The sequence below is a fragment of the Dendrobates tinctorius genome, unplaced genomic scaffold (genome assembly GCF_039654945.1).
Source record: "Dendrobates tinctorius isolate UK_male_01 unplaced genomic scaffold, ASM3965494v1 ptg000012l, whole genome shotgun sequence".
Classification (NCBI taxonomy): Eukaryota; Metazoa; Chordata; class Amphibia; order Anura; family Dendrobatidae; genus Dendrobates; species Dendrobates tinctorius.
The window spans coordinates 1,034,248-1,105,000 of record NW_027361680.1 but is presented as its reverse complement, the minus strand read 5'-3'; the positions used below and the strand labels follow the sequence as shown (position 1 = coordinate 1,105,000).

The 70,753-nt window shown below is 43.7% G+C and overlaps 1 protein-coding gene across 2 annotated transcripts; it reads left to right on the top strand.

Moving 5' to 3' along the window:
• Positions 1–21,345: 21,345 nt before the first annotated feature.
• PLPP6 (phospholipid phosphatase 6) lies at positions 21,346–43,643 on the top strand. 2 transcript variants are annotated; one of them, XM_073557940.1, is made up of 4 exons: positions 21,347–21,491; positions 35,303–35,415; positions 37,361–37,827; positions 40,636–43,643. In XM_073557940.1, the coding sequence occupies exons 2-4, from the start codon at positions 35,399–35,401 to the stop codon at positions 40,995–40,997; spliced, it is 846 nt and encodes a 281-aa protein (XP_073414041.1). In that variant the 5' UTR covers positions 21,347–21,491; positions 35,303–35,398; the 3' UTR covers positions 40,998–43,643. The 2 variants fall into 2 exon arrangements, with proteins under 2 accessions (XP_073414042.1, XP_073414041.1); XM_073557941.1 differs by lacking the exon at positions 35,303–35,415 and having other exon boundaries at positions 21,346–21,491.
• The last annotated feature ends 27,110 nt before the right edge of the window (positions 43,644–70,753 follow it).

The following is a 70,753-nucleotide window of genomic DNA, read 5'->3' as shown; positions in this document are numbered from 1 at the left end:
ACGGACGTAGTGCCTCCGTCTAGGGCTACTCCTGTGACCGTATACCGCGTGTGCGTTTTTTACTGAGTACTGTGACTACAACAGGCTCAGTTATTTGTGTTTGTACTTTAGGTATCTCCGTGAGTTTAACTGAGATTGCTCTGCGCACCTGGGTGGAGTTTGTCCCTGTGTGCAATTCTGCCATATTGCTCCTGCCACCACTTAGCAGCTGTTATTTCACCTACTGCACAGTGGACCCCGAGCGGCGAACGCACTTTATTTATATTTTTATTTAGTGCATTCTGCCGTTCCTAACACTTGTGGGGGGTTTCTACTGTTTAGGCACATCAGGGGCTCTGCAAATGCAACATGACACCCGCAGAACATTCCATCAAAGTCTGCATTCCAAAATGGTGCTCCTTCCCTTCCGAGCTCTCCCATGTGCCCAAACAGTGGTTCACCCCCACATATGGGGTATCAGTGTACTCAGGACAAATTGCACAACAACTTTTGTGATCCAATTTCTCCTGTTAACCTTGTGAAAATAAAAAATAGCGGGCTAAAAAATAATTTTTGAGGTAAAAAATTATTTTTTATTTTCACTGCTCTGCGTTATAAACTTCTGTGAAGCACTTGGGGGTTCAAAATGCTCACCACACATCTATATAAGTTCCTTAAGGGGTCTAGTTTCCAAAATGGTGTCACTTGTGGGGGTTTTTCACTGTTTAGGCATATCAGGGGCTCTCCAAATGCGACATGGCGTGCGATCTCAATTCCAGCCAATTCTGCATTGAAAAAGTCAAACGATGCTCCTTCCCTTCTGAGCTCTGCCGTGCGCTCAAACAGTGGTTTACCCCCACATATGGGGTATGTGCGTAATCAGGACAAATTGCACAACTTTGGTGATCTAATTTCTCCTGTTACCCTTGTAAAATAAAAATTTTGGGGCGAAAAGATCATTTTTGTGGAAAAAAAATGATTTTTTATTTTCACAGCTCTACGTTATAAACTTCTGTGAAGCACTTGGAGGTTCAAAGTGCTCACCACACATCTAGATAAGTTCCTTAAGGAGTCTAGTTTTCAAAATGGTGTCACTTGTTGGGGGTTTCCACTGTTTAGGCACATCAGGGGCTCTCCAAACACAACATGGTGTCCGATCTCAATTCCAGACAATTCTGCATTGAAAAAGTCAAACAGCGCTCCTTCGTTTCCCAGCCCTGCCATGCGCCTAAACAGTGGTTTACCCCCACATATGGGGTATTGGTGTATTCAGGAGAAATTGCACAACAAATTTTGTGGTTCATTTTCTCTTTTTACACTTGTGAAAATAAAAAAATTGGTTGTGAAGTAAAATGTTTGTAAAAAAAAGTTAAATATTAATTTTTTCCTTTCACATTGCTTCAGTTCCTGTGAAGCACGTAACAAACACAAATTTGGGTTCCAAAATTGTGCAGATGTAAAGCAGACATGTGGGAAATGTTATTTATTAAGTATTTTTGTGACATACACTACCGTTCAAAAGTTTAGAGTCACTTAGAAATTTCCTTATTTTTGAAAGAAAAGCACAGTTTTTTTGTTAATGTGGTAAATGACTATTCTAGCTGCAAACGTCTGGTTTGTAATGCAATATCTTCATAGGTGTATAGAGGCCCATTTTCAACAACCATCACTCCAGTGTTCTTATGGTACTTTGTGTTTGCTAACTGTGTAAGAAGGCTAATGGAAGGTTAGAATACCCTTGAAAACCCTTGTGCAAGTATGTTAGCACAGCTGAAAACAGTTTGGCTGATTAGAGAAGCTATAAACCTGACCTACCTTTGAGCTAGTTGAGAATCTGGAGCATTACATTTGTTGGTTCCATTAAACTCTCAAAATGGCCAGAAAAAAAGAACTTTCATGTGAAACTCAACAGTTTATTCTTGTTCTTAGAAATGAAGGCTATTCTATGTGAGATATTGCCAATAAACTGAACATTTCCTACAACAGTGTTTACTACTCCCTTCAGAGGAGAGCACAAATAGGCTCTAACCAGAGTAGAAAGAGAAGTGGGAGGCCCCGCTGCACAACTGAGCAACAAGACAAGTACATTAGAATCTGTAGTATGAGAAATCGACGCCTCACAGGTCCTCAACTGGCAGCTTCATTAAATAGTACACGCAAAACACCAGTGTCAACGTCTCCAGTGAAGAGGCGACTCCGGGATGTTGGCCTTCAGGGCAGAGTGGCAAATAAAAAGCCATATCTGAGACTGGCTAATAAAAGGAAAAGATTAATATGGGCAAAAGAACACAGACCTTGGACAGAGGAAGATTGTAAAAAAGTGTTATGGATAGATGAATCCAAGTTTGAGGTGTTTGGATCACACAGAACATTTGTGAGATGCAGAAGAACTGAAAAGATGATGGAAGAGTGCCTGATGCCATCTGTCAAGCATGGTGGAGGTAATGTGATGGTCTGGGGTTGCTTTGGTGCTGGTAAAGTGGGAGATTTGTACAAGGTAAAAGGAATTTTGAATAAGGAAGGCTATCACTCCATTTTGCAACGCCATGCCATACCTTGTGGACAGTGCTTGATTGGAGCCAATTTCATAATACAACAAGACAATGACCCAAAGCACACCTACAAATTATGCAAGAACTATTTAGGGAAGAAGCAGGCAGCTGGTATTCTATCTGTAATGGAGTGGCCAGCGCAGTCACCAGATCTCAAACCCATTGAGCTGTTGTGAGAGCAGCTTGACCATATGGTACCCAAAAAGTGTCCATCAAGCCAAACCAACTTGTGGGAGGGGCTACGGGAAGCATGGGGTGAAATTTCTCCAGATTACCTCAGCAAATTAACTGCTAGAATGCCAAAGGTCTGCAATGCTGTAATTGCTACAAAGGGAGCATTCTTTGACAAAAGCAAAGTTTGATGGAGAAAATTATTATTTCAAATAAAAATCTTTTTTTTGAACATTGTCAATGTCTGGACTAGATTTTAAATTCATTTGGCAACTCATTTGATTAATAATAGTATGCGTTTTCATGAAAAACACAAAATTGTCTGACTGACCCCAAACTTTTGAACAGTAGTGTATCTCTCTGATTTAAGGGCTTAAAAATTAAGTTTTAAAATTGCAAAATTTTAAAAATTTTCGCTATATTTCTGTTTTTGTCATAAGTAAACGTGTCATATTGAATAAGTTTTGCCACTAACATGAAGTAAAATATGTCATGAAAAAACGTTCTCAGAATCAGTGGGATCCGTTAAAGCATTCCAGTGTTTTAACCTCATAAAGTGACAGTGATCAGAATTGTAAAAATTGGCCTGGTCATTAAACTGCAAATTGGCTCCGTCACTAAGGAGTAGTGTTGAGCATTCCGATACTGCAAATATCGGGTATCGGCCGATATTCGCTGTATCGGAATTCCGATACCAAGTACCGATATTTTTTCAATATCGGATACCGGAATCGGAAGTCCCCATAATGCAATGAGCCACTGTTGTGGCTGTGATTGGCTGCTGAAATGATGTCATCATGATGTGCGGTCTGTGCCGACGGCGGGGGTCTGTAAGGGCTTCTCGGGGGTCTGTACAGGCCTGTCGGGGGCCTGTGCCGGCTGTCGGTGGTCTGTGCCGGCTGCCGGGGGCCTGTGCCGGCTGCCGGTGGTCTGTACGGGCCTCTCGGGGGCCTGTGCCGGCTGTCGGTGGTCTGTGCCGGCTGCCGGGGGCCTGTGCCGGCTGCCGGTGGTCTGTGCGGGCCTGCCAGGGGTCTTGTGTGTGTGCAGGTATCATCCGATGGGACTACAAGTCCCATCGGGCGATGCCTGCTATAGTGACAGTGATTGACACATTAGCCAATAATGGGACAATAGTAGTCCCATCATCCGGCTAATGTGTTGAATGTAAAAAAAAAAAAAAAAGAAAAAGAAAACATACTACATACATACTACATTCATACAACATATATACATACTACATACTACATACATGCTACATATATACTACATTCATACAACATACATACATACATACTACATACATGCTACATATATACTACATTCATACAACATACATACATACTACATACCTGCTACATATATACTACATTCATACAGCATACATACATACTACATACATGCTACATACATACTACATTCATACAACATACATACATAGTACATACATACTACATACATACATACATACACCATGCTACAGACATACAACATACATACATACTACATACTGCATACATACTACATACATACTGCATACAATACATTCATACAATACATACCTATAGACATACAATACATATAACATAGAGTATATACTCACCAATACTTGTCACTTTGATCCCCGAAGCCAGTGTTATCTGTGGAAAAATATGAAAATAACAAACAAATAATATACTCCCTGATCCGCAGAAATCCACGCGTGTCCCATGCCGATCTCCCATGGAGAACAGCAGCATCAGCTGATGCGACCACTCTCTATGGGGCTCTAGGAATCCAGTGACGGGAGGTAGGTATCCTTCCGCACTGTATTCCTCCGCCACTGTAAAAAAAAGTCCCTGATCTCACTTTATGGCAAAAGCTGTGTGGGAACTTTCTCACACAGCAATGCCAAAAGTGAGGCTAGGGACTATTTTTTTACAGTGGCGGAGGAATACAGTGCGGAAGGATACCTACCTCCCGTCATTGGATTATTGAAGCCCCTAGAGAGCGGTCGCATCAGCTGATGCTGCTGTTCTCCACGGGAGATCGGCGTGGGACACGCGTGGATTTCTGCAGATCAGGGAGTATATGGCTTGTTTGTTATTTTCATATTTTTACATAGATGACACTGGCTTCGGGGATCAAAGTGACAAGTGATGGTGAGTATGTTCTCTATGTTATATGTACTGTATGTCTATGTATGTATTGTATGAATGTATGAATGTATTGTATGCAGTATGTATGTAGTATGTATGCAGTATGTAGTATGTATGTATGTATGTTGTATGTCTGTAGCATGTTGTATGTATGTAGTATGTATGTACTATGTATGTATGTTGTATGAATGTAGTATATATGAAGCATGTACAGTTGTGGCCAAAATTATTGACATCCCTGCAATTTTGTCCGATAATACTCAGTTTCTTCCTGAAAATGATTGCAAACACAAACTCTTTGGTATTATTATCTTCATTTCATTTGTCTTAAATGAAAAAACACAAAAGAGAATGAAGCAAAAAGCAAAACATTGATCATTTCACACAAAACTCCAAAAATGGGCCAGACAAAAGTATTGCACCCTCAGCCTAATACTTGGTTGCACAAACTTTAGCCAAAATAACTGCGACCAACCGCTTCCGGTAAACATCAATGAGTTTCTTACAATGCTCTGCTGGAATTTTAGACCATTCTTCTTTGGCAAACTGCTCCAGGTCCCTGACATTTGAAGGGTGCCTTCCCCAAACTGCCATTTTTAGATCGCTCCACAGGTGTTCTATGGGATTCAGGTCTGGACTCATTGCTGGCCACCTTAGAAGTCTCCAGTACTTTCTCTCAAATCATTTTCTAGTGCTTTTTGAAGTGTGTTTTGGATCATTGTCCTGCTGGAAGACCCATGACCTCTGAGGGAGACCCAGCTTTCTCACACTGGGCCTTACATTATGCTGCAAAATTTGTTGGTAGTCTTCAGACTTCATAACGCCATGCACACGGTCAAGCAGTCCAGTGCCAGAGGCAGCAAAGCAACCCCAAAACATCAGGGAACCTCCGCCATGTTTGACTGTAGGGACCGTGTTCTTTTCTTTGAATGCCTCGTTTTTTCTCCTGTAAACTCTATGTTGATGCCTTTGCCCAAAAGCTCTACTTTTGTCTCATCTGACCAGAGAACATTCTTCCAAAACGTTTTAGGCTTTTTCAGGTAAGTTTTGGCAAACTCCAGCCTGGCTTTTTTATGTCTCGGGGTAAGATGTGGGGTCTTCCTGGGTCTCCTACCATGCAGTCCCTTTTCATTCAGACGCCGACGGATAGTATGGGTTGACACTGTTGTACCCTCGGACTGCAGGGCAGCTTGAACTTGTTTGGATGTTAGTCGAGGTTCTTTATCCAACATCCGCACAATCTTGCGTTGAAATCTCTTGTCAATTTTTATTTTCCGTCCACATCTAGGGAGGTTAGCCACTGTGCCATGGGCTTTAAACTTCTTGATGACACTGCGCACGGTAGACACAGGAACATTCAGGTCTTTGGAGATGGACTTGTAGCCTTGAGATTGCTCGTGCTTCCTCACAATTTGGTTTCTCAAGTCCTCAGACAGTTCTTTGGTCTTCTTTCTTATCTCCATGCTCAATGTGGTACACACAAGGACACAGGACAGAGGTTGAGTCAACTTTAATCCATGTCAACTGGCTGCAAGTGTGATTTAGTTATTGCCAACACCTGTTAGGTGCCACAGGTAAGTTACAGGTGCTGTTAATTACACAAATTAGAGAAGCAGCACATGATTTTTCGAACAGTGCCAATACTTTTGTCCACCCTCTTTTTTATGTTTGGTGTGGAATTATATCCAATTTGGCTTTAGGACAATTCTTTTTGTGTTTTTTCATTTAAGACAAATTAAATGAAGATAATAATACCAAAGAATTTGTGGTTGCAATCATTTTCAGGAAGAAACTGAGTATTATCTGACAGAATTGCAGGGGTGTCAATACTTTTGGCCACAACTGTATGTAGTATGTAGTATGTATGTATGTTGTATGAATGTAGTATATATGTAGCATGTATGTAGTATGCATGAATGCTGTATGAATGTAGTATATATGTAGTATGTATGTAGTATGTTTTTTTTTTTTTTTACATTCAACACATTAGCCGGATGATGGGACTACTACTGTCCCATCATTGGCTAATGTGTCAATCACTGTCATTGTAGCAGGCATCGCCCGATGGGACTTGTAGTCCCATCGGACGATGCCTGCACACACACAAGACCCCCGGCAGGCCCGCACAGACTACCGGCAGCCGGCACAGACCACCGACAGCTGGCACAGGCCCCCGAGAGACCCATACAGACCACCGGCAGCCGGCACAGGCCCCCGGCAGCCGACACAGACCACCGACAGCTGGCACAGGCCCCCGAGAGGCCCGTACAGACCACCGGCAGCCGGCACAGGCCCCCGACAGTCGGCACAGACCCCCGAGAGGCCCGTACAGACCACCGGCAGCCGGCACAGGCCCCCGACAGTCGGCACAGACCCCCGAGAGGCCCGCACACACAGACATGCACAGTGTCCGCCCACGGACCGCCCACACTCTTCCCCCCTCCCGAACAGGATGTACAAGGCAAGATAGGTTTTTTTTAATTCTGATATTTCTGTCCCATTGACTTGAATGGGACTTCCGGTATCGGAATCGGCTATACCCGATACTTTTTGTGTATCGGTTCGATCCAATCCGATTCGATATTTCTGAATATCGGATGGTATCGCTCAACACTAGGAGTTAAATGGACTACGTCGGACAGGGAGTATACAGTATGTTGGTTTATTATTTTATTTTTGTTGCAGGAGACGAGGGAGTCTGGGATTAGGCGATGAGTAAGTATGGTTAATTTAGATTCAATAAAGGAGTCTGTGTGATTATTTTAAACTAAATGGAGGCCTGATGCTATCACATCGGGAGGGCGGTAATGTCACGATGGGGGAAGGCTTTGCAGCGTTAAGAATCTCTCCCCCGATGTTCTCACCCACCTGTCCACTCTCTCTTTCCCCATGTGCTGACTTCTCCAGTCTGTGCTCTCTTCTTTGACCTGTCTACCCCATGTGCTATCCCCCTTGTCTGCTGTCTCTCTCCTTCCAGTGCTGTGTTCTCCCATCATGTGCTGTCCCGTTTGAGCTGTTTCCCCCTGTGCTCTGTCTTTCTCACCCCTGTGTCTGACCGTGTACAGAACATACCACAGCTCCTGGGCAAGGGAGGAAGCAAAATACAATACTGACATTACAGCAGGAGATTGCTGAGGATACATTTTGTGAGGTAAAATATTTTACCTCTCAAAATGAATCCTCTGTGATCCCCTGCTGTAATGTCAGTATTGTCTTTTGCTTCCCCCTCCCCGCCCAGGAGATGTGGTATGCTCCGTACACGGTCAGACACAGACAATTTTTAAAATGAACTTTCGTTTGTGGGAAAACCCCTTTAATGTGACTGGCTTCCTCTGCCTGTAGACACGTCGCGCATCTGCCGCCGGGATCAGCCGAATGATTCACTGCACCTGAGCAGAGCAATGGTGTTCTGCTGGTGGTACCGCGCAAAAGGGTGAGTGGTTTGTACGGCATATATAGTGTGAGTTGTGCATACGAGTATAGTGTGTGAGTGGTGCGTACGGTGTATTGTTGTGAGTTCATTTTCCGTTCCACCAGTTGTGAGTTCTCCTTACAGGCTCCCTCTGGTGGTAACTGGAGGTAGTGAGGTTGATTTAATCAGTAGTGATCTGCCACCTGATAATGAGGATGACGATTGGACCTCAGGAATCTCAGACTGGATTTAAGACAGCCGACGCCCTAGTCTGGTGCTAGTGTTTCCTTCTGGCTTGTCAGGTCTTTGTTTTTCAGCTCTGTTCCAGTCATCCAAAGCTAAGTTTTTCTGCTAATGTTCACACTTGATTTTGTTGGTCTATTCAGTTTTTTATGTGGTCAGCCAGCCCCGGCTGGGGCTGCGCTAAATTTCCACTCTTATTTATCTGTATTTGCCAATTTGCTTTTTGTCCCTTATTAGATTGGCCTCTTTTTGCTCTGTCTCAGAATATTTCAGAGTGCTGATATAGTGGGAGAAGTCTAGTGACTTCAGGGTTAATTTTGCTATCAGAAGTGTTGGACTTTATTTTTGTAGGGTTTTTTGCAGATTGCAGACAGTGTCTTTCCTTTCCTATCCTTTCTAGTTAGTTTGGGCCCCATCGTTTGCTCAGCCTATTTTCCTGCCTGTGTTTGTGCTTTCATTTTGTTTCACCGTCAATACATGTTGGGGGCTGTCTTTCCTTTGGGGTCTGCTCTGGGGCAGTTAGTTTTCCCCTTTTCTTGCTTCAGGCTTATTTAGTCCTCTGGCTGTGACGAAGCGTCTAGGACCATCGTAGCTACGCTCCACGGCTGCTGCTAGGTGTGTGGTTAGGATCAGGGATCTGCAATCTGCATAGTTACCAACCTCTCTGGTTTTCTGTGACTTAGCTTTGTTTTGTTTTTTTTTTCTCCTCGGTGACCCATTCATAACAGAATCACCAGCCATACTGCAGATTCTAGGGTATTCAAAAGCAGGAAAAAATTGTTAAAGAAAGAAAAGAAAAAAGTGTCAGAATTTTTTTATTTTTATTTATTTTTTCCTCTTTTTTTTTTCTGGGACCGTAGGAGGATTTTTTTTTTTAATGAAGATTAAGCAATTGTCTGATCGTGTGGAGCAACTTGCTGCTGAAGTGCAGGGAATTTCCACCTACCTCATTCAGTCACATGCTGCTGAACCTAAGATCCCTTCTCCTGATGTGTTTTCTGGGGATCGGTCTAAATTTCTGAATTTTAAGAATAATTGTAAATTATTTCTTGCCTTGAAGCCTAACTCATCGGGGAGCTCTGTGCAGTAGGTTAAAATTGTCATCTCCTTGCTGCACGGCGATCCCCAGGATTGGGCTTTTTCTCTGACGCCTGAAAATCCTGTTCTGACTAATGTGGATGCATTTTTTCAGGCCTTGGGGTTGTTGTATGATGAACCTAATGCTGTTGATCAAGCTGAGAGAACCCTGTTGGCATTAAACCAGGGTCAGGATTCTGCAGAGTTATACTGTCAAAAATTCCGAAAGTGGGCGGTCCTTACTACATGGAATGATAGTGCATTGGCAGCTCTCTTTCGGAAGGGTTTATCAGAGACCATAAAAGATGTTATCATGGGATTTCCTGTTCCCTCTGGTCTGGATGATTCTATGTCATTAGCCATTCAAGTTGATCGGCGTTTACGTGAACGTAAGACTACACAGGAGGCGCTGCCACCTTTTGAACAAACATCTGAACCTATGCAATGTGATGGGGTTTTGTCTAGGGCGCAACGTCAGGAGTTTAGAAGGCGTAATAAGCTGTGTTTTTTCTGTGGAGACGCCTCTCATACTATTTCTGTCTGCCCTAAACAAGAGAAATGTTTTGCACACACATTTGCTGTGGGCAGTGTACAACCTAAGTTCCTTTTGGCAATTACTCTGATCTGCTCCTCATCCACGTTTTCTACTAAGGCTTTCGTGGATTCAGGAGCAGTGTTGAATCTGATCGATTTGGACTTTCCTAAATGTTGTGGTTTTTCCATGATGCCTCTGCAGACACCTATTCCTTTGAGGGGTATTGATGCTACTCCTTTGGCGGAGAATAAACCTCAGTTTTGGACCCTGGTGATAATGCGAGTTGCCCCAGACCACTAAGAAAATTGTAAATTTTTGGTGCTGCATAATTTGCATGATACTATTGTTCAGGGTTTTCCCTGGTTGCAAACTCATAATCCAGTTTTGGATTGGAAGTCTGGGTCTGTGGTGCGTTGGGGTTGTCAGTGTGTTCTTAGGGACGCTCCTGTTTTCTCCACCTGTCCTCAGTCTCATGATATTCCTGATTATCTAGCCGATTTTTCGAATGTATTTAGTGAGAGTAAGTCTTTGCCTCCTCATTGGAGTTATGACTGTGCAATTGAGTTGATGCCTGGGTGTAAATTTCCCAAGGGTCGGCTTTTCAACTTATCAGTACCCGAGCATGATGCTATGTGGTCCTATATTAAGGAGTCATTGGAGAAGGGTCATATTAGACCATCCTCATCACCTTTAGGTGCTGGGGTTTTTTTTGTGGCCAAGAAAAATGGCTCATTAAGACCGTGTATTGATTATCGTTCCCTTAACAAGATGACTGTTAAATATCTGTACCCGTTACCTCTGATGTCTGATTTATTCTCCAGAGTTAAGAGTGCCTGCTGGTTTACTAAGCTTGACCTCAGGGGGGCGTATAATCTTATTCGCATCAAGCACAGGGATGAATGGAAGACGGCGTTTAATACTCCAGAGGGACATTTTGAGTACCTGGTGATGCCTTTTGGGCTCACTAATGCCCCTTCTGTCTTCCAGTCCTTTATGAATGATATTTTCCGTGACTTTGTGGATAAGTTTTTGATCATCTATCTGGATGATATTTTGATCTTTTTGATCTTTTCGAGTGATTGGGATTCTCATGTGGAACACATCCAGACTGTGTTCCGGATTTTGAGGGAGAATTCCCTGTTTGTTAATGGATCGAAATGCCTCTTTGGTGTACAGAGGATTTCATTTTTGGGATTTATCTTGTCTCCATCGACTATTGAAATGGACCCAGCTAAGGTACAGGCCATTTTTAATTGGGTTCCGCCTACTTCTTTGAAGGCCCTCCAGAAGTTTTTGGATTTTGCCAATTTCTATCGTAAATTTATTGGTAATTTTTCTGGTATGGTCAAACCACTGGCTGATCTGACCAAGAAGGGCGCTGATGGCTGTGATGGCTCCTGAGGCTGTCTCAGCATTTCAGGAGCTTAAGCGGAGATTTACTTCAGCTCCAGTGTTACGGCAACCTGATGTCTCACTTCCATTTCAGGTGGAGGTTGATGCTTCTGAGATTGGTGCAGGATCTGTTTTGTCCCAAAAAGACCCTGTGACTTCTAAGATGAATCCCTGTGCCTTCTTTTCTCGAAAGTTCTCCCCATCTGAATGCAACTATGACGTGGGGAATCGGGAATTGTTGGCCATGAAATGGGCATTTGAGGAGTGGAGACATTGGTTGGAAGGAGCTAGACATCAAGTTGTGGTCCTCATCGATCACAAAAATTTGATTTATCTGGAGTTGGCCAAACGCTTGAATCCTAGGCAGGCTACATGGGGCTTGTTTTTCACGCATTTTAATTTTGTGGTCTCTTTTCGTCCGGGCACTAAGAATGTTAAGGCAGACGCCCTTTCTAGGAGTTTCTTTGCCGATTCTCTTAATGTGACCGAGCCTACTACCATCCTAGGTGAGGGGGTAGTTCTTTCTGCCATTTCGCCCGATTTGAGACGCGCCCTGGAGGAATTTCAGGAGGATAAACCTGAGCGTTGCCCTATGGGAAAATTGTATGTTCCTGACCAGTGGAGAAAGAGAGTGATGTCTGAAATTCATTGCTCCGCATTGGCTGGCCATCCAGGTATTTTTGGTACCAGAGATTTGGTGAGTTGGTCTTTTTGGTGGCCTGCCTTATCTCGTGATGTTAGGAATTTTGTACAGTCCTGTGGGACTTGTTATCGGTCTAAACCCTGTTCTCGTTCTAGTGGGTTGCTGATGCCCCTGCCGGTGCCCAAGAGGCCATGGACCCATATCTCAATGGATTTTATTTCTGATCTTCCTGTCTCTCAGAGAATGACTGTTATCTGGGTGATTTGTGATAGATTTTCAAAGATGGTCCATCTTGTACCACTCCCAAAATTGCCATCTTCCGCTGAGTTGGTGCCATTGTTTTTACAACAGGTGGTTCAGTTACATAGGATTCCTGAGAAAATTGTGTCCGACAGAGGAGTCCAGTTTGTTTCCAGATTCTGGAAAGCCTTTTGTTCCAATCTGGGAATTCAGTTATCCTTCGCGTTTCATCCCCAGACCAATGGACAGACTGAGAGAACAAACCAGACCTTGGAGTCTTATTTAAGATGTTTTATATCTGCTGATCAGGATGATTGGGTCTCATTTTTGCCCTTGGCTGAATTCGCACTGAACAATAGAGCTAGTTCTGCCACTTTGATGTCACCCTTTTTCTGTAATTTTGGGTTTCATCCTCGATTCTCTTTAGGGCAAGTGGAATATTCGTCTTGCCCATGTGTGGACACTGTGGTTGAGAGAATGCAGCAGATATGGGACCAAGTAGTGGATAAGTTGTCACTCTCTCAGGAAAAGGCCCAGCAATTTTCCAACCGGCATAAGACCATTGGTCCCCGGTTTAAAGTGGGTGATATGGTTTGGTTGTCGTTTAAGAATATTCCTATGAAGGTTGCATCTCCAAAATTTAAGCCAAGATTTATTGGACCTTACAAGATTTTGGAGATTCTTAATCCTGTTTCTTTTCGATTGGCTCTTCCAGTTATGTTCAAGATCCATAACGTATTTCACAAGTCTCTGTTGAAGAGGTTTGTTGAGCCAGTGGTTCCTATGGCAGCACCTCCTGACCCTGTGTTGGTTGAAGGCAATATGGAATATGAGGTAGAGAAAATTTTGGATTCTTGTTTGGTTAGATGGAGACTTCAGTATTTGGTCAAATGGAAGGGTTATAGCCAGGAGGATAATTATTGGGCCTCTGCCTCTGATATTCATGCCAATAGATTGGTTCGTGCTTTTCACCAGGCCCATCCTGATCGGCCTGGTGGCGTGGATGAGGGTGCGGTGACCCCTCCTCAAGGGGGGGTACTGTTGTGAGTTCATTTTCCGGTCTACCAATTGTGAGTTCTCCTTCCAGGCTCCCTCTGGTGGTAACTGGAGGTAGTGAGGTTGATTTAATCAGTAGTGATCTGCCACCTGATAAGGATGACGATTGGACCTCAGGAAACTCAGACTGGATTTAAGACAGCCGACGCCCTAGTCTGGTGCTGGTGATTCCTTCTGGCTTGTCAGGTCTTTGTTTTTCAGCTCTGTTCCAGTCATCTAAAGCTAAGTTTTTCTGCTAATGTTCACACTTGTTTTAGTTGGTCTATTCAGTTTTTTGTGTTGTCAGCCAGCCCTGGCTGGGGCTGCGCTAAATTTCCACTCTTATTTATCTGTATTTGCCTATTTGCTTTTTGTCCCTTATTAGATTGGCCTCTTTTTGCTCTGTCTCAGAATATTTCAGAGTGCTGATATAGTGGGAGAAGTCTAGTGACTTCAGGGTTAATTTTGCTATCAGAAGTGTTGGACTTTATTTTTGTAGGGTTTTTTTGCAGATTGCAGACAGTATCTTTCCTTTCCTATCCTTTCTAGTTAGTTTGGGCCCCATCATTTGCTCAGCCTATTTTCCTGCCTGTGTTTGTGCTTTCATCTTGTTTCACCGTCAATACATGTTGGGGGCTGTCTTTCCTTTGGGGTCTGCTCTGGGGCAGTTAGTTTTCCCCTTTTCTTGCTTCAGGCTTATTTAGTCCTCCGGCTGTGACGAAGCGTCTAGGACCATCGTAGCTACGCTCCACGGCTGCTGCTAGGTGTGTGGTTAGGATCAGGGATTTGCAATCTGCATAGTTACCAACCTCTCTGGTTTTCTGTGACTTAGCTTTGTTTTGTTTTTTTTTTCTCCTCGGTGACCCATTCATAACAGAATCACCAGCCATACTGCAGATTCTAGGGTATTCAAAAGCAGGAAAAAATTGTTAAAGAAAGAAAAGAAAAAAGTGTCAGAATTTTTTTATTTTTATTTATTTTTTCCTCTTTTATTTTTCTGGGACCGTAGGAGGATTTTTTTTTTAATGAAGATTAAGCAATTGTCTGATCGTGTGGAGCAACTTGCTGCTGAAGTGCAGGGAATTTCCACCTACCTCATTCAGTCACATGCTGCTGAACCTAAGATCCCTTCTCCTGATGTGTTTTCTGGGGATCGGTCTAAATTTCTGAATTTTAAGAATAATTGTAAATTATTTCTTGCCTTGAAGCCTAACTCATCGGGGAGCTCTGTGCAGTAGGTTAAAATTGTCATCTCCTTGCTGCGCGGCGATCCCCAGGATTGGGCTTTTTCTCTGACACCTGAAAATCCTGTTCTGACTAATGTGGATGCATTTTTTCAGGCCTTGGGGTTGTTGTATGATGAACCTAATGCTGTTGATCAAGCTGAGAGAACCCTGTTGGCATTAAACCAGGGTCAGGATTCTGCAGAGTTATACTGTCAAAAATTCCGAAAGTGGGCGGTCCTTACTACATGGAATGATAGTGCATTGGCAGCTCTCTTTCGGAAGGGTTTATCAGAGACCATAAAAGATGTTATCATGGGATTTCCTGTTCCCTCTGGTCTGGATGATTCTATGTCATTAGCCATTCAAGTTGATCGGCGTTTACGTGAACGTAAGACTACACAGGAGGCGCTGCCACCTTTTGAACAAACATCTGAACCTATGCAATGTGATGGGGTTTTGTCTAGGGCGCAACGTCAGGAGTTTAGAAGGCGTAATAAGCTGTGTTTTTTCTGTGGAGACGCCTCTCATACTATTTCTGTCTGCCCTAAACAAGAGAAATGTTTTGCACACACATTTGCTGTGGGCAGTGTACAACCTAAGTTCCTTTTGGCAATTACTCTGATCTGCTCCTCATCCACGTTTTCTACTAAGGCTTTCGTGGATTCAGGAGCAGTGTTGAATCTGATCGATTTGGACTTTCCTAAATGTTGTGGTTTTTCCATGATGCCTCTGCAGACGCCTATTCCTTTGAGGGGTATTGATGCTACTCCTTTGGCGGAGAATAAACCTCAGTTTTGGACCCTGGTGATAATGCGAGTTGCCCCAGACCACTAAGAAAATTGTAAATTTTTGGTGCTGCATAATTTGCATGATACTATTGTTCTGGGTTTTCCCTGGTTGCAAACTCATAATCCAGTTTTGGATTGGAAGTCTGGGTCTGTGGTGAGTTGGGGTTGTCAGTGTGTTCTTAGGGACGCTCCTGTTTTCTCCACCTGTCCTCAGTCTCATGATATTCCTGATTATCTAGCCGATTTTTCGGATGTATTTAGTGAGAGTAAGTCTTTGCCTCCTCATTGGAGTTATGACTGTGCAATTGAGTTGATGCCTGGGTGTAAATTTCCCAAGGGTCGGCTTTTCAACTTATCAGTACCCGAGCATGATGCTATGTGGTCCTATATTAAGGAGTCATTGGAGAAGGGTCATATTAGACCATCCTCATCACCTTTAGGTGCTGGGGTTTTTTTTGTGGCCAAGAAAAATGGCTCATTAAGACCGTGTATTGATTATCGTTCCCTTAACAAGATGACTGTTAAATATCTGTACCCGTTACCTCTGATGTCTGATTTATTCTCCAGAGTTAAGAGTGCCTGCTGGTTTACTAAGCTTGACCTCAGGGGGGCGTATAATCTTATTCGCATCAAGCACAGGGATGAATGGAAGACGGCGTTTAATACTCCAGAGGGACATTTTGAGTACATGGTGATGCCTTTTGGGCTCACTAATGCCCCTTCTGTCTTCCAGTCCTTTATGAATGATATTTTCCGTGACTTTGTGGATAAGTTTTTGATCATCTATCTGGATGATATTTTGATCTTTTTGATCTTTTCGAGTGATTGGGATTCTCATGTGGAACACATCCAGACTGTGTTCCGGATTTTGAGGGAGAATTCCCTGTTTGTTAATGGATCGAAATGCCTCTTTGGTGTACAGAGGATTTCATTTTTGGGATTTATCTTGTCTCCATCGACTATTGAAATGGACCCAGCTAAGGTACAGGCCATTTTTGATTGGGTTCCGCCTACTTCTTTGAAGGCCCTCCAGAAGTTTTTGGATTTTGCCAATTTCTATCGTAAATTTATTGGTAATTTTTCTGGTATGGTCAAACCACTGGCTGATCTGACCAAGAAGGGCGCTGATGGCTGTGATGGCTCCTGAGGCTGTCTCAGCATTTCAGGAGCTTAAGCGGAGATTTACTTCAGCTCCAGTGTTACGGCAACCTGATGTCTCACTTCCATTTCAGGTGGAGGTTGATGCTTCTGAGATTGGTGCAGGATCTGTTTTGTCCCAAAAAGACCCTGTGACTTCTAAGATGAATCCCTGTGCCTTCTTTTCTCGAAAGTTCTCCCCATCTGAACGCAACTATGACGTGGGGAATCGGGAATTGTTGGCCATGAAATGGGCATTTGAGGAGTGGAGACATTGGTTGGAGGGAGCTAGACATCAAGTTGTGGTCCTCATCGATCACAAAAATTTGATTTATCTGGAGTTGGCCAAACGCTTGAATCCTAGGCAGGCTACATGGGCCTTGTTTTTCACGCATTTTAATTTTGTGGTCTCTTTTCTTCCGGGCACTAAGAATGTTAAGGCAGACGCCCTTTCTAGGAGTTTTTTTGCCGATTCTCTTAATGTGACCGAGCCTACTACCATCCTAGGTGAGGGGGTAGTTCTTTCTGCCATTTCGCCCGATTTGAGACGCGCCCTGGAGGAATTTCAGGAGGATAAACCTGAGCGTTGCCCTATGGGAAAATTGTATGTTCCTGACCAGTGGAGAAAGAGAGTGATGTCTGAAATTCATTGCTCTGCATTGGCTGGCCATCCAGGTATTTTTGGTACCAGAGATTTGGTGAGTTGGTCTTTTTGGTGGCCTGCCTTATCTCGTGACGTTAGGAATTTTGTACAGTCCTGTGGGACTTGTTATCGGTCTAAACCCTGTTCTCGTTCTAGTGGGTTGCTGATGCCCCTGCCGGTGCCCAAGAGGCCATGGACCCATATCTCAATGGATTTTATTTCTGATCTTCCTGTCTCTCAGAGAATGACTGTTATCTGGGTGATTTGTGATAGATTTTCAAAGATGGTCCATCTTGTACCACTCCCAAAATTGCCATCTTCCGCTGAGTTGGTGCCATTGTTTTTACAACAGGTGGTTCAGTTACATAGGATTCCTGAGAACATTGTGTCCGACAGAGGAGTCCAGTTTGTTTCCAGATTCTGGAAAGCCTTTTGTTCCAATCTGGGAATTCAGTTATCCTTCGCGTTTCATCCCCAGACCAATGGACAGACTGAGAGAACAAACCAGACCTTGGAGTCTTATTTAAGATGTTTTATATCTGCTGATCAGGATGATTGGGTCTCATTTTTGCCCTTGGCTGAATTCGCACTGAACAATAGAGCTAGTTCTGCCACTTTGATGTCACCCTTTTTCTGTAATTTTGGGTTTCATCCTCGATTCTCTTTAGGGCAAGTGGAATATTCGTCTTGCCCATGTGTGGACACTGTGGTTGAGAGAATGCAGCAGATATGGGACCAAGTGGTGGATAAGTTGTCACTCTCTCAGGAAAAGGCCCAGCAATTTTCCAACCGGCATAAGACCATTGGTCCCCGGTTTAAAGTGGGTGATATGGTTTGGTTGTCGTCTAAGAATATTCCTATGAAGGTTGCATCTCCAAAATTTAAGCCAAGATTTATTGGACCTTACAAGATTTTGGAGATTCTTAATCCTGTTTCTTTTCGATTGGCTCTTCCAGTTATGTTCAAGATCCATAACGTATTTCACAAGTCTCTGTTGAAGAGGTTTGTTGAGCCAGTGGTTCCTATGGCAGCACCTCCTGACCCTGTGTTGGTTGAAGGCAATATGGAATATGAGGTAGAGAAAATTTTGGATTCTCGTTTGGTTAGATGGAGACTCCAGTATTTGGTCAAATGGAAGGGTTATAGCCAGGAGGATAATTATTGGGCCTCTGCCTCTGATATTCATGCCAATAGATTGGTTCGTGCTTTTCACCAGGCCCATCCTGATCGGCCTGGTGGCGTGGATGAGGGTGCGGTGACCCCTCCTCAAGGGGGGGTACTGTTGTGAGTTCATTTTCCGGTCTACCAGTTGTGAGTTCTCCTTCCAGGCTCCCTCTGGTGGTAACTGGAGGTAGTGAGGTTGATTTAATCAGTAGTGATCTGCCACCTGATGAGGATGACGATTGGACCTCAGGAAACTCAGACTGGATTTAAGACAGCCGACGCCCTAGTCTGGTGCTGGTGATTCCTTCTGGCTTGTCTGGTCTTTGTTTTTCAGCTCTGTTCCAGTCATCTAAAGCTAAGTTTTTCTGCTAATGTTCACACTTGTTTTAGTTGGTCTATTCAGTTTTTTGTGTTGTCAGCCAGCCCTGGCTGGGGCTGTGCTAAATTTCCACTCTTATTTATCTGTATTTGCCTATTTGCTTTTTGTCCCTTATTAGATTGGCCTCTTTTTGCTCTGTCTCAGAATATTTCAGAGTGCTGATATAGTGGGAGAAGTCTAGTGACTTCAGGGTTAATTTTGCTATCAGAAGTGTTGGACTTTATTTTTGTAGGGTTTTTTTGCAGATTGCAGACAGTATCTTTCCTTTCCTATCCTTTCTAGTTAGTTTGGGCCCCATCATTTGCTCAGCCTATTTTCCTGCCTGTGTTTGTGCTTTCATCTTGTTTCACCGTCAATACATGTTGGGGGCTGTCTTTCCTTTGGGGTCTGCTCTGGGGCAGTTAGTTTTCCCCTTTTCTTGCTTCAGGCTTATTTAGTCCTCCGGCTGTGACGAAGCGTCTAGGACCATCGTAGGTACGCTCCACGGCTGCTGCTAGGTGTGTGGTTAGGATCAGGGATCTGCAATCTGCATAGTTACCAACCTCTCTGGTTTTCTGTGACTTAGCTTTGTTTTTTTTTCTCCTCGTTGACCCATTCATAACAGTGTATAGTGTGTGTGAGAGTGGTGCGTACGGCACAGAGTGAGTGGTGGGTACGGCGTATAGTGTTTGAGTGGTGCGTACGGCGTATAGAGTGTGTGGTGTGGCGGTGTTCCACTGGTGGTACCACGCAATAGGTTGGTACCAGCAGCAGTTTCCATATTGAGAGACCCATCACTTTCGTGTCCCAATATGGCGGTTGGTGAATTTCATCCGCTTAGAATTCTGGGATATGGTGACATCTGTACAGAACAGGAAATGAAAACATTAAAAGGCAATTATATAAATAAAGGACTTTATTCTGGTTGTGTCTTTACCATTTAGCTATAGGATTAGTAATGCATAGGTGTCTTATTAACTCCTCTCCATTACTAAGCCGTGGGCTTGATGTCATCTGACAATACAAAGGTGACATCAACTCCACAAATATTACCCCACTTGCCACCCCTACAGGGCAAGTGGGAAGAGTGAGGCTAAGTGCCAGAATTGGTGCATCTAAAAGATGCGCCATTTCTTTTAGCCTGGGGGGGTGCCAATATCCATGGACCTTTCCCAGGCTATATCAGCCCTAAGCTGTCAGTCTAGCCTTTGCTGGTTTGATTTTTATAGGGAACCCCCATGTAAACTTTTTATGGGGGTTCCCCTGTAAACTAGCCAGTAAAGGCTAAGCAAACATCTGTCAGCTGATATGAATCTTTATGGTTATTGGTTCCTTCCCAGAATATTAACATCAGCCCTAAGCTGGCTATGAAAATTACAAGGAAGCCCAAACAATTTTTTTAAAAAGTTTTGAAAAACAAACAGATATTGCATTTCAGGCAGTGTGTGTGTGTACCTGTTCATTAATAAACCTCAGGCTTGGTATTACATATATATATATATATATATATATATATATATTCACTTATATTTGTTTTGTGTGTGTAAACATTATATGTGAACATGGTATGTGATGATATTATGGTCTTCAATGGAGAATGAAAAAGAAGAGGTTGGACAAGGAAATGACATATTTTTTTTTAATAATATGTCTTTATTTAGCTTACAAAAACGCATACAGATCCGCATGAAAATCCACATCAAATCTGTGCAGAATTTCAACTGTGTTTTCTGCCAAGACAGGAAGAATCTGCGCAGAAATTTCCACAAGCAAATTTGCAATGTGTGCACATAGCCATAAAGTTATAGGGTGGCACACAAGACACTGCAGACAGTGGTCATCTCTCACCCAGTTGTAGCTGTCGGCCTGACTCACGCTGTGAGCACCAGGATATAGCACTGTGGTCCCCTACACTGCTCCCTGCGGTCACTGAGGGTACAGCAGTCTGTATGAATGATCAGTGCGTGCCCCTTGAATGACACCTCAGGCGGCTGTGTGAGACCCCCAGGCTGGGAGCCTGGCCCTGTACACACAGCACTGTGGCGGCCAACACTGGTCACTGAGGGTACAGCAGTCTGCATGGATAATTAGTGCCCCTTGAATGACACCTCAGGCGGCTGGGCGAGACCCCCAGGCTGGGAGCCTGGCCCTGTACACACAGCACTGTGGCCGCCTACAATACTCCCTGTGGTCACTGAGGGTACAGCAGCCTGCTATGAATAGTAAGTGCCCCCCGAATGACACCTCAGGCGGCTGTGTGAGACCCCCACGCTGGGAGCCTGGCCCTGCGGTCACTGAGGGTACAGCAGTCTGCATGGATAATTAGTGCCCCCTTGAATGACACCTCAGGCGGCTGTGTGGGAGCCTGGCCCTGTACACACAGCACTGTGGCCGCCTACAATGCTCCCTGCGGTCACTGAGGGTACAGCAGCCTGCTATGGATAGTAAGTGCCCCCCGAATGAGACCCAAGCGGCTGACGACCCTGCACGTCCACCTCCTGTGATACAACACCGCTATTGTCAGCCAGTTATCAGTCTGTATTACTCTCCACACACTGCAGAACGTCGGCGAAAACCGCCCAGTCTGACCCTGGGTGACGTTACTACACACGCTTCGCACGTCAGAGGCCGGAAATGACGTCATGCGCTGGAGACGTGGGCGTACGTGACGTCAGACGTGTTTACCAGACGTGCATGCAGATGAGTTGGTTGCCGGAAGCCGTGTGTGGACTGCGGCACAGGTGCTGGTGCGTGCCCGGAGGTCAGTGTGGTCCCGTCCGCGGCAGCGTGTCCTCCTGTGTAGATGAGCTGAGCCGCCATTGTGCTCTTATCTGTGAGGCGTCGTACGGTCCGGCACCTGTGTGCTGAGCCTGCGCCGTCTGCTCTAGGACATGTATTAGTGTCACAGGGTCTCCCCATAGAGACCCTCACTGGCGCTGAGTGCCCTGTGTGTCCACAGAGCTGCTGCTGGTTGGACGCTGTGTACTTCTGCAGTGGCCAGATGTTACAGCATGGCGGAAGGGATCGCTAGAAATCCCCTGTCCACTATACATCCACAGACACCCGCAGATCACCTGTGGAGACAAAAATGTGGCGCGTCTCTCACAACCGCAGCGTGTCGTAGAGAAATTTCACCCATAGAATGTATTGGACGTAGTGAATCTGCACGGTTCAATGAATACATGCAGATTACCCTGCGTTTATTAGATGGCAGTACTCTGGACTCAGCGAACGTGTGCTGCATCCAATGAACTGCTCCTTCCAGATTGTGGGCACCCAGCCTTATAGTCTGTGTGAGCTGTCCTCCATATAAGATGTGGAGTGATGTCCGGCCTTATAGTCTGTGTGAGCTGTCCTCCATATAAGACGTGGAGGGATGTCCGGCATATAGTCTGGGTGAGCTGTCCTCCATATAAGATGTGGAGTGATGTCCGGCCTTATAGTCTGTGTGAGCTGTCCTCCATATAAGACGTGGAGGGATGTCCGGCATATAGTCTGGGTGAGCTTACCTCCATATAAGATGTGGAGTGATGTCCGGCCTTATAGTCTGGGTGAGCTGTCCTCCATATAAGACGTGGAGAGATGTCCGGCCTTATAGTCTGGGTGAGCTGTCCTCCATATAAGACGTGGAGAGATGTCCGGCATATAGTCTGGGTGAGCTGTCCTCCATATAAGGCGTGGAGAGATGTTCTGCATGTAGTCTACGTGAGCTATCCTCCATATAAGACATGGAGAGATGTCCGGCATATAGTCTGGGTGATCTGTCCTGCATATAAGACGTGGAGAGATGTCCGGCATATAGTCTGGGTGAGCTGTCCTCCATATAAGACGTGGAGAGATGTCCGGCATATAGTCTGGGTGAGCTGTCCTCCATATAAGACGTGGAGAGATGTCTGGGTGATCTGTCCTGCATATAAGACGTGGAGAGATGTCCGGCATATAGTCTGGGTGAGCTGTCCTCCATATAAGACGTGGAGAGATGTCCGGCATATAGTCTGGGTGAGCTGTCCTCCATATAAGACGTGGAGGGATGTCCGGCATATAGTCTGGGTGAGCTGTCCTCCATATAAGACGTGGAGGGATGTCCGGCATATAGTCTGGGTGAGCTGTCCTCCATATAAGATGTGGAGTGATGTCCGGCCTTATAGTCTGTGTGAGCTGTCCTCCATATAAGATGTGGAGTGATGTCCGGCCTTATAGTCTGTGTGAGCTGTCCTCCATATAAGACGTGGAGGGATGTCCGGCATATAGTATGGGTGAGCTGTCCTCCATATAAGATGTGAATGGATGTCCGACGTATAGTATGTGTGAGCTGTCCTCCATACAAGACGTGGAGGGATGTCCGGCATATAGTCTAGGTGAGCTTGTACTCCTCCATATAAGAAGTGGAGGGATATCCGGCATATAGTCTGGGTGAGCTGTCCTCCATATAAGACGTGGAGGGATGTCCGGCATATAGTCTGGGTGAGCTGTCCTCCATATAAGACGTGGAGGGATGTCCGGCATATAGTCTGGGTGAGCTGTCCTCCATATAAGACGTGGAGGGATGTCCGGCCTTATAGTCTGTGTGAGCTGTCCTCCATATAAGATGTGGAGTGATGTCCGGCCTTATAGTCTGTGTGAGCTGTCCTCCATATAAGACGTGGAGGGATGTCCGGCATATAGTATGGGTGAGCTGTCCTCCATATAAGATGTGAATGGATGTCCGACGTATAGTATGTGTGAGCTGTCCTCCATACAAGACGTGGAGGGATGTCCGGCATATAGTCTAGGTGAGCTTGTACTCCTCCATATAAGAAGTGGAGGGATATCCGGCATATAGTCTGGGTGAGCTGTCCTCCATATAAGACGTGGAGGGATGTCCGGCATATAGTCTGTGTGAGCTGTCCTCCATATAAGACGTGGAGGGATGGCCGGCGTATAGTATGTGTGAGCTGTCCTCCATATAAGACGTGGAGGGATGTCCGGCATATAGTCTGTGTGAGCTGTCCTCCATATAAGACGTGGAGGGATGGCCGGCGTATAGTATGTGTGAGCTGTCCTCCATATAAGACGTGGAGGGATGTCCGGCATATAGTCTGTGTGAGCTGTCCTCCATATAAGACGTGGAGGGATGGCCGGCGTATAGTATGTGTGAGCTGTCCTCCATATAAGACGTGGAGGGATGTCCGGCATATAGTCTGTGTGAGCTGTCCTCCATATAAGACGTGGAGGGATGGCCGGCGTATAGTATGTGTGAGCTGTCCTCCATATAAGACGTGGAGGGATGTCCGGCGTATAGTATGTGTGAGCTGTCCTCCATATAAGACGTGGAGGGATGGCCGGCGTATAGTATGTGTGAGCTGTCCTCCATATAAGACGTGGAGGGATGTCCGGCATATAGTCTGTGTGAGCTGTCCTCCATATAAGACGTGGAGGGATGGCCGGCGTATAGTATGTGTGAGCTGTCCTCCATATAAGACGTGGAGGGATGTCCGGCATATAGTCTGTGTGAGCTGTCCTCCATATAAGACGTGGAGGGATGGCCGGCGTATAGTTTGTGTGAGCTGTCCTCCATATAAGACGTGGAGGGATGTCCGGCATATAGTCTGTGTGAGCTGTCCTCCATATATGACGTGGAGGGATGGCCGGCGTATAGTATGTGTGAGCTGTCCTCCATATAAGACGTGGAGGGATGTCCGGCATATAGTCTGGGTGAGCTTGTACTCCTCCATATAAGACGTGGAGGGATGTCCGGAATATAGTCTGGGTGAGCTTGTACTCCTCCATATAAGACGTGGAGGGATGTCCGGCACATAGTCTGGGTGAGCTTGTACTCCTCCATATAAGACGTGGAGGGATGTCCGGCATATAGTCTGGGTGAGCTTGTACTCCTCCATATAAGACGTGGAGGGATGTCCGGAATATAGTCTGGGTGAGCTTGTACTCCTCCATATAAGACGTGGAGGGATGTCCGGCATATAGTCTGGGTGAGCTTGTACTCCTCCATATAAGACGTGGAGGGATGTCCGGCATATAGTCTGGGTGAGCTTGTACTCCTCCATATAAGACGTGGAGGGATGTCCGGCATATAGTCTGGGTGAGCTTGTACTCCTCCATATAAGAAGTGGAGGGATGTCCGGCATATAGTCTGGGTGAGCTGTCCTCCATATAAGATGTGGAGGGATGTCCAGCATATAGTCTGGGTGAGCTGTCCTCCATATAAGACGTGGAGGGATGTCCTGCATATAGTCTGGGTGAGCTGTACTCCATATAAGACGTGGAGAGATGTCCGGCATATAGTCTGGGTGAGCTGTCCTCCATATAAGACGTGGAGAGATGTCCGGCATATAGTCTGGGTGAGCTGTCCTCCATATAAGGCGTGGAGAGATGTTCTGCATGTAGTCTACGTGAGCTATCCTCCATATAAGACATGGAGAGATGTCCGGCATATAGTCTGGGTGATCTGTCCTGCATATAAGACGTGGAGAGATGTCCGGCATATAGTCTGGGTGAGCTGTCCTCCATATAAGACGTGGAGAGATGTCCGGCATATAGTCTGGGTGAGCTGTCCTCCATATAAGACGTGGAGAGATGTCTGGGTGATCTGTCCTGCATATAAGACGTGGAGAGATGTCCGGCATATAGTCTGGGTGAGCTGTCCTCCATATAAGACGTGGAGAGATGTCCGGCATATAGTCTGGGTGAGCTGTCCTCCATATAAGACGTGGAGGGATGTCCGGCATATAGTCTGGGTGAGCTGTCCTCCATATAAGACGTGGAGGGATGTCCGGCATATAGTCTGGGTGAGCTGTCCTCCATATAAGATGTGGAGTGATGTCCGGCCTTATAGTCTGTGTGAGCTGTCCTCCATATAAGATGTGGAGTGATGTCCGGCCTTATAGTCTGTGTGAGCTGTCCTCCATATAAGACGTGGAGGGATGTCCGGCATATAGTATGGGTGAGCTGTCCTCCATATAAGATGTGAATGGATGTCCGACGTATAGTATGTGTGAGCTGTCCTCCATACAAGACGTGGAGGGATGTCCGGCATATAGTCTAGGTGAGCTTGTACTCCTCCATATAAGAAGTGGAGGGATATCCGGCATATAGTCTGGGTGAGCTGTCCTCCATATAAGACGTGGAGGGATGTCCGGCATATAGTCTGGGTGAGCTGTCCTCCATATAAGACGTGGAGGGATGTCCGGCATATAGTCTGGGTGAGCTGTCCTCCATATAAGACGTGGAGGGATGTCCGGCCTTATAGTCTGTGTGAGCTGTCCTCCATATAAGATGTGGAGTGATGTCCGGCCTTATAGTCTGTGTGAGCTGTCCTCCATATAAGACGTGGAGGGATGTCCGGCATATAGTATGGGTGAGCTGTCCTCCATATAAGATGTGAATGGATGTCCGACGTATAGTATGTGTGAGCTGTCCTCCATACAAGACGTGGAGGGATGTCCGGCATATAGTCTAGGTGAGCTTGTACTCCTCCATATAAGAAGTGGAGAGATATCCGGCATATAGTCTGGGTGAGCTGTCCTCCATATAAGACGTGGAGGGATGTCCGGCATATAGTCTGTGTGAGCTGTCCTCCATATAAGACGTGGAGGGATGGCCGGCGTATAGTATGTGTGAGCTGTCCTCCATATAAGACGTGGAGGGATGTCCGGCATATAGTCTGTGTGAGCTGTCCTCCATATAAGACGTGGAGGGATGGCCGGCGTATAGTATGTGTGAGCTGTCCTCCATATAAGACGTGGAGGGATGTCCGGCATATAGTCTGTGTGAGCTGTCCTCCATATAAGACGTGGAGGGATGGCCGGCGTATAGTATGTGTGAGCTGTCCTCCATATAAGACGTGGAGGGATGTCCGGCATATAGTCTGTGTGAGCTGTCCTCCATATAAGACGTGGAGGGATGGCCGGCGTATAGTATGTGTGAGCTGTCCTCCATATAAGACGTGGAGGGATGTCCGGCGTATAGTATGTGTGAGCTGTCCTCCATATAAGACGTGGAGGGATGGCCGGCGTATAGTATGTGTGAGCTGTCCTCCATATAAGACGTGGAGGGATGTCCGGCATATAGTCTGTGTGAGCTGTCCTCCATATAAGACGTGGAGGGATGGCCGGCGTATAGTATGTGTGAGCTGTCCTCCATATAAGACGTGGAGGGATGTCCGGCATATAGTCTGTGTGAGCTGTCCTCCATATAAGACGTGGAGGGATGGCCGGCGTATAGTTTGTGTGAGCTGTCCTCCATATAAGACGTGGAGGGATGTCCGGCATATAGTCTGTGTGAGCTGTCCTCCATATATGACGTGGAGGGATGGCCGGCGTATAGTATGTGTGAGCTGTCCTCCATATAAGACGTGGAGGGATGTCCGGCATATAGTCTGTGTGAGCTGTCCTCCATATAAGACGTGGAGGGATGGCCGGCGTATAGTATGTGTGAGCTGTCCTCCATATAAGACGTGGAGGGATGTCCGGCATATAGTCTAGGTGAGCTTGTACTTCTCCATATATGTCGTGGAGGGATGTCCGGCATATAGTCTGGGTGAGCTGTCCTCCATATAAGACGTGGAGGGCCGTCTGGCATATAGTCTGGGTGAGCTTGTACTCCTCCATATAAGGCGTGGAGGGATGTCCGGCATATAGTCTGTTTGAGCTGTCCTGCGTATAAGATGTGGAGGGATGTCCGGCTTATAGTATGGGTGAGCTTGTACTCCTCCATATAAGACGTGGAGGGATGTCCGGCATATAGTCTGGGTGAGCTTGTACTCCTCCATATAAGACGTGGAGGGATGTCCGGAATATAGTCTGGGTGAGCTTGTACTCCTCCATATAAGACGTGGAGGGATGTCCGGCACATAGTCTGGGTGAGCTTGTACTCCTCCATATAAGACGTGGAGGGATGTCCGGCATATAGTCTGGGTGAGCTTGTACTCCTCCATATAAGACGTGGAGGGATGTCCGGAATATAGTCTGGGTGAGCTTGTACTCCTCCATATAAGACGTGGAGGGATGTCCGGCATATAGTCTGGGTGAGCTTGTACTCCTCCATATAAGACGTGGAGGGATGTCCGGCATATAGTCTGGGTGAGCTTGTACTCCTCCATATAAGACGTGGAGGGATGTCCGGCATATAGTCTGGGTGAGCTTGTACTCCTCCATATAAGAAGTGGAGGGATGTCCGGCATATAGTCTGGGTGAGCTGTCCTCCATATAAGATGTGGAGGGATGTCCAGCATATAGTCTGGGTGAGCTGTCCTCCATATAAGACGTGGAGGGATGTCCTGCATATAGTCTGGGTGAGCTGTACTCCATATAAGACATGGAGGGATGTCCTGCATATAGTCTGGGTGACCTGTCCTCCATATAAGACGTGGAGATATGTCCGGCATATAGTCTGGGTGATCTGTCCTCCATATAACATGTGGAGGGATATCCGGTATATAGTCTGGGTGAGCTGTACTCCATATAAGACATGGAGGGATGTTCTGCATATAGTCTGGGTGAGCTGTCCTCCATATAAGACGTGGAGGGATGTCCTGCATATAGTCTGGGTGAGCTGTACTCCATATAAGACATGGAGGGATGTTCTGCATATAGTCTGGGTGAGCTGTCCTCCATATAGGACAGTAAACAGGTAAAAGACATAATATATGTGGGGGCAAGAAGTAACTAGCCTAAATGGATTCAAAAAATCATGTTCCCACATACATATAAATATAGGACTAAGCAGGAGAACTGCAAAATATTAAGATAACACCAATGAAAGAAGCAGTCAAAAATCCATAAAATTAATCATTTTATCGAAATCACATATGTAAAATAGGACACTACAGTACATGGAATGTGGAGGGGAAATATCTTGCATAAACGTGCACAGTGGTGCAAAGGATCAAACACACCGTATTTACAATCCCAGGATTAACCTAGAATATACAAATGATCAATATATGTCCCTGATAAGGGGTTAAGGCAGCTCATCATAGACACACCAGTATATAGGCTAAAAGCTCAACCATTGCTGTTGCCCATAAATCCCTAACAGGGCATAATGAAGAAAAATACAGAGCAAATGCTCAAAACAAGCGCCATGTCAGCATCATCAATACTAAGGCAGCATCAGTTGCCCAAGTCCATGGTAAAGGGACTTAATATTTTGCAGTTTTCCTGCTTAGTCCTATATTTATATGGTATGGTAAAGGGACTCCTGTAAAGAAGGTGCTAGAAATAAGCATCACAGCAACACCTCCGATGCTGCAGTAGCGTCATTACCTGGGTGCAGTAAAGGCGGTGTGGTAGATCCTGTCCCCAACGCGCGTTTCGGAGCCGCAGCTCCTTCCTCAGGGGGCGTTGTAAGTGGGCGCAACCACCCAGTATAAGTAGCGCGCCCACCGGAAGTCCCACCAGCGTGTACGCTGCCCGCCAATCAAAGGTCGAATCGTCACCGCGGCGACACTGAATTCACGCGGGCCCACGTGATCAGACTCCGCTGGGCAGGAGGAGTCAACCAGCCGATCAACAGACAGCGCACACGAACAATGGATGTGACTATAAAACCACCATTTTGAATAGGGGCAAATTGAAGGGCAGGAATCAACAATTAAAAAAAATGATAACAAAACAAGAAAAATGCTGTGTGGAATATTGAAATAAGGCCGCATAGTGCCTAAAAGAGTTTACACAGTATAGCTACTCTGCTGAGCAAGGATTGAAAAAAGAAAAAAGGCGCATACAAAGTTGGGTATAGACAATATTAGATCTACAATAAGAAGACATGTAAGGAATTTGAAAATACTAGAACCCATACCCACAATTTAGTGAAAGTACATGCAACCATATAATGCATACACAAATGTGTTGCCAACAAAATTGTAAACAGGTGCAGCATACATATGCCAGATATATACACCTTATATATATATATATATATATATATTAGTATACTAAAATAGTCTAGCATACGGAATGTGCACTAGCTTTTACAGTAACATGTTAAAACAGAATATATGTATATGTAGCTCCTCTTATACATACAGCAAAAGATATATAACAAAAACAAAACAAAAAACAATGATGCAAAATAGACATATATTGACGCATCATAATACATCAGCAAAATATGTGGGTCAGTTCGAGCCGATTATCTTCAATATCTTCGAACAAACTCCGGGCTTCATCCACAATCTCCAAGAAAATAGATTATGTATATAGATTACTACAAGAATAAAAAAGATAAAATAAATAAAACAGCAGAAAACCACAGTGATCACGTGGACGCTCAGCAGAACACGACTACAAGAATGGGGCAAATGAAATATTTTCGTTCAATCCATATGGATGGATAGTACCTAATGTCCAGATCCACCTAGTTTCGGACCTGGCTAAGCGATTGAACAATTTACCTCCCCTTATATTAATGTTGAGGGCATCAATGCCCCAAACACTAAGTAGCGTAGCATTACACCCATGATATTCCTTGAAATGTCTAGGCAGAGTTTTCAAACTCGAGTTGTCAATGCAGGCAGAGGCGGCCTGTATACCCAAAACGTGTTCTCTTGTGCAGACCTTCAATTGCCGTGTAGTCATACCCACATAGATTAAACCGCAGGGACACGTAGCATAGTATATCACGTACCGAGTGGTACATGATATACGATGTTTAATAGTAAATGTCTTAGTACCATCATAGTTAGTGAATGAGGTACTCCGTGCAATATTGGGGCAGGCCACACATCTGCCGCATGGAGCACATCCATGCCTAGCCGGAATATCATCCAAAAAGGTGTGCTCGATGGTCAACATAGTGACTGGCTACCAATTGATCCCTCAAGTTTCTAGCCCTCCTGAAGGTGATGGATGGATATTCCGGGAGAAATTTAGTTAAATCTGGACCAACCTTAAGGATGGGCCAAGCTCTTGCCATAGCATCACGCATCAACCCATGTTGCGAGTGAAAGGAAGTGACAAAGCGAACCGTGTCATTCCCTTCAGATCTATTATGGTTCCTGTAGAGCAGGTCATTGCGAACTGCATGTTTCGCACGTTGATAGGCCCTTTTGACACTCCGTCTACTATAGCCGCATGTCAAGAAACGTATTTTCAATTCATTGGCTCTAAACTCAAAATCCGCATCGGTGGAACAAATGCGGCGGAGTCGCAAGAACTGTCCCACTGGAATGGCCTTAATGAGATGATGCGGATGGCAAGAGGAGGCATGGAGTAAGGTATTGGTGGATGTTTCCTTACGGTAAATATCCGTTTGAATTATACCTCCCACATCCTTTCGAATAGACACATCCAAAAAGTTAATTTTAGTCGGATCTCAAACCAGCGTAAGTTTGATATTAAGATCATTACTGTTCAAAGTGGACACAAATTGCTGAAGGTCGATGGAGCTGCCCTGAAAGATAAAGATATCATCAATGTAGCGTGCCCATAACTGGACATGCTCAATCAACCCCTCTCCATCAGACAGGAAGAGGTCCCTTTCCCACAGCCCCATGAAGAGGTTGGCATAGGGTAAAGGCCGCACCCACGGCAGTCCCCTGGAGCTGTAGGTAGAATGACCCCTTGAACACACAAAAGTTGTGTGTGAGAGTCAACTTCAGAAGCTCCAGGATGAGGTCTCTAAGTCCTGTTGAAAGGGTAGATGTTGTAAGAAAAAAACGGACGGCACGCAATCCATCCATGTGCTTAATGCTAGTATATAGAGACTCAACATCAACTTAAGCAAAAAGAGAATCACTCTCCATACAGAGTCCATCGACCTTCCTCAATAGATCTCCCGTGTCCTTAAGGAAAGAGGGAAGACTGGATACTAGCGGCTGAAGATGATGATCTATCCATTTATTGATATTTTCAAGGAAATTCCCTCGTCCAGATATAATAGGTCTACCTGGTGGTGACCTGATGTCCTTATGGACCTTGGGCAAAAGATATAATGTTGCTATAGTGAGCTCTTTAACGATAAGTGCCGAAGCCAGCTGTCTGGTGACAATGCCGTTGATCACGGCCTTATTTACAATCCGATCTAACTTATCAACAAATGCAGAGAGGGGGTTATATGTCAATTTTTTGTAACATGCCAAGTTGTTTAACTGGCGAAACGCTTCCCTCTCATACATTGCTGTAGGCCAGACCACCACATTGCCACCCTTGTCAGCTGGCTTCAATACCACATCTGGAAGATTTTGTAAATATCTCAGCCTCACTCTCTCATTTTTAGTCAAATTATCCACCTTACTGAATCTGGGGATTTTCATAAATTCACCAGTCACCACACGCACAAATAGATCAATATTCGGACATGAGGTAAAAGGAGGGAACTTCATTGACCGTGGACGGATAGACGGGGGAATCTTACCTCCCTCTTCATCGTGTTCAGCTGCCAGTTCCTCCAGGGTTCTTATAGCCTCCAGTTCCTCCTCTGTGGGAAAAAGATGATGGAGATCATTGTTGAAAACATATCGTTTGAACAGTAATGATCTAGCAAACAAATTGAGATCCTTCACAGCAGTGAAGGTATCAAAACTGGAAGTTGGTGAAAAAGTAAGGCCTCTTCCCAATAAAGACAGGTCCACCTCAGTGAGGTTGTAGTTACTTAGATTAATCACCTTATTATCTCTCTGATTCATATCAGACTGGTTGGTTAGATGTCTTTTGTAAGGATGGAACGAGTGATCACGTAGCCTACGAGACCCGCCATTACCATGGGATGAGGCCGAAGTTTGAGATATATCCGATTGTCCACTCATGGAGGTGACTGAAGCACTAGAGATCGTACGGTGCAGATTAGAAGCATTCCTCCATAAGTAGACCTTCTTGGTTTGATAATCTTTGAGATCCCTATTGAATTTGGTCAGCTGGTTATTCTGGATTTTTTTTAACCACCGTACCCATAGTTTTATCTAACTCAACTTCAAAGGATTGAATTCTGGTGGGTGGGCATCCTTTACGTAGTTCATCTTGAACCAAATCGATAGACTTATCTAGTGTCTCAATATTTGTAGAATAAAAGTTCACAAGGAGCTGTAGAAACGTTAAAGAGCTTGATTAGATGCTTCCTCCCACTTTGAAATAAACGTATCATCCTCAATCGGAAATGTGGGGATGACTCTCACTCTCAGCCCCCTGGGAATCATTTTATTAGATATATATTTCTCCAGGAATAGCCTGTTCCACCATACTCTGGATCTTTTAAGGAGTAATGTTTTAATATGTTGTAGCTTCATATCCCAACTAGAGTCACCTGTCTGCGGAGCATCACTCCCCCCCCGAACCAAAAACCTGGTCCACTTGATCGAGCCAAACTTTATCTTTAGCTCGAAAGTCCATCTTGTCCAGAACCAAGATACCTGTGCATGACACAGCAAAAACGTAATATAGTAAACAGGTAAAAGACATAATATATGTGGGGGCAAGAAGTAACTAGCCTAAATGGATTCAAAAAATCATGTTCCCACATACATATAAATATAGGACTAAGCAGGAAAACTGCAAAATATTAAGTCCCTTTACCATGGACTTGGGCAACTGATGCTGCCTTAGTATTGATGATGCTGACATGGCGCTTGTTTTGAGCATTTGCTCTGTATTTTTCTTCATTATTCCCTGTTAGGGATTTATGGGCAACAGCAATGGTTGAGCTTTTAGCCTATATACTGGTGTGTCTATGATGAGCTGCCTTAACCCCTTATCAGGGACATATATTGATCATTTGTACATTCTATATACTGGTGTGCCCATGACAAGCTGCCTTAACCCCTTATCAGGGACATATATTGATCATTTGTATATTCTAGGTTAATCTTGGGATTGTAAATACGGTGTGTTTGATCCTTTGCACCACTGTGCACGTTTATGTAAGATATTTCCCCTCCCCATTCCATGTACTGTAGTGTCCTATTTTACATATGTGATTTCAATAAAATGATTAATTTTATGGATTTTTGACTGCTTCTTTCATTGGTGTTACCTCCATATAAGACGTGGAGGGATGTCCGGCATATGGTCTGGGTGAGCTGTCCGGCATATAGTCTGGGTGAGCTATCCTCCATATAAGACGTGAAGGGATGTTCTGCATGTAGTCTAGGTGAGCTATCCTCCATATAACACGTGGAGGGATGTCCGGTATATAGTCTGGGTGAGCTGTCCTCCATATAAGACGTGAAGGGATGTTCTGCATGTAGTCTGGGTGAGCTGTCCTCCATATAAGACGTGAAGGGATGTTCTGCATGTAGTCTGGGTGAGCTGTCCTCCATATAAGGTTGTGGGTTGGACACTTGGCAGCCCTATGAGTTAGCAGTTATTTGCTCATGTGCTGGCTGGTTGGCAGCAGTGAACTGAGCTAGAGCTGCACTTAGCATCTCATTGTAGAGTGGACGTCCAATTTTCGTCTATAGGAGCTGAGCTATAAGGCTTGACTGTGGCCATGACACAGTGCCCTGAGCTGTGCTGGCAGCAATCATAGGTTACTTCTACCTGCTGCCAGAGCTGAAAATAGTTGATTGGTCAGGTTGTCAGATGCCCCCTGAATCTGATGGCCTAAGGATAGGTAATTGGCGTAAGGCCACGATCACGCGTTCAGTATCTTGTCAGTATTTTACTTCAGTATTTTTAAGCCAAAAACAGAATAGGTACAATCAGAGGAAAAGTAAAATAGGAGCACGTCACCACTTCTGGCTTCATCACCCACTCCTGAATTTGGCTTACACATAATGATGTAATATACTGACCAAACGCTGAACGTGGCCTTAGCATCATCTGCCCCTCTGGCCATATAATATTGAAGACCTATCCTTAACACCCTCCAGTATTAGGACATTAAATAGTATCCTGGCAAGTGGTTTGGAGGGGGCTCAGGAGAAGTCACTACATGTGGCCAACAATGAGCTCCCACTACTCGTGGCTGACATCTGTGACTAGCTGAGCTCTAGCCCTGACTGTTAAACAGTTATATGCCAATGTCCATCTCTGACAGCAACATGTAAATGGAAACCTTACCGATGCGTGCCTTGACCCCTGTGTTGCAATCATGGGTAGGCCCCTGTTGCTATCATCTTATTGCTTCTGTGTAGCGCAGCAATAGGCTGAGTGCCATAGGAGACTGTGATTTTCACTATGTGCTGCAATACTGTGGGTTTGCAGCATCAATCAAACTGGTTCAAATCCCCCAAGAGTACTAAGAAGTAATGTAAAATATAACAAAAGTTTTTAATATTCACTTTGCCCATCTTTCCCCTCTGTTAAATACGAATAAAGGAAAAATAAACATATTTGATATTGACGCATCCTTAAGTCAATGAAAACATGTACCCCAAATTGGTAATGATACAAGTGTAAACTCACTAAAAAACAAATGTTCCATCAGTTCAGATTTTTTTTTCATCACTTAAATAGAAAAAAATGTGATGCACGTTAGGTGTCACCATAATCACACTGACCTGGACAGTCACGTTTCCAGGTCATTTCTTTTCTGCAGAGTGAATGCTGTAAATTAAAAAAAAAAAAAAAAAAATCAGGTTCACACTTGTATTTTGTTTTCAGTTTCATCACACTTGGAATTTTGTTTTCCATTTTTCAGTACATTATATGACAAATTGAATGGTGTCATTTAAAACTACAGCTTGTCCTGCAAAAAATAAGCCTACGTATATGCTGACGGAAAATTGAAAATGTCATGGCACTTGGAAGAAGGTGAGGAGAAGAATGAAAAAGTATTATATGATTAAATTACCTGGTCCTTTAAAGTGTTAACAACATAGGTAATCAGCAACCTGTCAGTTCCATCAGTGGTTGGATTTAACCTTGGGAGTTAAACAGCACATCTCTGTTCAATGCTTTGCTGCCGAGAACTGCAGAACGGCCCCTATTTAGAGAGGACCTGTCACCTGCACATTAGCGGGCAGTTTGTGCCCTCCTTTTATTCCCTTGACTGCCTTGAGTATCTGCTTTTACCCTGAAAATGTACCATATGTTTTGAGAGATGTGGAATTTTTATTTCCTAATAATTCTTATGGTCTTTATCAAGGGGGCTTGTCTCACAGGGTAATTATGCAGAGCAGCCTAAAAACATGCCCTGTCTTGGTATAGACCATAAAGAGTAGTACTAATTAAAAAGGCCCATCTCTATGGAACCATGTGGTGGATTAACAAAAAAACGTTATCCTCGGTAATGTAGCGGGAATAATATAAGTACACCTGGTGATCGGTCCTATATAAGAAAACTAGAGCTCATCTGAGTTCTCTGCCGCATCCTCTACCTAATGAATGGAGCCTTGTGGTTCAGCTCTGTTCAGTGTTCACATCTAACCACTGCCACAGCTATGAATTGGAATCTGTCACCTCTGGGACATGTATAACCTATTAATACGGGCAGTCAGGTGATAGAAATGTTACACTAGTCCTACCTCTGTATGCCTCATATCTGCGGTCTTGTTATTGAGAAATTGTATTTTATTTCTTTATGCTAATGATTTGGCTTCAGGGCGTGCGATGCCTGGCAGAAATCCATTGCTCCTGTCTTCATTATAATATTATCCCTTTCACAAGCACATCACATCCTGTGACGTGTAGTTATGGCGCCAGAATCCCGCGCCTGCGTCCTGCATTCCTTTCACAATCCATGCCTTTTCCTCCCTTCTTTGGGCAGTGTATTCAGGGATCTTCTGCGCAGGGCCGGCGAGTCACTGTGACCTCCAGTGTGTGCGACAATAAGGTGCTCTCCCCACTTCCTGCCTGCACAGTCATCACTAGGAAGTACTCACTCCAGAGCCTGGAAGAAATCATTGGCATAAAGAAATTTAATAAGTTTTCTCAACAACAAGACCAATAATATGAGGCATACAGGTAGGACTACTTTAACACCTCTGTGCCCATATTAATAGGTTATACACGTCCCAGGGGGGTGACAGATTCCCTTTAACAGCTGTTTGATGAGGGTTCTGGGTGGCAGATCCCCACCGATCTCCCAGATAACCCCTTTAAGGATGCATTAATGCCCCCGTTACACACTGCGATATCGCTAGCAATATCGCTGTAAAGTCACCAATTTTGTGACGTAGCAGCGATATTGCTAGCAATATCGCTACATGTGATACTTACCTCCGACCGGCTCCCCCGCTGGTTATCGCTGGTCGCGCGAGAAGGTCCTGGACCATTTCTCGTCGTCAGCTTCCTGCTGTGACTACAAGCGACGCGTGGACGCGGGCGGGAGGGCGTCAGGATCGCCGCGTCTGACAGGTAAGTAATGACCCCCGACCCCTGCTATGTCGCTGGTGAGATCTGCCTGTGTGGCAGCTCACTAGCGACCACTTAGCGATGTACCAGCGATCCATATCGTTGTCGGGATCGCTGGTGCATCGCTATGTGTAACGGTACCCTTAGAATGGATAGCCCTGCCTTTCTTTGTGTTCAACAGAATGTTAATGTTGTCCTTGTTGTCAGAGTTGAAACTTAGCCTTCTTTGCTCCAAGGCAACATTGCTAGCCACTGCTTCAAGCTACATTGGGAGCATGGTAGGGAGACAGGCAATTACTGGAGACTAGGTGTTTTAATTTTGCCTGGTTTAGAGAGACCAATTGTAATGAATCCATTTGCATTGTTACAGTCCCTATAAATCTGTTATTTATTCTTTGCACAGGTCAAGCAGCATAAACGGAAGAATGCCAAGTCCAAGAATCAGCAGAGCCGCCAGCTCTGGTAATCCTAATGCCAATGGAAGGTTTGAGTTTATGTCCTTGCTGACTACCAAAATTAATGTTATAGACCAACCGTCGTCAGTGAGACACCGGACATCAGACAGTCCAGTTCACCGCAAGGACTCTAATTCCTCTTCCACTCAGCAGCTGCTTCCAGAAGAAGACTGCATGAAATTAAACCCATCTTTTCTTGGAATTGCACTAAGGTCATTATTGGCTGTAGACTTGTGGTTGTCCAAAAAGATGGGAGTTTGTGCAAGGGACGGATCGTCATGGGGTAGTGCCCGTCCGATGATGAAGTTGGTGGAGATTTCTGGCCATGGCATACCTTGGATTGCTGGTACAGTCTATTGTCTGTACAGAAGTGACAGCTCAGCTGGTCGGGAGGTCATACTGAATCTGCTCTTTGGTAAATGACGTTTGTTCATACTTCTGTAGGTTTCTGTTGTAACTGGTGGAGTAGCAAAGACTGGGTAATCGTTTTACACAGGAAAGTGGTGAAACCTGTCAGTAGGATTTTTCTCTGTAAACTACAGGTTTTCGTCGGTATACTGATTACAATGATAGGAAAATGGAAAAGGTGATGGTACACCTAAAAAGATAAAATTAAAAAATATTTATTGCGGCAAATCAAGCCATGATTAAAAACGTAGCACTGACGCGTTTCGGGTGCGTCTATTGCACCCTTAGTTATAGAATAAATAACATGGAATAAAGAAACGTTATATACAGACAAAGAACCAAGCAAAACATGTCAATCATTAATTAAACATGCACGTGGTGTGATTGCAAAACTCTAAGTAAGCAGCCCAACATTAGTAAATATAGGACCAATCATTTCGGGAATTCATTCCTTGAGGAAATTTGGTGTCCAGTTTTGCAATCCAGAATGCTTCACGCATGAACAACATTTTTTTGTTTGTTGCCACCTCGTATTGGCTGAAAATTTTTTTTTCAAAGGCAAAAAACATAAGTTGAGGTGTCTCCCTGATGCACATTAACAGTGTTTTGCTGCATCTGAGTAGGTAGCATTTTTGTTTGATATATTTGTTAGGCCTGTTTCACACTTTAGTTTCTTGTGTCAGTTAAAATCCGCCAAAATGGCGGAAAGCGGATCCGTTGCTAAACTGATGTGAACGGATGCCACCGGACAGTTTTTTTGACAGATCCGATGAATGAAGAATTTTAAAGGAACCGTAGCCCAGAGAGAGAGAGAATTTTTTTTTTCCAGCCGCCCGAACAGACTTTAGGGTTAATTTTCAGGCTGAGTGAAGTCTTTCGGGCATGCGCAGTGTGAAGTACGGATCCTGACGTCTGAAAAAACGTTACCTGCTCCGTTCGGGCATGTCGGCGGACGTCAAAATTTTGGCGGATCCGCAAAAAACCGGATCCAACGGATGGCCATCCGTCAAGATCCGCCGGTAATGCAACTCAATGGGAAAAAAAACGGATCCGCCAAGCAAAATGGCGGATCCGTTTTTTTTGCAAAACGGCAGATCTTGACTGATGGACAAAAACTGAAGTGTGAAACAGGCCTTAAATGCTCAGGTTCTTTGTTTTTAATCATGGCTTGTTTTGCCGCAATAAAAGTTTCTTTTTTGGTGTACAGTCATTCTCTTCCATTTTCCTCTGGTTACTACGCTTACTAGTTTGGACGTTCATCCACCTGCTGTGATCATGTGGCTCAACTAGTGTGATTGTATGGACCGAGTTCTTGGCAGCTCCAAGACTCCCTTCCTCTGATTACAATGATACCTTGGTTGATGAAATAGGTCTTGTGGTTTTTATTTAATCTTTATTTACAGTTTTTCAGTCAATGAGATTTTCGTGCTCTGGGGTGGTCTGTCACCCAAGGTATCATTTTAAACAGTATAACGGTGCCAACCCTACACTGTCTGTAGGTTACTCAGCACAATCCTGCTGACAGGTTCCCTTTAAAGGGAATCTGTCACCCCCGGGACACTTTTAAACTATTACTATGGGCATACACGTAATAGAAATTGAATTTTAATCTTTTATGTAAATTGTCTCTTCAAATAGGAAGAGGACTAGAACTCTAGCTCCATCTATAGGAAGTAGCAATCTTAAAAGTCAATATCTACTCTAACGAGCCTTGTCACGTGACTTAGGATAAAAGCCCAAATCAAAATCTCAATTTGCAGACATGGTATTTTGGGGTACTGCCCCTCTTCAGTGCAAAGTGTGAGATCTAGTTTGGCTGAGTAAGTGGCATTATCCTCTAACTCTCTGAAGAGACAATTTACATATTTCCCAGAGGAGCATTGCGGCTTAAAAATCTTTTATGTTAATGTTTTCTTCTGTTGTGCAGTGACTCGCCTGCGCAGAAGAAGGATGAAGACACTGCCCATAGAAGGGCGGATAAGGTTCGGATAATGGCGCTAGTGCAGGGCGCAGGCATGAGATTACAGCTCCACAGCTGCTCGTCACAGGACAGGGCTGTTATCAATAATCATTATTGATAAAAGCCTGGGATGGGCCGAAACCTCTATGGATTTGCTTTGATTGCAATAAAACAGCTACTACTCAATACGTGAGTGCCGGGATACTTTTCCTTTACATTTATACTTCCACGAGCACCACCCGAAAACACTGAGTGCCGACCTCGTCTTGCTTTTTCCACTGATCCTTCAGTGACCTGCCCCCTGCTTTACATAATACATATTATGTTGGCAAGCGATAGATGCTGCTGAGCATGCACCGCTGACGCCATTTTGCTGGAGGAAAAAATAATTTGGCACCATTTTGCTAGATGTACTTTTTTTTTCTAAGCCAACAATATTATATGCATTATGTAAAATTGTTTGCAATGAAGGATCAGTGACCTGTCATAAGCCATACAGAAGAATATGTAAGCAGATCACCACATGAAGACCCCCCACACACACACAGGCCGCCTGATGCATGACAATCTGATTAACTGAAAACTACAAATAGAGATTAAATACCAACCACATGACGGATTACATGATTACATCAACCAAGGTATCTTTGTAATCAGTATAACAACGCCAACCTGACACTCTCCGTAGGTTACTGGGCACAATCCTGCTGACAGGTTCGCTTTAAAGAGAAGTTGTTACCTTACTTTTTAACCTTCTGTCATCTAAAGTGGAGAACAGTAGTAAAGAACAGTTACTATATCTTAAACCTTTATGAAGGCTCAACTTTCTAATCTGCTTATTCTTTTTCTTGGCAGCGCTACTGTTGGATCTCATTCTTGTGGGAATTGTGAAAGGAATAGTAAAGCGTCGTAGACCTACCCAGAACCGCATGGACATGTTTGCTACATTCTCTGTGGACAAGTACTCCTTTCCATCAGGCCATGCTACGCGAGCTGCCATGGTTTCTCGTTTTATGCTTAACCACCTGGTATTGGCTGTGCCGGTCAGGATGCTCGTGATGCTGTGGGCTATTGTCGTTTGTTTATCCAGAGTTATGTTGGGTAGACACAATGTAACAGATGTGGTGTTTGGCTTTTTCATGGGGCATATGCAGTATAGTTTGGTTGAATACTTCTGGCTGTCGCCAAATACATTGCCTGACCTATTCAAAATATGAAGTGTTGACAGAAAGTGGTAATTTTGGAGGAATCGTGTAAGCCCTGTTATCATTTAAAATGGATATGATTAGATTGCTCACCTCATCTTGAAGCTTTTTAAACATGGACCTCCAACTATATCTTCGAGGGGTCAGCTACATGCAGAACCAAGGCAAAAAATGACACTATAGGAACCTATTAGTAGACGGCACTGGCTGTAAAATCATTGCACTCCAAATCCAACATTCCGTCCTCTGCAGTGTTGGTCCTAAGAACTGTGGACGGCATAATGGCGAAAAAGGAAAACCTGAGGCTTTGTTGTACTGTTTCTTCAGATGTTATACCTGGGAATATTTTCTATACTGTGAAAATCATTGTGTTTGGACATGTTGGTATATATTTTTTTTTATACATACGATTTCAATCTGAACACTAATTCTAGAAGCCTGTGGCTTTACAGATGGTTCTTTGCTATACTATTACTTCAGTGAGTTCACAATTTATTTTTCCCCCATCATATAAAGAGAGGCTCCTACTGTTCTCTTACAGTAAAGGGCTTGTCACACTAAGAGATATCGCTAGCAATATCGCTATAACTAGTGACGTTATAGCGATATTGCTAGCGATATCTTTGTGTCTGATACTTGCCTACAACCTGCTCCCCCGCTGGTTATCGCTGATCGCGTGAGAACGTCCAGGACTGTTTCTCGTCGTCAGCTTCCTGCGGCGCTTCCTGCTGTGACGACGAGCGACGCGTGGAGCCGGGCAGGAGGACGCAGGATCGCCTGGTGTGACAGGTAAATAGCGACCCCCGTCCCCAGCGATGTCGCTAGTGAGATCTGCCTGTGTGGCAGCTCACTAGCGACCACTTAGCGATGTACCAGCGATCCTGACCGCGTCATATCGCTGGTCGGGATCGCTGGTACATCGCTAAGTGTGACAGTACCTTAAGACTTAGGCTTGATTCACACTTTCATATTTTTGGCCAGTATTTTGTATCCGTATCTCTAAGCCAAAAAGTAGTTGTGGGTCCAATATGCGGAAGAGCTGTAAATCTTTCCACTTTTCTATTGGTGCAATCCTGGTTTCCACGTGCAAATACTGATGCAAAACTGCAATCAAAATACTGCCATATGAAAGTGGCTTCAGGCTTATTAAAGGTCTCTGAGGATCGTTTCTTTGTGAGGCATGTTGTTGAGTAAAATGGACTTTCTTCTTAAACAAGACTTTTCATCAAGTTTAGCTTTTTAAACTGGCCACATGATGGAATAGTGGCTGCACATTTGAATAATAATATTGGTTATGGTATTTAATTTCTCATCTCCGTTGTGGAGATACTAGTATAAATTTGAATCTAAATTTTACAAGTGAAGACTAAGTGTGTTGGCAGATATTTTCTCTAGAGACTGCACTTTTTTCCCCTGCATTAGCAGGAAGTGACACACAAGGAGATCAAGATGCCTCCAGAGAAGCCTAGGTACAGCTTTCTCCTGTGAGACATGTAATGACACACAGGACTTCTCTCCTCTGATCTCACTGTTGATGGCTACTGTCAAGAGTAGAAAAGAGCTATGTGTCATTACAAACATGTCTTGCCATTTTCATCTCCCAGCAGTCAGTGTGGGAGTGAGTGGCCTTTCCTGAAGTGAAAACTGGAAGAGATGTTTGTAATGACCCATAAGCTCTGCTCTACTCTTTGCCGAAGCCGCACAGATTGATGATTAGGAGAGCCCTGTCATTACATGACTCACATAGAGAAAGCTAAAGTTGAGTTTCTTTAGGTGCTTGGACATTTTTTTATTCCCTTTCATGTCACTCCATGTTAATGATTGTGTACAATCAGATGCGGGAGAAAAGTTCATGCCCCCAGAGATGAATATATGCTAATGGCCACTTGGGCATAACAGTGTAACCATGGTTCCATGGTGTGGCCACTTTTGAATGCGATTACTGGTGAAAGATTCTCTTTAAGAAGTTTTCTAATAGGAACATCAAACTATTGTTCAGTTGAAAACCAATGGGACCATTTTAAAGGACACTGCTTACGTTACACCAGCATAATTTGATCCTTGCCACACTTTTGCCAATCTGCCTTAACAATAACGTGCATGAGATGATGTTATTATTATAGGAGAGTGATGTATTTTTTACTTTTTTTTTTCTCTCCCTAATAAACCAATGGGTAACTTTTACATCAGAACTGGGAGGTCTTTGTTGGGCTACTCTCTCACTGCTATATTTTGTGACTATTTTGCATCACTTTTTGTAAGTTAAAACCAGGGGTGGAACCTACCAAAAGGAATGATTAGTATTTTCTTGTCCAGGTTCCACTTCTCAAATAATTATGCAAAACACTGACGTGGTTTTCTGGGCGCAATCTGTATTCCAAGCTGAGAGGCAGACTGATATGCTGAAACACTTCTTGTTGGAACATACATACACTAATGTTTTGTTACAACAAGAATTACTGTAGTTTGAGAAATTCTTACTTGTTGCTAAACGCCACCTTACAAGCATTTGTGTGTTAATTTTTTTAATTTTTTTTAAAAGAATTAGATTTCTTGTTTAAATGAAAAGGCGACTACTACCTTTCACTATTTTTTCATGTTGAACTGGTCACAGAATGTAATGGTGGCTACAGAGCTGAATTAAACTTTTCTTAAAGATATTGTCAAAGTATTTGATCTCGCTACAAAGCAATTATAAGTTGCATGAGCATAGCAGACATCAGTGTAATTACTGACACATCTTTGGACAAGCAGTGTAGGGGGTAGGGCATTACAGCAGAGGTGATTTTGATTTGCTATGAGGGAAGGAGAAACTGATTGAGATTGTAATGTGAAACCGCAAAACTCAGCTGTGCTTCCACTTCCCCCCACACTGCCTCATGCTGTTGGGTAGAGCAGGAGATCACTGCTGTTTATCATACATCTCACTCTGAGAAACTTTATCTATGGTTTGGTGTTGGGTGTGTTCTTCTCATTGATTGTTGCTGATTGTTTTTAATTGGGGGAAAGGTACACACCTACAGTAAAAATGATCTGATAACATCCACTTGGATTTAATGAAAATTAACTGATTAGGTGCCAAATAACTTGATTGCTAATGTCTCTGCAATGGAGAGGTGAAATTAAGAAAGGAAAAGTTTTAATCCGCTCTGCAGCCACTATTGCATCCTGTGCCCAACTCAACATATGAAAAAAATTGGTGAACATTCCATTTTAAGTGAAACTTTAGCCTACCAAACAGTTTGTGGCAGTGTAGCTTTCTTATGGTCAGTAGAGTCTTTAACTGTGACCTAGTAGATGACGATAGATAATCAATTTTTAGTACTTCAGGGAAGAGCTTGCTTGCTTTCTTTAGTACATGTTCAGAAGTTGCAACATTATTAAAAACACTTTTCAGCAGCATGGATAATATTATAAAGCAGAGCTGGTGTGAATGAATTCAGCACTAAGGCTTAAATAGTTGCTTGAAAATGCAGCGCAAGTTTGTGTCTTACTTTGCTCCTTACTTCTCCACGTAGAAAGTAATAGGAGCTGTAACATGACAACTAACGGTACTAGGAATCCATTTTTGTTTGACCAGGATAGATTTGAGCTGTTTTTCAGGGTAGATGATAAATTCAGGATGTAACGGAGAGGGGAAAAAATGACTTGTAAGATGAGAAAGAATCAGATTCTCAGCTATATATATTACAAAGCTGCTCATATTTACTTATACTATTGATTCGTGCAACATTATTAACAAATGTGACCATTTATAGGGACTCTTGGCAGCAGGTTTCACACCCAATATAATGTCTTCATGTAGCTTTCAGAGACAAGTTCAGCTATATCTTTACATGGACAGTTCACTCTTCCAATCCACATTTGAATTTATATGCAAATAAGGCTGAAGAACTCTCTCTTTATTCCCTGCATATCACTGACTCCTTCTGCTTTACTGATACTCCATTGCCTGAAGTCATACAGCATAGAGGTTGTCAGTCAAGCTGGAGTGAGAGAGGCTTCAGATCTACAAATTTTTCTTCACCCTCAATCAAATTGTCAATAAATCACTTAGACATTTACACACTCTGACTCTTCTTGAGCTGTCCTCCATATCTTCACTCCATGACATACAGTGCTACTGTTTCTTACAACGCCATGTACTCACATCAGCTATTGACATAGTCGCCCTTCTCATACATGCCAGAGTACAACAATTCAATAGCCAACCCTGGTACACCAACCTCACTAAAAAAAACTTTGGTGAGTGTCCAGGGTTGCAGACGAAAACAAGCTTTCACACAAGCAACTTTCACATTCAAGTCTGACCTCGCCTCTGCTAAACAGGACTGCTTCACAACTTTATCTCTATCCCATTACTTTAAACAATAATTCAACACTTTTAATTCCCTCCTGCTCTTGCCATTGCCCCCTTCTCCCTGCTTAATTTCTGCAGAAGACCTTGCCACACATTACAAAAACAAGATCGACAAAATCAGGCAAGTCTTGACTGCTCAACCACCACAACCGCTCTATATAACAGACTAATGCCCATCCCCCATAACCTTTCTTCCCACCACTATTGAAGGAAAGCTTACTCATCTTTTCGCCAAGTCCACCTCACCACTTGTGCACTTGACCCCTCACCGCACGAAAATGCTTATTCCAGCCCTAACCCATCTCTCTAACCGATCATTAATCTATAGTGTCTACCCTTGTGCTTTAAAACATGCAACAATCACACCTATCCTGAAGACGCCATCTATCAACCCCATCTCCACATCCAGGTATCATCCCATATTGCTGATCCCATTCACCTCCAAACTACTTGAACAACACATTCACATCGAACTTTACTCCTATCTTTCATCCATCTAACTCTTAGACAACCTACAATCTGGCTTCCAATCCCTACTACTCCACTGAAACTGCAGTAACAAAAATTACTAATGACTTACCGCGAAAGCGAACAGACAATTTTCTATACTCCTCCGTCTCTGCCTTCATCACAGTAGCCCACTCACTCCTTCTACAGATCTTTTCTTTTCTTGACATCAAAGATCTTGTCCTCTCCCAGAGCTCCTCATACCTTATTAACCGCACATTTTATGACTCCCATTCCCATACAACCACCTCATCCCTCCCTCTCTGTCCTCCAAGGCTCTGTCTTTGGACCCCTACTCTTTACCTGGCCTGGGTTAACTCAAAGTCCCATGGCTTCTAGTACCACCTGTAAGCTGGTGACACTTAGATCTACCTCTCCTGTACAGACCCTCAGTGTGTCTATCAAGTCAACCATATTCTCTTCATCACGCTTCCTAAATATCGATGTGGGCAAAACAGAACTCATTTTCTTCCTTCCATCCCCCTTAGCTCCCCTACCCAATCTATCTTTTACAATAAATTACAACACACTTTCCCCTGTACCAGCAAGCCGTTCGCTGCCTCTGAATAATCCTTGACTGCGCCCTTTCCTTCAAATTGCACGTATAAGTTCTTACCACCACCTGCCGCATCCAGCTCAAAATTATTTCTTGAGTTTACTAAAATGATAATGCCTGCTTTCATTGTCTCGTTCTTCCTTAACTCTGTTGCCAAACTAATCCACATCTCTTTTCGCTATTCTCAGTTTCTCCCTTTTGTAAATGTCTTCCTTTGCTTTCAATTCCTCAACGAATCCAGTTCAGACTACTACCTATAAGACCAAACTAATCTCCCGATATCTAGCTACACATGCTTTTCGGTCCTCCTAAGATCTTTCTCTCCTCCACACTGGTACATTCCTCATCCAATTGCCTTCAAAACTTGTCCCAAGTACATTTTATTGTACCAATGCATATTAAAATTCCAGCAGGTACAGCATACTAGTCGGATGACTGCAGAACAACGCATTTCGACGCCTCAGGTCTTAATCATATTCACATGATTAAGACCTGAGGCGTCGAAACGCGTTGTTCTGCAGTCATCCGACTAGTATGCTGTACCTGCTGGAATTTTAATATGCATTGGCACAATAAAATGGATTTTTAATTTTCGATTTTTCGCGCTGGAATTTCTCTTTTTTTTCTTTCACTGTTGATTGACTGCCTGGTCAAGTCCGTGCGCAAGGATTTGGATTCTGCCGGCAGGGCAGTACGGTGAGCTGGATTGTTTTTTCTTTTCTTGTCCCAAGTACAGTATCTCCCATCCCCTGGAATTCCGTGCCCAAACACGTCCGATTGTCCATCACATTTGGAACCTTAAGGCCACATGCACACATCCAGTATTTGGTGAGTTTTTTCCCCCAGTATTTGTAAGCCAAAACCAGGAGTGGGTGGAAAATGCAGAAGTGCAAATGTTTCTATGATGCTTTTCCTCTGACCGTTCCACTCCTGGTTTTGGCTTACAAATACTGGGGGAAAAAACTCACCAATTACTCCGTGTGCGCACATGGCCTTAGCTGGAACTTGAAAATCCATCTCTTCAAGAAAGCTTAAAGTCTGCAATGACCTTTCTGCCACCACACTACCATCGGATTTGCTGCAACACCCTTACCTAAGTCTGTTATTGGTAGTTTGTTCATTGTAGTTTATATCTGTATTTTGTATCTAAACCCCTTTTCATATCTACAGCAGCAAGGAATCAATGATGTTCTAAAAACAGAACCATAATAATAAAATGGTGGTTTATCAGTAATAGAGGAGCAGTTTGACCATGTAAAGGTATTCTGGACTTGTCTTTGAATGAGCTATATTTGCATATAAATAGTTTAGGGAGGTGAAATCTGCTCATTGATTACTTTTAAAGGCTTTTCCCATTTTTTAATAACCTCAATATGCATTCATCAGCACGGTATGGAGAACCTTAAAGCTAGTTCCATATACACCACTGATTTTGATCACATGGTGTTATTGTGTATTCCAACTATGTATGTTAAGTTTTGTGTTCCTTGTCATACTGTAGGATGGTCTGGTGCACATATAAGTGTATATGTATGAGGAGGATTTTTTATTGAGAGATGCTAGTATGTGAGAAGAGATGAAGGTACACTTTAACTGTGCAATTTTCTTTTTAACAGTAGCTAACTCGAGGTTTTCTGACTTCAAGATGGGTATTTACATAATATGTACATAGGACGTCATAACATCTTGGTACTACAGTACAGTATGGAAAGTTGCAGGGCAACCATTTATTTGTTAGAATTCAGTAAGTTTTTTTTATGCATGCTTGGTTTACAGGTCTATTCATATTGCTCAAACCACCTTATCTATTGTGACGCTGAGGAAGCCAGACCGCACTGAGGAACTGGAGATTATGGTGTTCTTTGGTTGCTCCAGATTTTTACTTACATGTCATGTGAACCATCTGTGGAGCTGGATGTCAGTTGCCAACACAAACCAAGTTCTGTACTACTGCCCACAAGTCCTCATTTGCACCCTGTTCTATGTCATTGTTGAGGTCTGCCTTTTTATCCGAAGTGTCACGGGTGCTACCCCACCAGTAACTACCATATTGTGATTTTTTTTTTTTTTTTTATGTAATGCATATGTAGTGTATTGTATATTATCTTCTACACTTTGAAATTTGCTTGCTAACATTTTGGTGTGTCTTACATTATGAAAACAGTCATCATATAAAACATGTTCTGTGTTTTTTGTACATAAAGGGATATTCAAGTTATTCTACCACACAATAGGTGACCGCTACTAGATCTGTTGTGGTCTGATCACTAAGAACCACGTTAGTTACAGAAAGAGGAATTTTATCTCCCATTTAAATGGAGGTATGGTCATGCCTTGCCACTTCTATTTTAAGGGGTTTTTCTAGGCTAGAGGATCAGCAAAAAAATCAATACCCCCCCATTCCCATATTTTTCATGTATTTAATGTGGAGATGCAAAACAATTTGGCTCAATGCGCAATATTAAAGTTAGCACCTTACAGGGAGTGATCTCGGACGTGTGCTTGGTGATCGAACCATGCGGTGCACAATGGAGCATTCCGTCGGCCTTGTGTGCATGTATCGTCTGACTGTTCGAGACGACAGATCTCATCACAGAAAAAAGAGCGCCGCTCTGAAGAAATGTTATGAGCACAAGGAAGGATTGCTATACGGGCCTGGAATAGCTGATTGGTTGTAAGTCAACGTAGCTCTGTGTAAGAAGTTCAAAAAACGTTAGTGCGTTTTTCTCAAAACCGCTTTTGTTCAAATTGGTGGCTACAATATCTCCAGAACCAATTGGTTATTGCGTCAGGCTTTTGCGTAGATTTTGAGTATATAAATGCTTATCTCCTGTACCAGAAGCAAGTCGGAATCAATTTTTTCTTTTGTAATTTTGGCAGGCCTCTAATTGTGCCAAGAATCAATACTCAATTTTCAAATTTTCAGCATGACTCCATTTTTTACATTTTCACTTTTTTTTCCCAAGTACAAGATCTGGGATAGTGGCCACCGTTCACCACCGTTTTCTTTTCGTTGCCCACTTCACTGCATTTTTACATTACTTATTTTTACTCTTCATTATATAAAAATGTGTATATATTGTAAAAAGCCTTAAGGGAACCTGAGAGCTGATTCATGCTGCCCGAAGTAAAGGAAGCATAATTCAGAGGCCCATAGTATGATTGCAGCTATATATGATTTTCTCTAAAATTCTGCGGAGTTTCAGAGAAAACCTACTTTAAGGGTCCGTTCACACTAAGCATTTAAAAAATTGGTCCCATTTTCGTCCAGAAAAGTGGGACTATTTGTTCTCACTTGTCATTCATGTGCTGTCTGTATGCAATCAGTCTTCTTACTCAGCAGCTATTAATCTTGTACAGGACCATTTGCAGCTTCTTATGCTACAGAATTGTAATGCATCTGTAAAAATACGAAAACTTTTTTTTTCTCCTCACACCTGAGATTTCGAAGTGAAATTGCAGCATGCAGCAATTTTTTTTTTTTTCCTTCTTCATGCCAAATAGAGCTGGGAAAAAAAAATATGCAGATCTGCACTGCCTGCCTCATTGAATAAGATTGTTCCGAGTGCAATGCCTTTTTTTTTTTTTTTTTTCCCCAGCGACTTCTCCCCTCCTTGCTTCCCTTTAGGGAGAGAGCTGTTGCTCAAATGGCTTGGCAAGGAAGTGCCAGGAGCCTGCCTCTTTGACTAGTCACCTGATACTTTTTGTCCGGCTTTTTAAAGCATGCGTTAGTTTACTCTGAAAAGCCACAGCATTCTTGAGTAACACAATTATGTCAGCAATAAGTGAACCAGTCTAAAGTTCTTGTCCTTGATTTATGCTGTCCATGGTTTGGGCAGCATGCATCAGCTGCTGCTCCCTTACTTTCCATGGGACTGCTGGTGTAATCCTAGAGCTCTATTTGGCGTTATCAGTTCCTAAAGTTTGAATAGCGTGCTGGTTGTAGAAGTCCTCTGTTGTTCCAGTGATGGGGCTCTCTAGACCCCCACCGATCTAATAGTTATCACCTATCGTGTGGACATGTGATAGTCTGTTACCACTGGGTTACCTCCTTAATTTATTTTTCATACAGTTAGACAAGAGGTGCTGAAATCTTTTACTCTAAGTATCTATGGGCTCTATAAAGTCTATGCATTTTTTAAATAAAACATTATCCAGCTGATTATAGATAACATTTTACCAATCTGCTAGTTGATGAAAATAGTCATGTTGATGCCACTACATTTTATAATTTATGAACAATGAAAATTTGTTCTGTAGTGTTGGACAATATTTTTTTTCTCAGTTTATAGTGGTTAATGCAAAGGATTTTTTTTTTTTTTTTTTTATGCTTTGCTTATATAGCGCCATCATATTCCGCAGTGCTTTACAGACATTGGTACTGTCCCTCCTTTGGGGCGCACAAATTCCATATCAGTATGTCTTTGGAGTATGGGTGGAAACCCACGGAAACACGGGGGTACATACTAGCTCCTTGTTCCAGTTTTCCCTGGTGGGATTTGAACCCAAGACCACAGTGCTTCAAAGCTAGAGTGCTAACCACTGAGCCACTGTGGCACATTTATTAGCATTAGCGATTGGTTGAATTGAGGAAACAGATTTTAGACCTGATTTGATGTTCTCAATGTAAGGTGCTATAGAATTTATAAAGATGTTAGATGATCTTCCCAGATCTGAACATTGGGAAACACCACTTAGGAAACACTGAATAATGTGTGTTAGACCCTGGTGCAGAGAATGTATTTTTGGTTTAGAAGAAGCAGCATCATGCTTTTCAAAATATGCTGCCATAAGGACATCCCGTTTCAAAGTTTGTTCACTTTTTTTTTTTTTTTCTTATTTAATCCCTTTCAGACGTTGGCCGTAATAATACGCCGATATTTGAACTCTCCCTGTTTGTTGCGGGCTCCGGCTCTGAGCCTGCGCCTTTCTGGGCACATATCAGCTGATCTATACAGCTGACGTACCTGCAACAGCCATGGGTGGAATCGCGATCCATCCGCGGCTATTAACCTGTTAAATGTCACTGTCAATCTGACAGTGGCATTTAACTCGCGCTTTTGGCAACCGCGCTGGAAATCTCGCCCGTCGGTGACTGCGAGTCACCAATGGGTTGGCATGACAACCAGAGGTCTCCAGCAGACCTCTATAGTTGTCTTAGCAAGTGAGAATTTCTGCTACGTACAGGCGATCTGACCATCACCTATATGCAGCAGAGCCGATCAGATAACTGCAGCTTCTAGTCTCCCATAGAGACTATTGAAGCATACGAAAAGTAAAAAAAAAAGTTTTTAAAAAGATGAAAAAAATAAAGTTCAAATCACCCCCCCCCCATTCTCCCCATTCAAAATAAAACAAAAATATACATATTTGGTATTGCCGTGTTCAGATTCACCCGATCTATCAATGTAAAAAAAAAATTAACCCGATGGCTACATGGCATAACAAAAAAAAAAAAAAATTAAAGCGCCCCAGAATTTTTTTTGTCACCACATCATTGCATTAAAATGCAATTATTTCCTTAAATTCAAATTCCCATTTTAGAAAACACAAGATCAAATCTTGCAGAGTAGCTTCAAAGAGATTATCCAACATAATCCATAATCTATCCAGAGGAAGTAAGAGCAATGTATGTTAGTTGGGGTCTCACCGATAACAAGAACTAGCAACTCTAACCCCTGTACATGAAGAGCTTTGAGAATAGTGGTGGCTACACCCAGGAGCGAACACCCAATTCTCTGTGGGACTGATGGAGGAGTCTCAGCTGTGCAGTAGTGCACATGCATAACCATTGCCCCAAGAAAACCTTTCTGGAATAGGGGCTCAGGACCCCATTGTAGTGATTGGTGGGATCATGCATTTATCGCCTAACTTGTGCAGTGTTCACAGCATAGGATATCATTACTTACACCCAGTAAGCAAAGAATGATGGGGACCCCAGAAGCGACTACTGTTTGTGTTTTTATAGTTGCTGCTTTTTTTTTTTTTTTTTTTTTTATACTCCTTTTTTAAATCCAGTTTCCATATGTAAATTTCCTTTGAAATCCTGTTTTCTGTCACATTCTGTTTTTTCTCCAATAATGACAATAAACGGCATACAGTTTGTCATCCCCTATCAATTTGTGTTTCATTAAATATTTTTACCGTTAAAACATTGAGCTGAATATCTCATTATTGTCGTCAGTGTATCTGCCTAGTACGTGCTATTGCTTACTGCTCATATGAATCAAATTCAGGGGAAATATTTGCTTTACTAGTGAAGTTTACATTTTGACATGATACTTTTGAGTCTTTATAATGTCTAGATTATTTTAATGTGTTCAGCCAGAACTCTGTCCATGGTTTGTACATTACCATTATGTTTCCATACTTGACAAGGTGGTCTTCCTCTATGTCCAGCCAGAAATCCAACTTATACTATGTATTTACCAACCCTTTCCACATTTACCATGTTTTCTGGATGTAAGTTTTTTTTCTGAATCGTTTGAACATGCTTTCTATATTTTCCTGATAAATATGTTTCACTATTGTTATTTTAAGTAGTAATGTAATGTTTAGTTGTAATTTTATTTTTAATAAAGGTATGATTGGTGGAAAGTATATTTTGTTTTCCTCTTGTATCTTTGATAACTTTAGAAATTGTTTCATGACTGACTTTGATTCAAAACATATCTTGGCAATATGCGATGCACTTTCCTAGCGCAACTGTCCTTTTGTTCCATCAATTCAGTGGGCTCATGCCTCCAAAAATCCGACAGCTAAAGCCATAAGATACTGTATCAGTAGGCGAACAAGGGGTTTAATTAAAAATATACTCTGAATACATGTATTCACAAATAGCGTGAGTAAAGATTCGCTGGGCAAGGGAGTGGGTAAGTATTGCTGTGCTTATTTTCAACAGCTGCAAGCTAAAAGTAAATCACCTTTAATCCCTTACTAGCGGAGCCTCTAACATTAAAGGGTTAGTCCAAAACCTACAAGTAAATTTCAATTAATAAATCTTTAAAAATGATTAATGGTAAAATTCCCTACCATTCACTCTGTACTGCAACTTAGGGTTCTGTCTATATTACCCACCTCCCATCATGAATCGTTTGAGAATCCCAGTGCATGATGGTAAACTCAAACGAATTGTCATCTGCTGGTTGAAACTACTGTCACTCCCCTTTCCACCTTGAATTGAAGCGTCATTGGGGCGCTGTGACATTCCAACACTTCACTTCCTTCCCTTGCCTCATAGAGTGGGTATGGAACGTATTCAAACCCCTTTCATTTTTTTTTCTTTGTTTCATTGCAGCCATTTGATAAATTCAAAAGTTTTTTTTCATTAATGTACACTCTGCACCCCATCTTGACTAAAAAAAAAATGAAATGTAGAAATGTTTGCAAGTTTATTAAAAAGGAAAAACTGAAATATCACATGGTCATAAGTATTCAGACCCTTTGCTCAGTATTGAGTAGAAGCACCCTTTTGAGCTAGTATAGCCATGAGTCGTCTTGGGAATGATGCAACAAGTTTTTCACACCTGGATTTGTGGATCCTCTGCCATTCTTCCTTGCAGATCCTCTTCAGTTCCGTCAGGTTGGATGATGAATGTTGGTGGACAGCCATTTTCAGGTCTCTCCAGAGATGCTCAATTGGGTTTAGGTCAGGGCTCTGGCTGGGCCAGTCAAGAATGGTCACAGAATTGTTCTGAAGCCACTCCTTTGTTATTTTAGCTGTGTGGTTAGGGTGATTGTCTTGTTGGAAGGTGAACCTTTGGCCAAGTCTGAGGTTCAGAGCACTCTGGAAGGTTTTCATCCATGATATCTCTGTACTTGGCCGCATTCATGTGTCCTTCAATTGCAACCAGTCTTCCTGTCCCCCTGCAGCTAAAAAACACCCCCATAGCATGATGCTGCCACCACCATGTTTCACTGTTGGGATTGTATTGGACAGGTGATGAGCAGTGCCTGGTTTTCTCCACTCATACCACTTAAAATTATCCCCAAAAAGTTCTATCTCAGTCTCATCAGACTAACTACTGTTAGGCCACACATCAGGGCTGATAAATCAGGAGTACTATTTGGCTTTTGGAGCACAGGTTTGCTAGAATAGTCTGTGGGCAATATTTGCAGGGTCCCCTAAGGTGCCAGAACAGCAAAAGGGTTTGAGGGTTTGCATCAGTTCATGTAAAGAACATGTAAAGCAAATGTTCACATTTGTAGCCTTTTTATTGTGAAGCAAACAAAAAATAGAACAAAATCACTGAAAGCTTCAATGTGCATTCACCCCATAAAGTCTGTAAGTTAGTACTTTGTAGAGCCTCTTTTTGTGACAAATACAGCTGCATTTCACTTTAGATATAGCTCTGAGCTTTCCACATCTTGTTGGTGGGAGTTTTGCCGATTCATCAACTCAAAACTGCTCCAGCTCCTTTAAGTTTGCTGTTCACCAGAGGAAGCCATCTAGCTTCAAGCCCGACTATATATTTTCAGTTGGATTAAGGTCTGGGCTTTGTCTAGACCACTCCAAAACATTTACGCATTTCCCCTTAAACCACTGGAGTATTGCTTTAGCAGTATGCTTTGGTCCATTGTCTTGTTGGAAGGTGAACCTCCGTCACAGATTCAAATCACTGACTGACTGAAACAGATTTTACTCCAGAATATCTCTGTATTTTGCAATATACATCTTCTCCTCGACTCAGACCATTTTCCTTGTCCCTGCTGAGGAAAACATCCCCACAGCATGATGCTGCCACCGCGATGATTCACTGTGGGGATGGTGTTCTCGAGGTAATGAGCTGTGTTGGTTTGGCACCAGATATAGCGTTTACCTTGGTGGCCAAAAAGTTCAATTTTGGTCTCATTGGACCACAGCAACTTCCTCCATACATTTGGGGAGTCCCCCACATGTCTTTTGGCAAACTCAAAATGAGCCTTACAATTTTTGTGTGTACGTAAAGGCTTTTTTCTTCCACTCTTCCATAATGGCCACCTATATAGAGTGTATGACTTATTGTGGTCATATAGACAAATACTCCAGTCTCTGCTTAGGAACTCTGCAGCTCCTTCAGGGTCAGTTTTTGGACTCTGTGCAACCCTCTGATTAATGCCCTCCTTGAACGAACTGAGAGATTTGGTGGCCAGCCCTCTCTTGGCAAGTTTGTTGTGGTACCATGTTCTTTCCATTGGATGATAATGGATTTGATGGTGCTCTGTTGAACGTCAGAGATTGGGATTTTTTTTTTTTATCTCAACCCTGACTTGAACTTTTCAACAACTTTGACCATGATTTGTTTGGAGATCTCTTTGGTCTTCATGGTGTTGTTTGGTTAGCGTAGCGGTGCCTCTTGCCCAATGATGTTGCAGCCTCTGTGGCCTTTCAGAAAAGGTAAAGTGTATATACTGGCAGGTATGTGACATTTAAATTTGCACACAGGTGGACTTCCTTTCACTAAGCATGAGACTTATGAAGATAATTTCTTGTACCAGAAATATTTAGGGACTTCATAGCAAAAGAGGCATATACATATGCATTTGGCAATTTTTAGTTACTTGATCCCATAAATTTAATTTATGCCTATATTTTTATCACAAACGCCGACTGTTCTTGGGACAGGTAACCACCTTCAAACTATTTTCTATTTGTCTGCTTACTCCAGTGGCTGATAGCCCTTTTTCCCCACTTTCTTATGTTACTTTGCAAGTGTTTTTTCTCTTCGCACTTACTCTGGGGGAAGTCAGTGTTTTCTGTTTCATACATTCATAGCACCCAGCAGACATATATTTTATTTTATACTTCAATGGCTTACAGTTTTATTTACTGCTTCTTATGCCTATTCTTCCTTCAAATTTTACATACATTCTTCTTCAGTTCTACTCTGACTTCCCCCTCCCTGGGTCTTTGTGAAATCGCAATATTTTTGTGACTTTTGGAGATAAGAAATGTTTTCTTGTACATATTATCCACAGTTTTGCTGATTGAGACTTTTTGCACTATGACACCACTAGTCTTCTTTGAATTTACTTTTGTCTCACTGAAATTTCAATATTTGCCAAGGAGATTCACACCACTGTGAATTATGGGATGTTTGATATATACATACATACATACATACATACATACATGTTAGGTGTCGGGTTCCTGCAACTGCACAACAGGCATCCAGAGCCTCACATTCAGCAGTCTCCCATTCTCCATCGACCGCAGAGGAGCCTGCTCAGCAGTTCCGTCATTCCCGACGCTCTGCACAGACCAGCTCTGTAGGTTTGGTTGTTGCTGCCACCTCTGGGCCAGCAATAGCAACACAGGCTGCTCAGCAGCAAGCCGCTGCAGAGGCTAAGTTCTTCCGTTGCTCCCCTGAACATGCTCACTAGACGATCTCCCATTGGAGATCGGGAGTCACATGCACAGGCCCTTCTCCAGATCTGATTGGTCCATCTCATGGATCTGGAAGCTTCCGGAAGGTCCCGGCTATAAAAGGTTCGCATAGCCGCTCGGCCATGCGCTAGTATAGACTCTAGTTGCTACCTGTGTGAATGATGATGGATGCATAGACTTGTAAATGACTCATTAAGATTCCCCTCCCTCTGATATTACGTGTGTGGATAGTGAACTAGTGATAGTCAGCGCCAGTCAGTGGCAAGCTACAGGCCACAGCGCATATCATCCACGGTACTAGTGTCCGACAGTTTGCCTGCTACTGGGCATTGTACAGCGGCAGTGTCTGACGTCGCGCTGCAGTCAGCAGTACTTATTGGCGTCTGCGGTTGCGACGCCGCACGCATGGTAGGTCTAGAAGGACGCTGACCCTGTGTCTTGGGCCCGAGTCCTGTGACCATATACTGTGCGTGCATTCCGCTGAGACCTGTGAGTTCAACAGACTCGGCATTTGTGTTTAATGCTTCGGCGCTTCTGTGAAGTAATAGAGTCCGCCCAGTGCACACCGGGTGACGTTCAACCCGTGTGCGTTATACCGCCATATTGAGCATCTGCCATTACATAGCAGCAGTGTAACACCTCTGCACGGTGGACCCCGGGCGGTGAACGCACTTACTATTATTTATTATTTAGTGCGTTCCGTCATCCCTAACACATACATACATACATACATACATGGCCATTTATATAGATACAGCTAAATAAAATGGGAATGGTTGGTGATATCAACTTCCTGTTTGTGGCACATTAGTATATTGGAGGGGGGAACTTTTCAAGATGGGTGGTGACCATGGCAGCCGTTTTGAAGTCGGACACTTGGATCCAACTTTATTTTTTCCAATGGGAAGAGGGTCATGTGACCCATCAAACTTATTGAGAATTTCACAAGAAAACAAGGGAATGCTTAGTCTTAACACAACTTTCTTTCATGAGTTATTTACAAGTTTATGACCACTTATAAAATGTGTGATGGATTGTCAATGCAACACTCTTCTCCCACTCTTGACACCCTGATGGCAACACCGCAGAAGAAATGCTAGCACTGGCTTCCAGTATCTGTTGTTTCAGATGCTGCACATCTATATCATCGCAGCATAGACAATTGCCTTCAGATGACCCCAAAGATAAAAGTCTAAGGGCGTCAGATCGAGAGACCTTGCTGGCCTTTCAACTGGCCCACGACGACCAATCTACTTTCCTGGAAACTGTTCATGTAGGAATGCTCTGACCTGACACCCGTAATTGATGGTATGGTTTGGTATATGGAATACAAAAATAGTGGGGCCATTCTTCATCACTGGAAACCTCAATGCCACTGGATATCTGAAATGATGTGTTGCCCTCTTTATGCACTGAAGATGGCACGTTATTCGATTGTCCATGACAGCACCACCTGAGAGAGGGGATCCACCCTTCAGGAACAGGAAGCCTACAGGTACAAAGGTCGGCACCACTCCCATGCATCAGTTGGTTTCCTGTTCCTGGAGGACAGGGTTGCCTACAGATCATCCATCATGGATTGTCAGGAAATTCCCAGGCCGGCTGACCAACCCAGGGAGTTGGGGGTTCTCCTACCTCGGACAGTGTGGGGTCCCTGGAAGTGCCACGGTGGGGCCGGGCAGGTCTCCATGGCAGTGTGCGGAGCAGCGGTCCGGAGGACAGCAGTCTCCAGAGTGCCAGAGCCGGTAGGTGAGTATTCTCCAGGCCCTTCCTAGTGCGTCCACCCAGTGTCCGGTCTTCCTTGCGGCCCCGGTCCTGCATTTGCGCCCGGACAGCGTATGCGTGGCAGCGTGCGGAAGGCTCGAGGCATACAGGGCCGGGGGCGCCATGCCAGCTCCCTATCGCGCGCTCCCGCGGGCTCATTTAAGCGGCGGAAGTGACGCGCCGGAGGGGGCGGGGCCAGGAACACCGAAATCGGAAGTCAGATGCCGGCCGACTTCTATACGCCGCGGAAGCGCAGCTATTCTGGGTCGCGTGCAACGGCCGGGGGGGGACAGGTGGGAGGGGCCCTGGCCAGAACCCTGCTGACCCGGATTTCTGGGAGAGGCCTATATAAGAGAGGCTGGGATGCTGCTGGGGTGCTTCTGGCCCATTGCAGCGATGGACACGACAGAAGCTCCCATAGACCAGCAGGAGGAGGTGCAGGAGCACCCACACCCACACCCACATGGACAGACCTCAGTGAAGCCTCATACAAGCTCCCAGCTGAAGAACCGAGGACGTGCAAGCGGGTAGAGCCGCAAAAGTTCCTCCAGGCTGAAGAATTCAGCTGCCTCCCTCCGTGATCCGGTACCTGCTTCTACTGTGTGGGTAAGAGATATCCATGAAAGTACCCTGATGCAGTGTTACCTTATGCTTTTTCCGTAGGGGAAGAAGTGCTCTGGTAAACAGAAACATAGGGAATGTGCCCTCTGTAGTCCCTTGCCAGATGCCTACCCTAAAAGGTTGTCAGCCGTGTGTGTGACAGACGGTAGGGTTTAAAAAAGGAGCAATAGTCCATGGTTAGACATGCAGGCCCTTACACTCTCCCTGTTTATACAGGTAGCGGAAGAAACCCCTGACTTCACCGCAAGCCAGAGGGAAATAATCAGGACAGAGGTAAAATACTCCCTAAAGTCCCTATCACAAGGGGAATCTTCTAGGAGAATAGAAGCAAGTTTTTCAGGTTCAGATTCCTCGGCCGCTCCAGGGAAGGGCAAAGATTCCTCAGAGCCCTCTGCTTCTTCATCTTCTTCAGAAGAAAACTCCAGCCGTTTCTGCTTCCCTTTGACCAAATGGACAGGCTAGTCAAAGCAGTAAGGTCCCCCATGGGGGTAGCGGACACAAAACCGGAACTCTCAGCGCAGGATCTGATGTTCGGCGGCCTAGATCCAAGGAAGCGCAAGGCCTTCCCGCTAAATAGCAAAGTCCAGAGCCTGATAGAGAATGGAAGAAGCCTGAAAAAAGGGGCACCTTGCCACCGGCCTTCAAGGGGCGATACCCCTTCGATGACCCATTGGTAAACAGATGGGACAAAGCCCCTAAGCTTGACGCAGCAATAGCCAAAGCCTCCAAGAAATCCTCCATACCCTTTGATGGCATAGCCTCTTTAAAAGATTCCCTGGACAAGAAAGCGGATTCATTTCTAAAAGGAACATGGGAGATGTCAGCTGGCGCTCTGAGACCAGCAGTAGCTGCTACTTGCACATCCAGATCCATGATGGTCTGGCTGAACCAGCTTGATTCTCAGCTGAAAGACGGTGCCTCGAGAGCATCCATCTGGAAGACCCTGCCAATGATTCAAAATGCTGCTGCCTTTTTAGCTGATGCTTCGGCAAGGATGGCGGCCAGGACCGCAGGATTATCTAATGCAGCTCGAAAGGCTCTCTGGTTGAAGTGTTTGCCGGGGGACATCCAGGCCAGATCCCGCCTCTGCTCCATTCCTTGTGAGGGAAAATATCTATTCGGTCCAGTGCTGGACGAACTTTTAGAAAAAGCCGGGAATGATAAAAAGAAATTCCCCAGTCTGCCGACCCCTTCTTATAGACGTCCCTTCACCAGGAAAAGATTTTCGTAGAAGGTTGTCCAGAGATCGAGGCAGATGGGATGAAAAAAGAAAAGGTACAGGATTTATGTTTGGAGGAGGGGGGCGCCAGGAAGGACCAGCACATGAAGCTAAGAAGCCACCCCAATGACTAGCGGCTCCGGTAGGAGGTAGGCTAGCTGCCTTCTACCAGGCCTGGTCCCTAATTTCCAGTAGCAACTGGATCCTGGGGTTAATAGCCTCGGGACTACGGCTAGAATTTTCCTGTGTCCCCCCCCCCCCCCAAAACAGGTATAAGATTACCCCGCTCAGATCTTCCCCATCAGAACAGGCTGCCCTGGAGGCCGAGATTCATGATCTATGCCGCAAAAAGGTCCTGACAGAGGTGCTGGAGGCGGAAAGGGGCAGAGGTTTCTACTCCCCTCTGTTCCTAGTCCACAAGCCAGATGGCTCCTTCAGGACTATAATCAATCTTAAAGCCCTCAACAAGTTTCTGGTCATATGCCCGTTCAAAATGGAGACAATTAATTCCACAATAAAATTGCTGTTTGAAAACTGCTTTATGGTGGTGTTAGATTTAATAGACGCCTACTACCATATACCCATTCATGCAGCCCGTCAGCGTTTCCTCAGAGTGGTGGTTCACTTTCATGGGTCAGTTCAACATTTCCAATATGTTGCCCTTCCCTTTGGTATTGCAGTTGCTCACCGGGTATTCACTAAAGTTGTAGCCGAGGTTATGGCCCATCTGTGTGAATCAGAGATTCTGGTAGTCCCCTACCTTGATGACTTCCTTACAAGAAAAAAAAAATCCAGTCTGATGCCGGCGCTCTCGAAAAAAGTGAAATTTGAGAGATCGGTTCACGTAAAAACATTTTTTAAAAGATTTTTATTCTGAAGTAAAGCAGTAAAAGCAACCCGTTTCGGCATAAAAAAAAGCCTTCATCAGGTAAAATATACATCTATCCCAAAACAATGACCATGTCTTTATAAACCCTTTTTCCAACTGGAAAGGGAGGGGTGTTTGTTACTAGCACCAAACTTTCACTTAATTTGCATACTCCTCTTAATTGCATACTCCTCTTAAACTGCCTCCTGAAAAATTAGTTTGCCTACGCTATCAGGTCCTGAACGCTTCCAATAACCCCACCATGTCCCTCAGGAAAGCCAGGTATCTTTTGGGCTCTCTATCGTCCTGTATCCCAGCGGTCCGGTGGGCCCAGTTTCATACAAGAAAACTACAGGACGAGGTTTTATTTCATCAGAGTCCTTGGGGGTTACCTGGAGGGCCAGCTAACTTTATCCCGGAAAACTAGGAAGTCCCTAGAGTGGTGGCTAGAGAGGACTAATTTATCCAGAGGGGTGCCCTGGGAGTATAACATAACCCGCATATTCACCACAGACGCAAGCCCTTCCGGCTGGGAGGCTCATATGGCTGAGATTTTGGTCCAGAGGCTATGGGATCATCATCAGGTAGAAATGTCCTCTAACCTGAAAGAATTGACAGCAATGGAGCAGGCAGCTAAAAGACTCCTTGTGTATCTGCAGGGTCATCACGTTCGAGTGTTCTCGGTCAATCAGGTCACCGTGGCTTATATCAATCACCAAGGCGGGACTCGTTCCAAACTCCTGATGAATGTAGCAGAGCGTTTGTTCCAACTAGCAGAGCAGCATTTTCTATCTTTAACAGCTCTGCATATAAAAGGAAGAGAAAACAACACGGCGGATTTCTTAAGCTGCAATCTGCTAAAACAAGGGGAATGGTCCCTAAAAACCTCCATCTTTGACCTGATTATTCAAAAGTGGGGTCAACCAGAGGAGGATCTCTTCGCCACCAGGGAGAACAGAAAAGTGAGGCAATTCTGCTCGCTAAATCCCAGAGAGGACCCTCTGGTGGTAGACGCTTGTCTGACAAAGTGGGACTTCAGGCTAGCATACGCCTTCCTTCCCCTGTCTCTACTACCCCTGGTGATGAGGAAAATCAGAAAAGACAGGGTGAGGATTATAGTGATCGCTCCATTTTGGCCCAGGAGGGCATGATTCTCATGCCTCAGGATCATGTCGGTGTCTGACCCGTGGGTCCTCCCGGACTTCCCGGATCTCCTATCCCAGGGCCCAGTCTGCCATCCTCAGGTGGTTGGCCTACATCTGATGGCGTGGATTTTGAACGGCCACTACTAAAAGATAAAGGTTTCTCCCTAGACTTGGTTATCACCCTACTTCAAAGTAGAAAAATTATTACAACCAAAATTTACGTTAGAATCTGGAAAAGATTCCTTCAAAACTCAGGGGTAGTAGCTGGACAATCAGCACCAATAATTCAAATATTAGAATTCCTGCAAAGAGGTCTGGACGTGGGGCTTTCCACCAGTACCCTTAATGTACAAGTATCAGTCTTGGGGGGCCCTTTTTAGCTGCAACATCGCCAGTAATTACTGGGTCAGTAGGTTCATTAAGGCAGCAAGTAGATCCAGACTAGTAGTGAAAGAAGGGTTCATGCTGTGGAACTTGAACCTAGTCCCCACGGCTATGACAGAGGCCCCATTTGGACCTATTTCATGAGCCTCCATAAAAAACCTATCGCTCAAAATATCCTTCCTGGTAGCACTAACGTCAACTCATAGACTGAGTAACATCCAGGCGTTATCTCAGCTTCCTCCTTATATACAATTCAGGGACGATAGGGTAATATTTAGGCCTGATCCAGCATACTTACCTAAGGTAGTTTTCAGTTTCCATAGGACGCAGGAAATAGTCCTTCCATCCTTCCTCCCTAACTCAAGTAACGAGAAGGAAAAGAAACTACACACCCTAGATGATGTTATTATTATGCATTTATTTAGCGCCATTTATTCCATGGCGCTTTACATGTGAAAGGGGGAAATATAGACAAGTATAATAAACGTGTAAGACAAGGGACACACAAGTACATAAGGAGAGGGGACCCTGCCCGTGAGGGCTCACAGATGTTAGATGTCTCCTGGAATTCCTGGCAGTTACGATCCCTGGAAAAAGGATAATGCCTTGTTTGTCTCCCATCAAGGTGCTAGAAAGTGTCTTAGAGCATCAAAAAACACACTAGCCAGATGGAATAGAGAGGCTATTTCACTAACATACACCTCAAAAGGCAGATCGGCACCCGGGAAGCTGAGGGCGCTTTCCACTAGAGCCATGGCGACCTCGTGGGCCGAAAGATCGGAAGTCTTTATTGACCAAATATGTAAGGCGGCAACTTGGTCCTCTCCGAGCACCTTTTATAATCATTATAGGCTAGACATGGGAGCTTCCTCAGACCTCTCCTTTGGTGTAAGGGTGCTGCAGGCTGTAGTCCCTCCCTAAGTAATTATTACTCTCTGTTATACTCTCAGGTGGTGCTGTCATGGACGATCGAATAAAGTCTAGTTACTTACCGGTTAACGGTATTTTTTGGAGTCCATGACAGCACCCTTAGATTCCCGCCCCTTTTTCTAGTTTTGGGTGTGCACTTCTTCCTCTTATATGTCCACTGGTGATAAATAGTTAAGTAGTAATAGTATTGTCCTCACCACGACAACGACAGAAAGCAGCAAACTGGATAAACCCGCTGCACCTGGAGCCAACCACTGTACCAGGCCAGTCGACACGTCTAAAAGTAAACAGAAAAAAAAATTAATACAAAATAAAAAAACAGCAGTGATAGAGGGTGACATTTTCTAAGGTTCTATACTTACATAGCCAGTGTTGTGGTATCGTCCAGAGAGTTATGGCCTTGCTGTGTCCATACTTCCTTTTATAGAGCTCTCAATTATCAGGTGGATGAATCACTTCCTGGACCAACTCATTAAAAAAAGCATGCGTATATAACGCATGTGCGTATGCGTACGCATGTCCTTGTATACACATGCGTTCCCATAGATGATAATGCGTATATTTGACGCACTCATCCGCATGCACATGAATGCACATATTTGACGGATTTTTGTCGCTTCCAAAAATCCAACATGTTGCATTTGCCGGACCCCGCCGCACACCGAAAAACAACGCATGCGTACACTGACGCATGCGAACTGATGCAAACGCATGCCCCTGCATACACCATCTAATATACCGTATAAAGCTCAAGTGTGTGTATGTATGTATGTATGTATGTATGTATGTATGTATGTCCGGGATTGGCATCCGCACCGTCGCAGCTACAGCCACAAAATTTGGCACAGTCTCACGTCTGGACCCCGAGAGTGTCCTAGGCTATGTTGTGAGGAAAAATTTTAACCCCGCGCGTTCCAATTCACCAAACAATTTTGCCCCTATCTACATAATGGGGAAAAGTGTGTGTATCAAGCCCCGCCCCTCATTATGATGTCATAATGGTTGCTATGGCGACACTGATGTCATCATAGGTTGCAAGCCCCGCCGCTCATTATGATGTCATAATGGTTGACTATGGGATGGAGGATTTGTGTGATGGGTATATGGGCACTGGACTATGGGATGGAGGATATGTGTGATTGGTATATGGGCATGGGACTATGGGATGCAGGATGTGTGATGGATATATGGGCACTTTACTATGAGATGGATGATATGTATGACTGGTATATGGGCAAGAGACTATGGGATGGTGGATATGTATGATGGGTATATGGGCACGGGACTATGGGTTTGAGGATGTGTGATGGGTATATGGGCACTGGACTATGGGATGGAGGATATGTATGACGGGTATATGGGCATGGGACTGGGATGGCGGATATGTATGATGGGTATATGGGCACGGGACTATGGGATGGAGGATATGTGTGATTGGTATATGGGCATGGGACTATGGGATGCAGGATGTGTGATGGATATATGGGCACTTTACTATGAGATGGATGATATGTATGACGGGTATATGGGCAAGAGACTATGGGATGGTGGATATGTATGATGGGTATATGGGCACGGGACTATGGGTTTGAGGATGTGTGATGGGTATATGGGCACTGGACTATGGGATGGAGGATATGTATGACGGGTATATGGGCATGGGACTGGGATGGTGGATATGTATGATGGGTATATGGGCATGGGACTATGGAATGGAGGATATGTGTGATTGGTATATGGGCATGGGACTATGGGATGCAGGATGTGTGATGGATATATGGGCACTTTACTATGAGATGGATGATATGTATGACGGGTATATGGGCAAGAGACTATGGGATGGTGGATATGTATGATGGGTATATGGGCACGGGACTATGGGTTTGAGGATGTGTGATGGGTATATGGGCACTGGACTATGGGATGGAGGATATGTATGACGGGTATATGGGCATGGGACTGGGATGGCGGATATGTATGATGGGTATATGGGCACGGGACTATGGGATGGAGGATATGTGTGATTGGTATATGGGCATGGGACTATGGGATGCAGGATGTGTGATGGATATATGGGCACTTTACTATGAGATGGATGATATGTATGACGGGTATATGGGCAAGAGACTATGGGATGGTGGATATGTATGATGGGTATATGGGCACGGGACTATGGGTTTGAGGATGTGTGATGGGTATATGGGCACTGGACTATGGGATGGAGGATATGTATGACGGGTATATGGGCATGGGACTATGGGATGGAGGATAATTATAATTTGCTATAACCACAGTTAGTTACTATGCCCGGGCAGCGCCGGGCTCTTCAGCTAGTGTTAAATATAGGGAAGGCAATGAGAAAAAACGTTGTCCAGCTCCACGATGTAGTGAAAAATGTTCTTTATTCACTCAGTAGAAATGAGGTTTAAAAGCCAGCATGAGTTACAAGGCATGCGATCGATCTACGCGTTTCGAGTGGCTAAGCACTCTTAATCATGATACGCAGCTTTGTCCATGGGTAGATCTTATATACTCTATCCGGTCTACACACCGGTTGAATAATTAAAACAAATATAAAACAAATAGAGAGAAAACTAACAATCACAATTAAATATAACAATTTGATTCATTAAGATACAATATTATTGCCTTCAGTAGTATTTTATCTTTTTTTATTTCTTAATTTTTATTCATTATTCTCTTGTTATTATCCATGAAAAAATGAAGCAAACTTCTGAAATAGAAGAGAAACATAACAGATCTCAATGTTGCAACCATTCACAACAGTAAAATTCACATAGATACAATTTTTTCAAAATGCATGCGGTTTTCAATTACATGTCAAATTTTTATTTCTTTTTTGTGCAATGTTAATTTTAGCACAACAAACCATTTTTTTAGTATACACATGTATACAAAGAGAAAAAAAAAAAAAAAAGATTAGAAAGATTTTTTCAGGGACTATTTCAATTAGTGCACCAAATGTGCACACAGCCATAATATATTCGTTTAAAGAGGAGATGGAAAACTCCAATTTGCACTGTTCTAAAGAATTTTTTTCAGTGTATATGATTGTTTTGTTTATATACACAGCCAAAAAAACATTTAATTCTTTTATTCCCCATCATACACCAATAATAAAAATCCATTCTGATACATTTATTGAAAAGGGGACTTCAGAAGAAACAAGTTATGCATTACTCTCTTCCAGCATCCAGAATCTTAACCCCTTAACCCCCCAGGGTGGTTTGCACGTTAATGACTGGGGCAATTTTTACAATTCTGACCACTGTCCCTTTATGAGGTAATAACTCTGGAAAGCTTCCATGGATCCCAGTGATTCTGACACTGTTTTCTCGTGACATATTGTATTTCATGCTGGTGGTAAAATTTCATTCATATACTGTAACTTGCGTTTATTTGTGAAAAAATGGAAATTTGGCGAAAATTTCGCAATTTTCCAACTTTGAATTTTTATGCCCTTAATCACAGAGATATGGCACCCAAAAAACTTAATAAGTAACATTTCCCACATGTTTACTTTACATCAGCACAATTTTGGAACCAAATTTCTTTTTGTTAGGAAGTTATAAGGGTTAAAAGTTGACCAGCGATTTCTCATTTTTACAACACCATTTTTTTTTTTAGGGACCACATCACATTTGAAGTCACTTTGAGGGGTCTATATGACAGAAAATACCCAAAAGTAACACCATCCTAAAAACTGCACCCCTGACGGTACTCAAAACCACTTTCAAGAAGTTTATTAACCCTTCAGGTGCTTCACAGGAATTTTTTGAATTTTTAAAAAAATGAACATTTAACTTTTTTCACAAAAAAATTACTTCAGGTCCAATTTTTTTTATTTTACCAAGGGTAACAGGAGAAATCGGACTGCAAAAGTTATTGTTCAATTTGTCCTCAGTATGCTGATACCTGATATGTGTTGGGGAACCACTGCATCGGCGCATGGCAGAGCTCGGAGGGGTCACATAAGTTTATAACCTACAGCCGTAAGATTAAAAAATCATATTTTTTCCACAAAAATGATCTTTTCACCCCCAATTTTTATTTTCCCAAGGGAAATGACCCCAAAAGTTATTGTGCAATTTGTCCTGAGCACACTGATACCCCATATGTGGGGGTAAATCACTGTTTGGGCGCATAGCAGAGTTCGGAAGGGAAGGAGTGACGTTTGACTTTTTGAATGCAAAACTGACTGGAATTGAGATTAGGCGCCATGTCGTGTTTGGAGAGCCCCTGATGTGCCTGAACAGTGGAAACCCCTCACAAGTAACCCAATTTTGGAAACTAGACCCCCCAAGGAACTTATCTACAGTTGTGGCCAAAAGTATTGACACCCCTGCAATTCTGTCAGATAATACTCAGTTTCTTGCTGAAAATGATTTGCAAACACAAATTCTTTGGTATTATTATCTTCATTTAATTTGTCTTAAATGAAAAAACACAAAAGAGAATGAAGCAAAAAGAAAAACATTGATCATTTCACACAAAACTCCTAAAATGGGCCAGACAAAAGTATTGGCACCCTCTGCCTAATACTTGGTTGCACAACCTTTAGTCAAAACAACTGCGACCAACCGCTTCCAGTAACCATCAATGAGTTTCTTACAATGCTCTGCTGGAATTTTAGACCATTCTTTGGCAAACTTCTCCAGGTCCCTGATATTTGAAGGGTGCCTTCTCCAAACTGCCATTTTTAGATCTCTCCACAGGTGTTCTATGGGATTCAGGTCTGGACTCATTGCTGGCCACCTTAGAAGTCTCCAGTGCTTTCTCGCAAACCATTTTCTAGTGCTTTTTGAAGTGTGTTTTGGGTCATTGTCCTGCTGGAAGACCCATGACCTCTGAGGGAGACCCAGCTTTCTCACACTGGGCCCTACATTATGCTGCAAAATTTGTTGGTAGTCTTCTGACTTCATAATGCCATGCACACGGTCAAGCAGTCCAGTGCCAGAGGCAGCAAAGCAACCCCAAAACATCAGGGAACCTCCGCCATGTTTGATTGTAGGGACCGTGTTCTTTTCTTTGAATGCCTCTTTTTTTCTCCTGTAAACTCTATGTTGATTCCTTTGCCCAAAAGCTCTACTTTTGTCTCATCTGACCAGAGAATATTCTTCCAAAACGTTTTAGGCTTTTTCAGGTAAGTTTTGGCAAACTCCAGCCTGGCTTTTTTATGTCTCGGGGTAAGAAGTGGGGCCTTCCTGGGTCTCCTACCATACAGTCCCTTTTCATTCAGACGCCGACAGATAGTACGGGTTGACACTGTTGTACCCTCGGACTGCAGGGCAGCTTGAACTTGTTTGGATGTTAGTCGAGGTTCTTTATCCAACATCCGCACAATCTTGCGTTGAAATCTCTTGTCAATTTTTCTTTTCCGTCCACATCTAGGGAAGTTAGCCACAGTGTCATGGGCTTTAAACTTCTTGATGACACTGCGCACGGTAGACACAGGAACATTCAGGTCTTTGGAGATGGACTTGTAGCCTTGAGATTGCTCATGCTTCCTCACAATTTGGTTTCTCAAGTCCTCAGACAGTTCTTTGGTCTTCTTTCTTTTCTCCATGCTCAATGTGGTACACACAAGGACACAGGACAGAGGTTGAGTCAACTTTAATCCATGTCAACTGGCTTCAAGTGTGATTTAGTTATTACCTACACCTGTTAGGTGCCACAGGTAAGTTACAGGTGCTGTTAATTACACAAATTAGAGAAGCATGACATGATTTTTCGAACAGTGCCAATACTTTTGTACACCCTCATTTTTATGATTGGTGTGGAATTATATCCAATTTGGCTTTAGGACAATTCTTTTTGTGTTTTTTCATTTAAGACAAATTAAATGAAGATAATAATAACAAAGAATTTGTGTTTGCAATCATTTTCAGGAAGAAACGGAGTATCTGACAGAATTGCAGGGGTGTCAATACTTTTGGCCACAACTGTAGATGTGTGGTGAGCACTTTGAACCCCCAAGTGCTTCATAGTAGTTTATAACGCCCGGGCGTGAAAATAAAAAAATCATTTTTTCCACAAAAATGATCTTTTAGTCCCCAATTTTTTTATTTTCAAGGGTAACAGGTTTTATTGGACCCCAAAAGTTGTAGTCCAATTTGTCCTGAGTACGCAGATACCCCATATGTGGTAGAAAACTACTGTATGGGCACATGTTGGGGCTCGGAAGGGAAGTAGTGACGTTTTGGAATGCAGACTTGGAAAGGCATGCAGGTGTCATGTCGCGTTTGGAGAGCTCTTGATGTGCCTAAACAGTGGAAACCTCCCACAAGTGACCCCATTTTGGAAACTAAACCCCACCAAGGACTTTATCTAGATGTGTGGTGAGCACTTTTAACCCCCAGGTGCTTCACAGAAGTTTATAACATAGAGCCATAAAAATAAAAAAATATTTTTTACAACAAAAATGATATTTTTGCACTCAATTTTTTTATTTTCCGAAGGGTAACAGGAGAAATTAGACCCCCAAAGTTGTTGTGCAATTTTACCTGAGTATACTGATACTGCATATGTTGGGGTAAACCACTGTTTGGGCACACGTTGGGGTTCGGAAGGGAGGGAGCACTGTTTGACTTTTTGAATGCAAAGTTGTCTGGAATCAGTGGTGGCGCCATGTCGCGTTTGGAGACCCCCTGATGTGCCTAAATAGTGGAAACCCCTCAATTCTAACTCAACCCTAACCCCAACACACCCCTAGCCCTAACTCTATCCACAACCCTAACCCAACACACCCCTAATCCTAACCATAACCCTAACCACAAGCCTAACCCTAATCCCAACCCCAATACACCCCTAACCCTAATATTAACCCTTATTCCAACCCTAACCCTAAATTCCTACCCTAATCCCAACCCTAATTCCAACCCTAACCCTAAAAATAAATATATTTTCTTTATTTCATTATTTTTTCCTACCAGTGGGGGGTGATAAGGGGGGGGTTATTTACTTTTTTTATTTTGATCATTGTGATTGGGTTTATCACAGTGATCAAAATGTACCTGGAATGATTGAA

Bases quoted from the DNA above. Each gene is read 5' to 3' on its own strand.
- PLPP6 (XM_073557940.1), top strand. The intron at 37,828-40,635 runs GTAAATGACGTT...TTTTCTTGGCAG, and splicing joins CATACTGAATCTGCTCTTTG to CGCTACTGTTGGATCTCATT.